Consider the following 72,089-nt stretch of genomic DNA (forward strand, 5'->3'; position numbering starts at 1 on the left):
ATTTACCTTCCTCTCTGAGAATACGTTTCTTCTCCACTGTATAAATCTTGAATATTATTAGTTATTTGTATGTTGCTTCTCCGATTAGAATATAAATTGCTTAAGAGTAAGGTTATTTTTTGTTTTGTTTTATATAATATTCCCTGTATTCTCATTACTTAGTGTGCTACCTGGAATATTGCTTGTGGACTAATAGAAGAGGAAATTGAGGCTGGAGTTTAGTTGACTGGTTCCAGGTGATACGTGTGGCAAGTTAAAGAGGTGAATTTGAACTCTGGTCATTTGACTCCTGTGTTAGTGTTTTTTCTACTCACTTACCATGTTGCCTTTCTAGATACTGGATCAATGTCTTCTCATGACCTCCAAAGCTTCCTGATATATCCTTTGATCACTTATCTGTTTATCTCATACCAACTTCAAGACAATGCATCACATATCTGTAATTTCCCAACATGAGAATTTCCTCAAATTATGAAGAAATCAACCTATTGGTAATATAGTAGGTAAGTCTGAAAGAATGGTGTAAAGTTCACAGGATTTAAGTGATTTGCCTAGGGTCACAGAGTTATTAGTGAATTTTAAAATTACTCCTGAATACACTTTACTGTCTCTCTAAACCTGTTATGCTTTTTTGAATGTTAACAAAGGCTAATTTGTGGCAAAAAACACTACTATATTTCTCTCTTGAGTGTCATCCGGCATCATGAACTGATGATTACACAGTTCACAATGATATCCCACAAGCATCTCAACATTATCAGGCCCAAATTGAATTCATTTATCTCTCCTGCTTTACTTTCTTAACTTCCCTGTTGTTGTCAAGGTTGCCACTTTCCTTCCAATCACCCATATATGCCATCTTGGATTTGTCCTCTACATTTTGCTCTATTTCACATTCCCCATCCAAGTTTGGTTGATTTGACCCGTATAGAATACCTCATGTCCATCTCCTTCTACATTATTATTAATTGTTCATCCTAGCTCTAAATGTTCTTCTCTCTAACCTATTCTCCATGAAATTGCCAACATGAGATAAAAGCAACAAAGGAATTTGTCTCTCCTACTGGTGAAGGGGAATCTTCATTGGCTTCCTATTTCTTCTAGGACAAATCATACATTGTAAAGTCCTAAATTTCACATTTAAAGTCATTCACCTTCTAACTCAGCCCTATATTTCCCTGTTGATTAAACGTCACTCCCATTGGACAATTCTACACCCCAGCCACATTAGACCAATTTATTCTGTTCCATGTTTGCATTACATCTTGTGCCTCTGTCCCTTGGCGGAAGAGGACCTTCTCTAAGGTCACACGGGTAGGAAATATCAATGAAATTCGAACTGAGTACCTTGACTCCAGAGAGTTTGCTTTTTCTCCTGTACCACATGGAATCATTTTTCTGTTACCATTCCCTGTCTCTCTCAGAAACACTCCAACCTTACCTTTGCCTTTGTAAAGGCAACCACACTGGCGTGCCCAAGATGGCTGCTTGCACAAGTTATTTGATCTGCTTTTCTTAAGCAAAGCAGCTTTAAAGGGGTCAACAATCTTTAATTAAACATACATACATACACACACACATATATCCATACACATATACATATGTTCACATATGTGTGTATAGATATAGATGATATATATATATGTATATATATATATACATATACACACACACATATATAGTTCACTTAGTTCAGGAGAAAAGTCAGCACCCTGAACTTCAGAGAAAATACAGAGATTACAAACAGAGAAAATAGCACAGGTCAACAGACAGATCCAACTGCCTGACCAAAGCAATACATACATACTTACCAGACAGTGAAGCGCCAACATCTGAGTTTTCAAAGCTGGAAGGCTCCTTAATGGCTACCCAGAATCTTGTCTAGCCAAATCACATGCATATTCTTCCAATGAGTGTACCCCCAAAGCAGCATGCTAAGCTCAGAGTATATATACACTTCTCAGAGCCAGAGGGCATCAGAATCCAGTGCCTAATTAGAAATTAACAAAAGGTGTGAGCCTTCCTACAAGTGAGCCTCCACCAATCAATCTTCCCTTAATGAGTTTCATGTGAGACCTATTAATGGGCAGGGAAGATCTTCCCATTCTACTAACCTTACATCATTTTAGAATTCCTAGCTTCTTTCCAAGCTCTGTTCTACTGCTACCCTCCCCATGAATCTAGTTCTTATCTCCCCCAGTTCCTAGCATCTTCCCCTTGGAAACTACTTTGTTTTAGCTTTTTATATCCATTTATCCATTTTGAACATACAGAGACATGTGTGTGTGTGTGTCTATGTATATATATATGTGAATGTGTGTGTGACTTTGTGTCTGTGTTCTGTGTGTGTGTACGTGTTTCTAGTTTGGATCTTAACCTTCGCCAAGGAGAAGAATATTGATAAGTAGGCTTGCAGGGCCAATATAAATCCCTCATTTGTATGATGAATGGAAGATGAGTGGACTTTTAAAGTGATGGATTGTTTGTCTTCTACCCTGAAAGTGAAAAATAATTCTGAGATTTTTTTTCTCTGATGACTGGCATTTCCTAGTTCCCAAGTGGAAGCAAAAAGAAGTTTGTTTGTTTGAGCCTTCAGTGTAGAGAAAAGATGGATTAAAAGATTCAAATGAAGAAAGCAGGGGATCTAGAAAGATGAGACAGACCCATCTTAAATGGGGATTTTTAATGGAGAAGTAGTTTCATGGAATCATGGCACATTCATCTAGTAGATAACTGAGTAAAAGGTGACAGAAGTGTTCTTTTCCCAGATATTGCACAGTACCTGGCACTTAGTAGTTGCTTAATAAAGGTTAATTGATTGACTGAAGAAACTGGTGAAATGCTTCACTGTCACTCAGCTTCTCTTTTGTTCTTTAATCTTCTGATTTAATCTATGTCTTTAAGAGCATTCTCCCTTGACATATACAATCACTGATATAGGATCAGTCATAACTGTTTTGTAATATGTCTATGTGCATGTATGTGTGTGTATATACATGTGTGTGTGCGTACACGTGTGCGGATATATGTGTGTGTATACATGTGTGTGTCTGTGTGTGTATACACATATATATATATATATATACATAATATGTGAGTAGGTATGTGTGTGTAGATACACATTTATGATAGAGAAAAGAGAGGGGGAGAAGAGACACAGAGACAGAGAGAGACATAGAGACAAGAAGATGATAGAAAAGGAAGAGGAGAAAGAGAAGAAGGAGGAGGGGGGGAGAAGATGGAAGAAGGAGGAAGGGAGTGAGGGAACAAATAAAGAAAAGTGACTGACTAGCTGTGATATAGAAGACTAAGAATAGTTCAGGGAATTAGTAACCTGTCTGAAAAGTAAGAATTTTATTCTGATCCAAGAGCTCCACAAGCAGAAGGTGAGAAGAAAACTGTGTTGTTATGGTTTTATCATCATTCTGGATAAATTTTCAAAAATTGAACTGGGTTCAAGGTTTTTCTTTACCCTGGGCTTTAAATATGAGCTACTGTTGCAGCCAGAGTCAAGTGATTCCAACCACTGTTCCTCAGACAAATAGCCAAGCTCCAGGGGGAAGAGGAACAGGTGAAGTAGGACATTTACCTAGGCAAGCTCATCCTCCTCCACTTCACCATCCACCCCTTTATCCTGGTGGGAATTATCTAGATGGAATAGGCCACTCCCATTCTATCCAGAGGGAGAAAGGAGTAAAATTTCCCTTACTTTTGGTTCCATTTTCTCCCCCTAAATCTCACAATTTTGAGATACAGCAACACTTTCTGGCTACATGTATGCATGTTTTACACCAAAGATAAGGTAAGTTTTCTAGGGCAAGGGATGATTCATTTTATTTACTACTTAGCAAGCACTTTAATTCCTTTCCCAACCCATGTCAAGCATCATTTCCTATAAAAGGCATTTCCTGACATCCCTGCTTATTGAAGGTCTCCTCCCTCATGTGAATTTGCTTCATACACTCTTTCTTGTATTCATGCTGATCCCCATGAGAAAACATAAACTTCTTGAAGGTAAGATTTCCTTTCATTTTCAGTTCAGTATTTATAACAATCTAGCTACTGCCTTGAACATTGTGATCATTGAATAAACAGCGGTGGAATTGTAATGGTAAGGGTGGGACTTTTTTAATGTTTTCTGTTTTGGAATATTAATGTAATCAAGTACCTTTGCGTCTTGCTTTTAAAATGTAATGGCAAGCAAAGTGGGACTTTTTGCTGTTTTTTTTTTGTTTGGATGCTTCTGAGCACTGAGGTAATCAAGTGCCTTTGATGAGTCTTGCCTTTATTTCTTTGTTTGACTCAAGAGTCTTTGATGATTGGCTTAAGAAACAAAAAAGCCTAGTTCACATGGGTTTGAGTTGCATAGTTGTGATGCCCTCTGACCCTAAGAAGGGTTTATGATCTCAGGCTGGTGTTTTGTTTTGGGGCTCTCACTTACTGGAAGAGGGTCAGGTGATTTGACCAGACAAGACTCTCAGTAACTGTTGTGGAGTCCCCAGGCTTTGAAAACCCAGATACTGGTGCTTGTCGCTCTCTCTCTCTCTCTCTCTCTCTCTCTCTCTCTCTCTGGTAACTATGTAGGTATTGCTATGGACAGATACAAGCCTATCTGCTGATTTGTATTATTTTGCTCTGTTTATATATCTGTTTATATAGTTTCTGTTTGTATTTCCTCTGAAGTTCAGGGTGCTGACTTTTTCCCTGAATTAAGTGAATGATTTATGTATGTTTAATTAAAGCGAGATTATTAACCCTTTAAAGTTGCTTTCCTTAGAAAAGCGATCAAAGAACCTGTACTAGCAGTCCTCCTGTGTCCTGGTGTTTTTGGCCTTATACCTCCATGGCAGCTGCAAGCAACATTGTTGTTACAGGAATTGAATCAAACAAGGGAGAATCCAGGGTAATGATTAATCCCCTAAAAGTACCCAACACTCTAATGTAACAATGTGCTTTTATAAAACTTATCTCAGTTGATTTTCTCACTGGGAGGGGGGATCAGTAATTCAACAATTAGTCCGTTTTACAGATCAGAAAATGAGGCTCATCTGGGTTAAGTGACTTGCCCTGAGGCCTGTAGCCTTTAAAGATCAAAGTTTCAACCAAGACTATCTCCATTCAAAACCACTTCTCCTTCCCTTACATAACCCTTTCTCTCCAGAGCAAATCCTATTTCCCACTGATTTTTATTGAATTGTACTATTAATTTTTGAAATATGTTTCTTGATGTAAAGGAAAAATCTTTGGCTCTCAAATAAAATTAGTCTCTACCTTAAGAAAGCACACAACCTTTCCTCATCACATATTTAAGGGAAAACCAATAATTTTCTAATGAAATATTAATGACAATACTCCAAATAAGCCCTAAAAACTTAATGCCAAGAAGCTTAGGTTATTTTTATTTTTGGCGTGGCAGCTTAAAAGGCTGAAGGAACAAAGATGGTGTCAATTCACTAAACAAAGCACCCCTGTCTAATGCTCTTTACTCTTCTTACCAACATTCCCCAGCAAAAAAACAGGCTATTATTTTTTTCTGATGCTCTGAGGAAACTGTTTTCCTTTGTGGGGGAAAAAACAGGATAATCTAAGGCGAAAAGAGGAAGGAATGTTGACTCCCAATGGATACAGAGATTCATGGAATCACTGAATTATTGAATCGCAGCTAATGAACTCATAATGGATAAACTTACGTATAGGGATAGAAGCTGTAAGTACTCATGGGAGGTGTTCAGTGGATGTTACGTGGTTTCTTTCTTTGAGTTTCTGGATGTAGCCCCCACTACCCATTGCACTAAAGACCCTGACATCAGCCAGTCATTTAGTAAAAACAAATTATAAAAACTAATATTTCTATAGCTCTTACTATGTGCCAGGCACTGTGTGAAGTGCTTTTACAATTATTATCTCATTTGCTGGGCGCAACAACCATGGTAGATGGTATTATTATTATAACCATTTTAGAGATGAAGAAACTGATCCAGAGAGAAGTGACTTGCTCAGGTTTACACAGCTAGAAAGTATCTGAATTCAAGTTAAGTACTTCCTGCCTCCAGGCCAAGACCTCAATCCATAGCACCATCAAGCTGCTTCTCAATAAATAAATGAGCATTTATTAAGTACTTCCTGCTTGCCAAGTACTGTACTAATTTCTGGGAATGCAAATACAAGTAAAAGGAAAGATTTTCTGTTCCTGAGGAGCTCACAATCTAATGGTGGAAGAGAATATTTTTTTAGAAAGAAGAAGAGGAAGAAGACCTATTTACAAGGATGTGGTGCAAAGACTGGAGAATCTGAAATGGAGCATAGAAAAGGATTACTCACTTGAGGTCTCCCTTATATTGGAGATTTCAGGAAGAATTCACCAAAAGGAAGAACTGTAGGAACTGAGAAATAGTCCAGGGTGAAAGATAGCTGGGAAACAGTAAAGTCTGACAGGTCAGAAGAAGGGATGAGAGAGGAGTTAAAGATGGCTGACCTAGGCCTTTGCTCAAAATGAAGTTTATAAGAGGAACTCACCAATTAGAGAAGTCCCCAGGACCAGAAAGAGATTCCAAGGTGAAAAGAATATGAGTGATGGCTCTTCAGGTGAGACTTAAAGGAAGCCAAGAAGAGCAGAGTTGGAAATGAGCGTGGAGACAATTCCAGGCATGGGAGACTTCCAGGAAAAATGCATGAAGTCCAGAGATGGAGCATCCTATGAGAGAAAGAGGAAAGAGTTCAGGGCAAGCATCTCAGCAGAGGAGGCCAGTGTCCAGTAAACATTTAATCATAGGGAACTTAAAAGTTAGTAAAGTATTTTTTTTCCAAGAAGAAGACTGGACAAGTAAGAAAGTATGACATAATGAATGGATTCAAAACCAAACAGAAGCGCCACACTTGATCCTGGATGCAAGAGGTCATTAATGGAGTTGATTAAGTGTGGGGAAGGGGGCAAGGAGGAGTGATATGGTCAGACCTGTAGTTTAGAAGGGTTAATTTGACACCTGCATGGTAATTGGTAAGAAAATATTTCATGCAAGGAGGCCAGCCACCAGGCTTTTGAATACAAACTGGTAATGGTGGTGGTGGGGACGTAAGGGAGTAAATACTTCTACAGCAATGGTTGTTGTCCTTTGCTCTCAAAGAGGACCAAAATGACATCTTCATGCTAGAGTCAAGTTTCAATGTGTCTGTCTGTGGCTGATCAGGCCAATATGAGCTCAGAATGCACTACCTCAGGTTGGGCACGAATAGTCCATGTGAACATTTGGGGTGGATACTTCAAGTTTACGCATGCTATATTTCCTTTGAGCTGTCTCAATTCTGCTGTGCTCATAGAGCACAGCACCTTCTCTGAAGTGGGCATTCCCTGCTGAGTGGTCCTATGCCAGTGTCTCCCATATCACGCAATCAATTCCAAAGTTCTTAAGAGAGACCTTGAGAGTGTCCTTGTATAACTTCTTCTGACCACCATGTGAACACTTGCCCTGTGTGAGTTCTGCATAAAATAGTCTTTTTTGGCAAGCATATGTATTGCATTCAAGCAATTTGTCCAGCCCATTGGAATTGTGCTCTCTGAAGCAGAGTTTGAATGCTTGGCAGTTTAGTTCAAGTGAGGACCTTAGTGTCTGGTACCTTATCCCGCCAGGTGGTCTTGGGAATCTTCCTAAGACAATTCAAATGGAAGCAATGCAGTTTCCTGGCATGGCCCTGGTAGACTGTTCAGGTTTCATAAGCACATTACATTAAGCTTAGCACCACAGCTCTGTAGACCTTCAGTTTGGTCATCAGTCTAATACCTCTTCTCTCACATACTTTCCTTCAGAGATTCCCAAACAATGAGCTAGCTCTTGCAATGCCTGGGTCAACCTCATTGTCAATGTGTACATTCCTGGAAAATACACTAACAAGGTAAGTGAACTTATTCGCAGCATTCAAAACTTCTTCAGTTGCTGTAACTGATGGTTCCATGTATGGAAGGTGTGGTGGTGGCTGATGGAGCACCTGAGTTTTCTTGGTGTTAATTATTAGGTCAAAATTAGCACAAGCAATAAAGAATTGAACCATATTTTGTTGCATCTCAGCTTCAGAGGCTGCGCGGAATGCACAATCATCTGCAAACAGAAAGTCATGCACCAGCACTCCTCCACTTTGGTCTTGGCTTATAGCCTTTTCAAGTTGAAGAATTTACCATCAGTGCATTAGCTGACCTTAATGCCGTGTTCATCTGCATTGAAAGCATGTGACAACATGGCTGAAAACAATATGCTAAAAAGCATGGGAGCGAGTACACAGCCTTGTTTCACTCCATTACAGTGTTCCAGGTACTGGAATCAGCACTCTTACAAACACGATCTCATTTGATTCTTACAACAGCCCTGCAAGACAAGGTCTATTATTACTCCAATTTTACAAATGAGAAAAGTGAAGCCAGCAGAGGTTAAGTGACTTACCCAGGGCCATTGCTATTAAGGGTCTGAGGTCAAATTTGAACTTGTGTCTTCCTGACTCCAGGCCCAGGGTCTACTGGCTATGCTGCCAGATGTCTTGGGGAGAATCAGAGGCATAGGAAATAGATATTACAAAGGTGGAAGCTGTAGGAGTTGAAAACTGAGTGGTCTGGGGGAGTCAAAGTTGACACCTAGGCTACGAGCCTGGGTCCCTGAAAGGATGGCCATATCCCCAAAAGCGTTATGGTAGTAAGGAAGAGGGAGAGGTTTGGAGGGAATGATAATGAACTCAATTTCCAAAATAAGAATTGCATGTATTTATGGGACATCCAGTTTGTGATTGTCCAAAAGGCTCTTGGAGATGTAAGACTGGAGGTCAGGAGAGAGGTTAAGTTTGGACAAATATGTCTGATAATCATCTGCATAGAAAATTATCATTGAATCTATTGGAGATGATGAAATAATCAAGTGAAATTGTAAAGAGGGAGAAGGACCTGGGTAAGAACCTTAAGTGAGGTACACCTTACTTGGTGTCATCTGGATGAAGTTTCAGTAAAGGAAATTTAAATGGTCAAGTGGGAAAAATACTAGATGAGATCTGGGTTAGGAAAATATGGAGAGAAGACAGTATCAAGGAGAAGAGGGTGATTGATAGTGTGAAATGCTGCTGACAAGTAAAGAAACACTGAGAAAAGCCCATTAGATCTGGCAGTTAAGATCATTGATTGCTTTGGAGAGGACAGTTTCAAATAATTGATGAGGGCAGAAGCCAGACTGCAGAGTGCTAAAAAGAAGGTGACAGGGGAAGGAGCAGAGTTACTGATTTTAGACATTCTTATTAAAGGAGTTTAGCCATGAAAGGAAAAGGGAAAATAAGATAAAAGAAAACAAGGATGGATAGAACAAGTGACGGTATTTTAAAGTTGGGGGTGACATGAGCATATTTTTGACAGTAGAACAGCAGCCAGTAGAGAGAGGGATATTGAAGATTAGTGAAAGAATGGTATGGTAGTTTCGGCCCCAAAGAAAGGAAGGTTTTCTCCACTATTTGATATCAAGTTTTGTTTGTTCGTTTGTTTGTTTTTATGATTACACAGTGTTCAGTTCCATTATTTTTGTTCTTCCTATTCAAATGGCAGGTGTTGTGTATTTTGTTTTGATCAATTCATATAGCCACTCAAATATTTCTAAGATTTCTTTGTATTTGTTGTTTCTTTCATCCCTTAATACTATGCTCCATTCATGTACTACAGTTTCTTTAAATATTTCCCAATTGGTGGTGATCTGTTCTAATACAAAAATTTTGTATATGATTCTCCTATATTGGGGATCTTTCTTTTTGCCTTCACTTCAAAGAAGCATATGCTTATCAGTAGAATCTCTGGACTTAACGGCAAGGAAATTCTATTCACTTTTTTGTTTGTAAGTGATTCAAAACGGCTTTCGAAAAGATTGGTCTAATTCTGTGGGTGACTAAAAGTTTATTTGTATTACTGTCTTTCCTAAAATCCCAAACATTGATGAGCTTTTTGGCCTCTACTTCAGTGTTCTACATCTGAGATAAAACATTATAATTTGTTTTAATTGTGTTTATTACTATTAAACAGGAAAAATCTTTCATAGACTTGTTAATAACCTGTTATTCTTTTGAAAACCACTTGTTCATATTCCCGGAAAAGAATTGTTGTTCTTTGGGGAATGACTTTTAATGAAATTTTGTCTTCTGTGCCCACATATTGCATATTATGGCCTTATCGCAGATATTTGATGCTAAAATTTGGTAGCATTTTTCCAATCAATTTCACCCCCTTCTTCTCTGAGCTCCATTGATTTTGTTCCTGCCAAACTTCTAAAATTTTATGTAATCAAAATTGTCTATATTCTCCTTTGAGAAGGTTTTGTTTTCTTGTATGAATTAAAATTCTTTTCTTAGTTGTGAAATGTACTTGATTACATTTCTACATCTATTCAAATATATGTAAGTATGTATATATTTATACTTATATACATATACAATTATATATATATACATATACCTATGTGCACATGTGTATGTACATATAATATGTATATGTATAGATACACATATGTATGTAGGTACATATGTGTATAAATTGTGTATGTATATTTATAAATATAGATATAAATCTGTATTAGATATTTATATAGATTAGATATTGACTATCCATAAAAGATATCTGTATATATACACACATAGAGGTATGTAAAACTTGCATTTACATATACAGAATGAAATATTTTTATATTCAGTTCACGTATCCATTTTAAGTTATTAGGGGCTTTATTATATTAGAAGAGGGACCCAGTGGTAGAAAGTATAATTGGCATGATCTACATACTAATGAGTCAATAACCCCTCCCCCCAAAAAGGAGACATGGTCAGCTGACTCCTTACCAAGGTGGCTATCACTTACTGATATCCCAACACTGATTCTGAATAGCAAATCAGCCATCGAACCATAAATATAAAGCCCAACACCTCAGAGTTCATCTAGTCCCAATTTCTCATTTTACAGATGAACAAACCGAAGGGAATAAAATGACCTAGGCAAGGCTATATAGACAAAAATTGCCAGAGGTAGCATGTGAACCCAGGTCCTCTGACAACAAAGGCAGGGATCCTTCCATGGTACCACACTCTCTCTTATATGAGTTCAACTTATTGCCATGACTCACCTACACATGAGGGGAAATTATTATGATTGCTCCAAAAGCTAGTCATTACCTTAGTATTATTTTTTTTTAGCATAGTAAAACAGAACCCTGGATATGTTCAAATAAAACTGCTTTACAGTCACAGTACTTGGAAGCCTGGAATTGATTTTGATACTAAAAGACTATAAAGAAGCAAAGCGCTAGTCATACGTTATTCAGAATAAATGAGAAAAAGGCATATTTATTTTAATAAGTAAACCAGAAACGTCATTCAAAAATCATTATTGTTTTGAAATAACCATGCTATTGGAAGAATTTTCTGAGAAAGGAAGGTGCTACCTTATAAGGGAACCAAACATTCAAAGGATTAAGTGCTTACTAGTACCTGGTCCTGTGCTTCACAGTAGGTATGAAAAGACAAAATGAAAAAATAAAAATGCCCCACATAAAATGAGCTTCCATTCAATCAGAAAAGACACATATACACATGTCTGTTGGTATATCCAAGATAGCTACAAAGCATATTCAAGGTAAGTTAAGAGGCCCTAGCAGATGGTACATACATTTCTGCCCATTAGAGGCTTTCAAAATGACTAACTACTCGTCAAGGATATTGAAGAGGGACTCCATAGCCACTGCATATTTAATGAAATTGTCTCTTAGGCCCCTTCAAACATAATATGCTAAGATGCTTAGTAGGGAAGGTCTCCATAGCATCTTGTTAGCCCCATACACAAGATGCTTGCAACACTTTTTAAGAAAACTTTCTCTTTCTATTTCCTTGTGTATCCCACTCCACATGGCTGATCCAGCCTTAAATCAGGAGTACATAAGCATTTCAGCTTCATGTGCCTTAAGTGTCTGCTAGTTTAATTTCTTGTTTCCAATGTAGCATGACAGAAGAAGAGAAGATATCCTTAATGCAGGGACAGCCATCTGAGGCGGTATCTTAGTAACCATTTCAACCCAACAGGAATTGGTGAAAATGAGCATGGAACATGGAAACAAGGAACTTGCTGCCACCTCCACCACGGCAACATGCTTTCTTTGTTCCCTTCACACTTTTTCAGCTGCCAGCCTGATTTAAAGTCAATATTGTGTTGAGCAATTTGCCAGCGAGGGGACTGGGGATGCCAACTTGCAGCTCAGAGTGGATTTTTATGAGTCCGTTATAAACCTCTTGAAAATATAGGAAATGCTGACAAACCCTTGAATGCAGCAGCAATAAAAGCACTATTCTTGGAATTTATGCACCTCCAAATGTTTTACAGCCTATACTAACAGCAAAAGGAAGCTTGGCAAAGAGGCTCAGGGATAGGGACACTCCTTGGGAAAAGTGAGGAAAAGTTAGCAGAAAATAAGCTTTGGGGTTGATTTTTAGAACAACAGTAGAACATAGACTTCCCATTGGAAAAGACAGTTGGCCAAAGGTTTCTTTGTTTTATGTCCTCCATTTCATAGTTGTTTGTTGTTCTTGTTGGTGGTGTAATGGGTGGTCATTGGTAAAGAACTCTGTAGTACTACAAGGGAATTCCTTTAAGGATGCTGGAGTCTTGGTCAATCCAAATGGAATTTGAAGACATTGGAGAACGCAAGGTCTAACTTGTAAAACGCTAGAAGCTGCTTAGTTTTCTTTGGTATGAGGATTGGCTGGAACTTCAGGTTAAAGAAGAAAGTTCTGTAAATCAACAAATTCAACTCACCAAGCATTTATTCAGAACTTGTTTTACTTGGCTCTGTCCCAGGTCTCTGGGAGACCTAGAGACAAAAGATAATGACTACATTTAAGGGTAACAGAATGGTTTGATTCTATACTATACTCTTCAATCTCTTACTCCCATCATGCCTTGCTATACTCCAACCCTGGAATACTCCCATCACATGGTTCCTCTGTTCCTATGCTCATGTATCTAAATCGAGCTGACAAAAAGCATGAATCTGAAATGGTTTTGTTCCTTGCAAATTGGTGCTATCTAACCTCAACTGGACTTACATTCTAAGTCATCAATTAAGCATTTCTTAAGCTTTGACAAAGTGCCAGAAACTGAGCTAAGTTCTGGGTGCATAAAGAGTGCAGAATACCTCCTGCCCTCAAGGAACTTATGATCTAATGACAGCCACAACATGTACCATAGCACATCCATGTAGAATATTTACAATGTAAATGGAAGGTAAAGTCATAAGAAAGTGTTAACACATGGGAGAGCCAGGCAAGATTACCCTTTTATTTCTTGTCAATTACGACTCATTACAGCAGTAGTTCCAAATCTTCTCACCTCAAACCTCCCAGAATATCCTCACTTGTTATCCTCTCAGCTGAAACTCTCAATTCATAATTTAATGAGTAAATCTGAATAATTCACCATGAATTCACTCTTTTCTCATCTTCATCCCCTTGACTTCATGTCTAATTATTTCCTCTTTATTATAGTCTCCAGGCAGCTAAGTGGTGCAGTGGATCGAATGTCAGGCCTGGAGTTAGGAAGACTCATCTTCCTGAGTTTGAATCTGGTATCAGACACTTACTAGCTGTGTCACCCTGGGCAAGTAACTTGCCCCTGTTTGCTGCCTCAGTTTCCCCATCTGTAAAATAAGCTGGAGGAGGAAGTGGCAAACCACTCCAGTATCTTTGCCAAGAAAACCCCAAAAAGCAGCATGAAGCATTGGACACAACTGAAAATGACTGAAGGAAATCAACATAGTCTCTCACAAAGTGGTAGTCCTCTCAACCAAGTCTAAACCTTCTCAAAAAACCCCTCTACTCATCTCTTTCCATCTATTCTGTCAAGAGAAGGTGATGACTTTGCCCTTTACCTCATTTAAATCCAATCCACTTGCAAGTCAGGATATCACCCTCCTGATGTTATTGGACCTTTCTGAGAATAAAGGACAAACAAAAATCTCTACCAGAATGCCCCCAGCATCATCTCCTCTGTCTCTCTCTGTCTCTATCTCTTTCTCTCTCTGTCTCCGTCTGTACATGTGTGTATATATTATATGAAACGTATGTGCATATGTATGTATTTCTCATATTCTATTTATCCTTGTCTTCCTGTTCCTTCTCTGTTACCTAAAACACACCTAAGTCTCCAATCCTTAAAGCACCCTCACAAGGTCTCTGGTAATACTTGATCTATTTATCTCCCTGTCCCCAACCGAGTATATTGAGAAAGAAAGATGTCTGCACTCATGCTTCTATTTCTGCTTTTGTCACAAGCTTCTCCATTCTCTGTGATTTGCTTCAAATTCAATTCTAAAGAAAGTGTTCTGACCAGTGTTATCAGTCTTTGAATGAGCAAATCTAATGGTCTTTTTCACTTCTCAGGTATCTTAACCTCTGCAGTAGCTGACATTGGTGACCACTCTACCCTCCAGGCCACTTTTTCTTCTCTGAATTTCCATGATGTGTTTTTTTCTAGGTCTTAATGTATGTTATACCCACAATTGATGGGCTCCCTTCTCATTTCTCTCTCCACTCTTTCATTTTGTCATCTCATAACATGTACTGGCCTTCAATTGTCACCTCTATGAAGATTATAAGTCCAATCCTAGCTGAGCTTCATTGCTCTTTTCCAATTGTCTATTGGCATTTAAAACTGGATGTCCTATATTCCTCTCAAAGATGGTATATCTAAAATAAAACTTATTATCTTTCCCCTTGAAGTTAATCCTCTTTTACTTCCCAATCACAATTGAGGTTATCATCATCCGATTCACCTAGGTTCACAAACTCAATATTATCCTCAAACCCCAACTCTCATTCATCCCATCTACCAAAGAGTTGCTCCTTGATATCTCTGGTTTCCTCCAAGACTCAGTTAAAATCATATTCTGTATGAGTTCTTTGTACTCCTCTCCCTTCCTCACAATATTATTTCACATTTACTTTGTATCTGTCTTGCATAAAGTCATGTTTTCTCTGTCATTACAATACAAATGCCTTGATGGTAGATATTACTACTCTTTGTTTTTTGTATCCCCAGTGCTCAGAATAGTGTCTGGAACATGTTAAAAACTTAATAAATGCTCATTAATTCTCAGCACATTCAATCATCATGACAACTCTCCAAACTTTTGAATTCAATCCTACTCAATATACATGAAAATTCATCTGTACAGATCACTGTATTGGGTGTTTCAGAAAATAGAAAATGTGGACAAAGTCTTTGCCCTGGAAGGCCTTAAAGTCTAGGATGACACAAACATTTCACATATAACTATAATGCAAAATAGCACATTTAATTTTATTAGTTATAGAACAGAGTTATTTGCAAGGTCTATGGTTAGAACAGTAAAGCCATGTGATACTGGGAGAATCAGGGAAATTTTCACAAAGGAGGAGGTATAATAATCAGGCTTCAGAGGATATTAGTAATGCAACAAATAAAATGATAGAGGGCAGTGATTTTAATCCTATTTTCTAGATGATAATGTACAGGCATAGAGAAGTTTTATAATATGTTATTTTTCCCCATCTAGTAAATGGTAGTCAGATTAAGCTAGAGCTTTTCTGATTCAGAAACACAGATTCAAAGAGTTGAAAGATAATTCAGAAGCCATTAAATCCAATCCACCCATTAAAAATACTTGAACCACACCTGACATTTCTGGTCTATTCCAAATTTAATGTCCCTTTTAGTATACATAGAGAGATAAGAGTGATTTTATATTACACTTACAAATGTAAAACAAAGTTGGCAAGCTAAAGTATGTCTTCTTTCATCTTGCCAAAGAAAGCAACATCAACTTAATGCTGATTTCCAGGAGTGTGATGGGAAATAAAAGGAATCTACTCACCACTAGCCAAAGAGCAAATAGGCCTGGATGAAGGATAAGCAGAGCTTTTCTAAAGAAAGATGAGTTAAAGAACTCACTTTACAGTAGATGAACATGCCTGTTAATCTGACTCACAAAAGAACTAAAACAATACTGACTCTATGTGCTATCTCACAAAGGACCTGCATGTACATCCTTTTTGAAAAAAAAAAGGGCAAATGGCATCTGTAATTAAGAAAAGGTCAACAGATAGCACAGACAGTTCCTCTGATAGTACAACAGAGAACATGTGACAGCTGATGATACAAGCTGACCAAAGCTGATATCCCCCAATATGTGGGGCAGTAGCAGAGAGGTAGATAGATCTCTGTATCTCTTTCTCACATGTCTTCACTCTTCTACCAATACTTGCTGTGTTTAAGAAATGGATTTTCTTTGCTGTTTAACTTAAAATTCTTTTTAGATAGCTAGAAGATCAAGAGGTAGGTAGATAGATGATATACATTTAGATTTATATGTGCATAAATAAATACATACCTACAAAGAGAGACAGAGAAAGAAATAGAGATAGAGAGACAGAGAGGGAGACAGAGACAGAGAGTCAGAGAAAAAGTTTTATTACTCATCAATTATTTACCAGATACTACACTAATCTGGGGGTAGAAGTATAAGGAATCAACATAGCTCCTGCTTTCAAAGAAATTATTTTCTTATATTATGATAAAAAAAGAGAATATATAAACACAAACAATAAAAGTGTGGATGGGAGTAAAAGGTGAGGACAGGATATTAGATTGCCTGGAGAGTAACATAATGACCTGGCTCTAGAAAAAGCTAAGATTTAACTGAAACTCTCAGAGCTTGACAGAAAATATTCTGGTGAAGGATAGATATAGATGAGATATTTGAAGTGGAGGGAGACTGTGATGATTTACACTGTGAAGTGAATGAATTTTTGGTATATTTTTTGGATTGTTCTGGTGAGAAGAAGAGTGGAGGCAGATGTGTCTTGAGCTATAATTTTCAAGTGATTGAGACCCAAAGTGAACCTAGAACCTGGAAGTAGTGTATGGAATTCTATGTTTGAAGGAATGGCTAGGCTATTCACATTACCTAGGATGCATGCACCTAATGTTTGTGTTTATTTTTAATTTGTGTTAGGGATGATATCCTTTTACTCTCATTAATTTTACAGATAAGAAAACTGAGTAACATAAGTGGAGGCTGACTTGTTCAAGGTCACACAACAAGTTGATGATTGAGTTGGCATTGGAATATAGATCTTCAGACTCATAGTTACATAAATACCTTTTTGTTTGGTTTGGGTAGCATGTGATTTACAGAATCTATAACTTTAGAGACATTTTAAAAAACCAAGGACAAAACCAAAATTCAAACATGATCCAGAGAAATGTTGCCTGTCTTACTTTTCCTTTGCTTTTTGTAACATGACTTGCCTAATGCTCACTGTGCTTCCTTTTACTGTCTCCTTGTTATCTCCTCTACTGTGCAGGTAACTCCTAGTTTCTGTGAACATTGCTCTATGATTCCCAGACGTAAGACACAGCAAAGGTCAAAGATGAGACGAGCATTTGGGAGTTATGGCTCTTCCCCCACTACCCACTCCCTTACCATCCCCAAATCTTAGGCCTCAGTAGTTGGCCTATCTATGAGAAACTTAGATGGTACCTGTGTTTTGAGTGTGTGCCTAAATATATATTTACATTTGTGCGTGCTAAGGTCCTTGATTTTTCTAACTTTGATGAATGAAGTTAGGATTCCCTTGATGTTTTTCTAGAATGAGAAAAAAAAGTTCAGAATGAAAATAAACACTAGGAGGGACAGCACAAATGCTCTGGATATTTCCTGTTAATGATAAAGCTTGGCCATGTAATATCAGCACAAAGTCTCAAAATAATATTCAGAGTCAGTAGGGATTCATGCAGAAAGCCAAGAGCAATGAATACACCTAGACCTAGCAAAACTCAAAAATCATGTAACTGAATTTGTTACAAGGGATAAAACTGTAAAGAAATACAGTGTCCTGAAACAGATAATTAATATGCATCATATTGAAATAAGGATTCAAAATGATTGGAAATTAAAACTGAAAGGTTTTCTTGTCTTTACTAAGATCTAAAAATACATTATATTTCTTCTGGTTACAATGAAAATTAAGTCTCTAAGCCACTAATCTGCAGAGAAAACACTGAATTGTATTGGTAGTGGAGTTTCCTTATCTGGATTCTGTATATAGGTATAAATGTTTGGATATATATAGACTTGGGACTTTGGGATGTAGACTTTGGATATATACTTGGACAAGTTTGGTATGTTTCCATATGTATCCATACACGTATGTGTGTATACACACACATACACATATGTATATGTGTGTGCATATATGTATGTGTATATAATGTGGTTTTCTGTATGTATATACATATATGCACACACATGTATATATACACATATACAAACATGTCTGTATGTGTGTGAATATATTTATATCTATCTATATATACACATGCATATGTACATGGGTGTATGGAAAGTAGACATTTGTCATATAGACATATATGTATAAACTGTTGTATGTGTGTAAGTATGCACAGAAATACTTCAGTGGTTTCTCCAGCTCATCTATCCCCACTACTGTAGCCATAATGGCTTTTGTTTTCTTTGAATGGCTCAGCTTGCCTCATTGAGCCTCTGGACACTGTGGCTTGCTCTTCCGGGGCAGGAGGCCCGGGGAGCATGCCGGGAAGCAGACAACTTCCTGTGTGATGAGTCATGGGGCTGGCTGAGGGGAGGTGTTAATGTCTATGCTAGGGGGAGGGGCCAACTCAGGAACCAATCGGCCCTGGTCATTTGGGCGGAGCTTGATGATGTCAAAAACCCTATAAGAGGGGAGAGGACAGCTTGAAGATTCTCTTTTCCTTTTCCGGTTGGAGCCAGCGACAGTTACATCGTCAGTTACAGCGACCGTTACAACGACAGTTACAGAGGCAGTTACGACAGTTACGTCAGTTACAGCCACAGCTGAAGCAGGAGCTGCCAGTAGCAGAGCTGACCTACGGGAGGAAGCTGAACAAAGACTTCAGGCCAGTGGGTAATCTTATTACCATCGAGGGGGAAGCATGATTTTGCTTTACGCAATCATGCTTCTCTGTAGCCTCCTGGTTACTCTTGCAAGGCGTACTTATTGGGCCTGGAAGATTTTGATCAACATATCAAAATGGGGCTTCTGGTTCATGGGTTGGTTACTGTGGAGCCTAAATAAATGTTTTGATTCTTCTGCCTTCTACTTTGAGAGTTTCTTATATCCGGCGGTTCCGAACCTTTCAGACATGTTTATGATCCTCTTTGAGATTATAAACTCTGCCCTCCTCATACATTTGGCGTCACGAACAGGATCGCTAGGTATAAGATCTCTATTTAGAAGCAGAACAATTTCAGAGGAAGAGATAAATATCCCAGGATGGGAGGATCCATTTTATTCCTCCCTAGCAAAAGAATTGGCTAAAAAAGCTGGACCCTGTGAAAACTGGGAACCAAGGCTACGGAAAGGAGATCCTAGGGATTTGGAAAAGTGTTTACGAGAAGTTGGGATTCAGTCAGGGGCATCACTATCTAGGCAAAGCTGGATAGTGTTATCAGCCTACCGGCTAGTATACGAAAGATTGAGATTAAGTGAAAGACATGGGGGCACTCCTACCCCACAGGAAGAAGAGGAATCTCAGATAGCAGGAGACCAAACTGACTCAAATGAGAACTTTTCTATTAATGTGGCTAAGAGCAACAGGAGACCAAAAAAGCCCAGAGTGCATTTCAACCCAGCCCAGAAGAGCCGGCTGAGGCACAAAACACTACTGGGGTTCAGGATGTGCCTCACACAGAGAATAGGAGATGGTTAAATGATCAGACAAGGGCTCGACCCATACAAAGGAGGAAGACAGAAACCCGAGGTGAAGATTCAGTTACAAGGGAAATTCAGGAAGATTTCTCACCGCAAGAGGTCACAGATATTTTGAGTAGATTCAGCCAAAGAATAGGAGAACCATTGATATCTTGGATGGTAAGACTCAGTGATCAAGGGGCCGGTGGAATATCAGTAGATGGGACAGACTGCATGAGATTCATAGGTATCAGCCATGATCCTCTAGTTCAACAAGCTTTTAGGGAACATCATCAGCAAGGAGATGGTGATAGCAGGACTACTCTGTTGGCATTAGCCGCTGTGGGATGCAATAAGAGATATGATACTGATTCTATGTGGCCCACTGAGCACAGACCCTGGTATTCACTTAGAGATTGTATCATGAGACTAAAGGAGGAGGTAATGAAGACTGCCATTATGATAGGAACTGCAGACAAATATTACAATGATCCAATGGGACTGTCTCATAGGAATTTAATAATTAGGACAGCTCCCCCTGCTTATAAACAACTAATTTTGAATTTATTACTTGGAGAAGTAGGGAGCCGTCTTACAACAGTGATAAATAAGATTTACAGTTATATGACTTAGGTGACTGGGGAAGGGATAGATCTCCTCGAGAGAGAAGAGTGTATAACCAGCAAACTTGGCGCCAAAGGAGAGTAACAAGGAAAGAAATGTTTACTGCTTTATTGAGAGCAGGAGTAGGTTTTGAAATGATAGATGGAATTCCAACCAATGAATTATACAGAATGTATAGAGGACTTGATAACACGAGAAATAGGGAAATAAGAACTGCTCCTGCAAGCCTACAAGCCACTCAGACTGAAGGTGACCTTGTGTGATTAACGGATGAAAACTTGTACATTTGGGGAAAGGCTGGGAGGACAATCTTAGTCTATATCTAGGGTGGGATCCTCTTGGCTTCCTCATTATGTTCCTTTTGAAAAGAAACATTTCCCACCTGAGTTTGGCTCTGATGTTGGATCTTTGCATAACTGAAATCTCAACCAAACTTGAGATGATTTATTTGAAGAATTATAGTCCATACTTGTCTATTCTTTTGTCCTTTGTTTTGGCTAACCTTGTTGCTAGTTTTGTTTCCTTCAGGCTTAAGCACCCTGCACTTTCCGGTGACTGCCTAAGCATGTAGCATTCTTGGAATTCCTGCCAGCTCGTTAAAGAAATGACCTCTGGAATGGGACTTTTTGGGGGCAGGGCCATCTCTACATCCAATTTCAGCATGAAGAAGCTATGGAAAATGAGACCTTCACCCCTCACCCCAAGATTTTGAGCCCCAATCGTTCAAGGGGGGTGGAAATGATGATAGTGTTCTGTTTACTTATTTTGTGTTATCCTTGCTGTGTTGTTTTATTGTTATGATATTATTGATCCTATGTAATGGATACAAGGATTTAGGGGTGGATCACATTTGAATCGTAAACCAATATTTAGGAATGTCACCAAATGATATGTTTTGCTTTATAATGAATGATATGTTTTAGTTTCCTTTGTAATTGGATCACAATGTATGTTCTAGGATACATGGCTGATTAGATTATGTATCCTATAACAAGGGGTGGAGTGTAGCCATAATGGCTTTTGTTTTCTTTGAATGGCTCAGCTTGCCTCATTGAGCCTCTGGACACTGTGGCTTGCTCTTCCGGGGCAGGAGGCCCGGGGAGCATGCCGGGAAGCAGACAACTTCCTGTGTGATGAGTCATGGGGCTGGCTGAGGGGAGGTGTTAATGTCTATGCTAGGGGGAGGGGCCAACTCAGGAACCAATCGGCCCTGGTCATTTGGGCGGAGCTTGATGATGTCAAAAACCCTATAAGAGGGGAGAGGACAGCTTGAAGATTCTCTTTTCCTTTTCCGGTTGGAGCCAGCGACAGTTACATCGTCAGTTACAGCGACCGTTACAACGACAGTTACAGAGGCAGTTACGACAGTTACGTCAGTTACAGCCACAGCTGAAGCAGGAGCTGCCAGTAGCAGAGCTGACCTACGGGAGGAAGCTGAACAAAGACTTCAGGCCATTACAGCGACAGTTACAGCGACAGTTGGAGCCAGAGGCAGTTACAGAGGCAGTTACGACAGTTACGTCAGTTACAGCCACAGCTGAAGCAGGAGCTGCCAGTAGCAGAGCTGACCTACGGGAGGAAGCTGAACAAAGACTTCAGGCCAGTGGGTAATCTTATTACCATCGAGGGGGAAGCATGATTTTGCTTTACGCAATCATGCTTCTCTGTAGCCTCCTGGTTACTCTTGCAAGGCGTACTTATTGGGCCTGGAAGATTTTGATCAACATATCAAAATGGGGCTTCTGGTTCATGGGTTGGTTACTGTGGAGCCTAAATAAATGTTTTGATTCTTCTGCCTTCTACTTTGAGAGTTTCTTATATCCGGCGGTTCCGAACCTTTCAGACATGTTTATGATCCTCTTTGAGATTATAAACTCGGTCCTCCTCATACAACTACTCCTATGTGATTTCTGTCCACATGCTCCCAGAATTCTTCCAAACAAAATCCACCCAATGGATACATTCCTCTATTTAAAAACAAAAAACATTCTCTGAGCACCTGTGGAATACCAAAGCTATCCATCTGTTCTTCCTCACTCTTGCTAAATGAATACTCCTACCATTTTTCTAATCATAACTTTCCTGAATTAGGTATATTATGCCATTATTTTCGTGAAATTCATCATGACCAATATTCTGTAACTTATTTACATTACCCAAGTATGTCTTTATTTCCCATGCATCTCCCCATTAGTCCATTGCCAGAGAAGTGTGCACCACCTGCAATATTGCCTCTTGAAAACTTTGCCATCATAGAACATCCTCAGGAAAACATTTTTATTAAAATGCATTTTTCCTCTTTGGGGATATCTTGGAGTAATTTAAAATACCGCATGATTTCCCAAATGCAATTAAGCCCACACCTCCTCCTCTTCAACTCTGGGGCCAGCCAATGGTAAGGCTGCAGTGTTTCCCCTTCACTGGGTGGAACATAGTGCCTGGAACACTGTAGGACATTAACCAATGCTAGTTGATTGACTGACTTTTGGATCTTCTCCAGGTTGTTCTCTTTTTAACAAAATACCGTACAAAGAGGTCAGTATGAATTATAAACCAGAAACAAGTAGTACAATGTCTAAAGAGAGGTGATACTGAAAAAAAAAACAGAATTTGGAGACAGAAAACCTGAGTTCATATTGTCAGAGAATTTAGAGGTGAAAGTGACCTCTGAATCCAGACTGTCGCATTTACTTTACAAGGAAACCAAAGCCAAGCCACTTGACCGATTTGCCCAAGCTCATACAGGTAGCAGGTGGAAGAGGGTAATTTTCAACGTAGGCACTGGGGCTCCAAATCTCCTGCTTTTTCTCCTCTACCACCTTGCCGGCCCACCTTCAGAGCTTCAGTTTCCTCATATTTAGAATAAGAATAACCAATTTCAGGCATCTGTTTCACTGTGGTGTTGTGAGGAAAGCACTTTGTAAATGCAAAATGCTAATTTAAAATGCATCATCTTGAGTATGTAATTCCTGAAGCAAAGTAGAATAAAGAAGGAATGTGAGTAACTTGGAGTTAACTTATAAAAAGTGCCCATTTTGAGTCAATCTTGAGGGAATTAAGTGTGCTGAATTTTAGATGCATCTGAATCCAGACTTCCCCAGAGCACTTAGAAGACCCCAGAGCCAGTACTTCAAAGGAGCTGAAAAACTGAAACAAATCTCTGGATCACAGCATGGAGACGTGCTGGGAATAGGGCCAGCGTGGAATGAGAATGGAAGAAGCTAAGAAAATCCAACTGGCCTTGAAGTTATGCTGTGTTGGATGGTGAGGAGGCCTAACATTGTTAGCATTTTCCAGTAGAGAAAAATGACATTCTTATAAACTGGAAAATCAGTATCAGTGCACAGAGTGACACCTTAACATTAGGCCTGGTCCCATAAGAATAAGGACTCCGGCTACAGACAGTTTTGAAGAAAACATCCAGGCTGCGCAGTGGCTAAGTATGCTGGAATCCTCCTTCATTCGCTGACTAGTTTGGCACATTATTTAACCATTCTTGCCTCAGTTGCCTTGGATGTAAAATAAGAACAATTATAACCACCTGATATGGTTGTGAATATCAAACGAGACATTTGTAAACTGTTTGGCAAAACTTAAAGATCTCCGTAAATACTGGTGGTTGTGTTCAGGTGTTTCAGTCAAGTCAGATTCTTTACACCCCCTTGAGGTTTTCTCGGTAAAGTAATTGGCCATTTCCTTCCACAGCTCATTTTACAGATGAGGAAACCAAGGGAAACAGGGTTAGTGACTTGCTTAGAGCCAAAAAAACTAGTCAGTGTCTCAGACCAGATTTCAACTCAGGAAGATGAGTCTTCCTGACTCAAGGCCTGATGCTCTATCCACTGTACCACGTAGCTGCCCCTTCTAGCAATCCTAGCTGTTGTTCAGTAGACAATCTAACTTCTAGGATCCTGTGTCCTTCACGTACCAAGTCTACTGCCTGATTTGTAAGACTTGTAATTTCTAAGACTGTAAAGACTTGTAAAGACTAATTTGTAAGATATGTAAGATGATTAATTATAACTGCCATTCTGATGGAACGTGACTTATACTGTATTTGCTACTAAGAGCAGTAAAGAAGATTCTTCATGTATTTGGGATACCCTTTGGTATTGTTGTTGTTCATCCTGCATTACCAAATAGGACCGATGACATCATGGTGGATGTCTTGACTTGCGCATGAATTGGATTTAAGTCAGGCAGAGTTGCACAGTTGTCAGCCTCACTCTTTTCTGCCAAAATTAGCAAAGTCCAGTGGCAGGACAAAAGTCAAGGTGACTGGCAATAGCCTGGGATGCAGTGGGTGACCTTCTTATCTTTGACACCTGACCTAGCCCTAAGTATTCTGAAGCATCTGCCTCAGCCATCTTCACAACCTCTGAAAAAAATTGTTGGGGAAACCAAGTCCAAGGATCACACAGCTAGATTCTATAAAAGAAAATCTTAAATATATTTGTCATTAGATATCAAAGGCAGTCCTCTTTCCCCTATGGCACACTGGCTATCCCAATCACGATTTTGCATGTGTACCATATTAGAAAATCAAGCCTTAAATTGTCTAATCTCTTGAGATTACTTTTGTGAGGTTATAGAAATTAGCACCTTCTGTGCTACTGTGCTACATTCAGTAGATTTGGATGTGGAAGAACTAATCCTCAAAGACTCAGTGGATCAGCAGTAACTGGAGAGATGGATGAGGTTTCTAGAATAAGGGGCAGAGAAATATAATTTAAATGGGTCATTGATAATTCAAATACTGGATATTCCAACATTTATATCTGAGAAGTAATTCAACAGAAAATGGCGATTTTTCAAAGATAGAAAAGAAAGTTTTATGTATGTCTTCTGTCTTCCTTGAAAAGAGCAATTGGTGGCTCTCCTATATTGCGGCCTTGCCCAAATGAATGGTCCTCTTTTAAAAGTCAAATAGTTGGTGGATTGCTGGGTATATCATTTAACAGTGAATATTTAATAATTTTTGGCATCTTTGTTGGTATTAACTGACTACTCACTGGGAGCAAAAAATGTGAAACAAAGCAAAAATTAAAATTGAAAATACCTGGAGAATATATGGGAGGCTGAATAGTGTCTATGCATAACAGGAAGAAAAAAAAACCTAATCTAATCTGGTGAAGCCTCAGTTTCCTCATCTGTAAAATGGGAAATCATATAAGTGCCTCTTTCATAGGATTGCTCTGTGAATCCACTGGAGTAATGTATGGGGAAGCATTTTACAAATCATAAAGTGCTACATTAATGTTGTTAGCATGATAGTAGTCATGGTGATGATGATGGTGATGCTGCTGCTGCTGCTACTACTGCTGCTGCTGATGATGATGATGACGATGGAGCTGGGATAACACATCGATCAGTAAAGACTAAACTGGCCCCAGTAATAATATAATTCTAGGAGGAAAGGGAGAATACATAACACTAATAGTTAAAGTGTCTTTTGAGAGAGATTGGTAGCCTAGTTCTGTATCATGGGCAGAGATTCCCAATGAGGGATAAGACAGAAGGGGTAAGTGAGGCTTCTAGGACATTCTGGGCTTAAGATGGTTGGAGTTCCCAGCTTGGAGTTCTGTGCATCACATGCCCTGCTAATTGTGGACCAGAAATTTGTGCTTGATGTGGTTCCCTGAAACACTGAATATATCTATTGATGTGTTGTTTGCTGACGTAGAGATGAACGTGTTTTCACATACTTCTTGCATTATTATGAAAAGATGGGCACAAAGTCTACAGAAGCCATGTCCATAAAAAAAACAACCTCCAGGGTGTAGGGACCCTGGCAGTCAGAAGATAAGATTGCTGATAGGGGATCTAGTGGTTAATGACAACTTATGGTGACAACCCTTGCCCCTTAGCCCCACTTTGGGTATATTTGTCATCAAAAGGGTATTCCATGAGATAAGTCATGTAACTAAAATTAAAATAAAAAGGTGGATTTCATCCATAAACAGTTTTGTGGCCATGCTGCTAAATGTCATCTTAGGTACCATCTTTAACATATGTCTCTAAGTTGCTAAAGACGGAGATAGAAATATCAAATGTTGTATTTTTTTTCATTACGTTGGGTTCAGATACATCCTTTGTCCCTATCAAATTTAAGTTTGTATTATACTTATCTGTGTAAATGTCTTAGGAGTTTGGTCTAATGTATTCTCCCTCAGGTCAGGGAGGGCATGGTTTTACATCTTTGTGTGTGAAGAATCTAGCCCAACGTAGGGATAGGGAAAAGCACTCAACTTGTGATTCCATTGATACAGGGAACAAAAGGATGAACGAGCATCATTTCCCAAAGCAGGTTTATACCTTCTCTGAAACTTATAATGTTCAAGAGCTGCCTGGATCACAGAGAGTAAAAGCGATTTATCTAAGGTCACATACCCAGTATGTGTCATTCAGGACTTGAACCCTGGTCTTCCTAACTCATAGACCAATTCTCTTTCAACTGTGTTGCCCTGCCTCTGTAGTCAGTCCATAGAAAATGTTACTTTAAAATGTTGCACCCAATATTTGTTCTTAGTTTAAAGGAATGAATAACTTAATGAAACCCTACCTATATCCCTCTAATTTCTACTTCTTTTGCATTACTTCAAGGCATCTGAATGTTGTCTTGTTATCTCAGATGAGAAAAAATGGTTTCCATGACTGTTCACTTCTCCCTTCAAGGTAACATCTAGCCCCTTAGTGCAAGGAAAGCCTCTGGGTACTTGGTTGGGGTTTGATTATTATTGCCCTAAAAGTGTCAGTAATGCATCAAGATGAAAGCAGATTTAGAGTTGGAAGGTAATTTAGAGATTGATTTTAATCACTTTATTTTCTAGAAGAAACTCAGTCCTAGAGAGGTGAAATGATTTATTTAAGGTCACACCGGCATTAAGTAGGAGATTCGGGATTCCCTCTCAGGTCCTCTGCCTTTGAATCCATGTTTCTTCCCATTACCTTCCACTGTGCTTTTCATAGCAGCTCTATGGCACTTACTTCCGTAGAAACAGACTAATGAGGATGTTATTGATGGGAAGTGCCAGGGAGTCATAAAAGACCATGACGGCAAATTCTGAAGCAAAATTGAAAGCAAGCTAAATGACCATAGTCATTGGATCAGAATTTTTGGTTGGTCTGTTGTCCGCCTCACCTTTTGTCCTTAAGCACTGCTCTGTTCATAAAAGTCTGTTGCTATGAAGTTGTTGCCAAGGTATTTGAATAAATTTCAGGAAATCAGAGCAATGAGTGAATTGCAGATAAAAAAGCTCTAATTATCTGAAAGGTCAACTCTTCAGATCAAAAGGATTTCTGATTTGGGTTGGGAAATCCATAAGTTTATTGTCATCTGGATAAAAGTTTCTATCTCCTAAGGTGCAACAACAAATCTTCTCCTTGCTGGAATCTTCCATGTCCAGACCCTTCCTCAGCCAATGTCCTTACAGTAGCCAGTCCCTGACCTCTCCATGATTCCAACATCTGAGATACAGAATCAATCATCTGATTTAGGGAAATCTATCCCTCTCCTCAAACCTATAGTGTCTGTCACCATCATGTGAGCTCTGGCATGGATGTGAGAAGTAAAAACAGTGTAAGCCAACCTGAGAGATCAAAGCCAAAGTCTCCCTTATATTCATTTTGGGTCCATTTCCCTATCTTCCTTTTATGGCCTAAAAACTTCCAACGATGCCTTGGTGATACCATTCTAGAGACAGGGCACTGAAGATATTTCCACCATCACCCCAAGCTTCTATTTTTTTTTTATTTTGTTTTGTTTCATTTTCGGTTTTTACCCCTCCCCCTTTCGGTCCATGAGGTCTTTCAGGGTATGCCCTTTGCCTTCCCTTCCATTAACTAAAATAAAGACTAATATTTTTAAGGAAAGTGTAGTGTGTGACTCTGTTCTAAGACTGCCATAATGACCTGGGTCGTAATGTGTAGATGACTCGATCATGAGACATCCATTCCCTTACTACTACTACTACTACTACTACTGTGTTTCAACAATCCGGCTAGCAGCTGTTGTGGGGTGAAAGACCAACACAAGCCCAATGACAAGAATGCTACCAGCATGCTGCAAAAGCCCAGGGTCTTTTGATCTGCTTTAGTAAGGAAAGCAATGTCAAGGGGTTGACAAGCTTACTTTAATTCAGCATACAAATATCATTCACTTAGTTCAGGGGAAAAAGCCAGCACACTGAACTTCAGACCAAATACAAACAAAGTACAAGCATTGACAGACAGACCTTGTCTGATTCAAATCCCAGTTCATAGTTACCAGAGTTTAACAAAGTCCCAACATCTGGGTTATGAGCTGGAGGGCTCTTAGCTACAGCTGCCTGGGGTCTCTGCATTAGCACACCACCAAGAGTGAAATCCCTGAGCAAATAGCTCTGTCTTCTCTTCCTATACCATTTCAAATGTCATCAAACATCATCTAAATGACCAGAACTTAGGCTCCTATGATTGGCTCTTGAGTTAGCACCTCCCCTTAGTACCCTGGGAGCTTCACACCCACATAGTCTTAGCACCTAATAGGGGTTTGGGCCTGAAATACACTGAATTACTCAAAGGAAACAAAAGCCAAACTCTTCAAGGGCACTTGGTTGAAGTGATTGCCAAGAGCCCATTTTGCTTACCAACACATACTAGCAGTAACCATAATAATTAGCATTTACATAGAACTTTGGAAAGCACTTTAAATTCATTATCCTCACAACTCTGAAGCACATGTTATGTTTTTCAAAATTTTATACATGAGGAAACTAAAGCTAACAATCATTGAGTGACTTGCCCACGGTCACACAGCCAGTACAAACTGTCTATGCTAGGACCTGATGCCTGATTTTCCTGACTTTAAGTTCAACACTAGGGCCATTAGAGCACCTAGCTGCCTTTACGGTTGCCTACATATTTTTTCTAGATAAAAAGATATATTTTGTTTTTATATCATTTGAATTCCCTAATGTGTTACCTTGTCTTTCCCAGAGCTATACCTTGTAACAGGTAACAAAACAAAACTGAAAACAAAACAAGCAAAAATCAAGTCAGTAAAACTAATCAACACAAAAATTCTGCCACTATGTACTGTGCTCCACACCCATAGTCTCCTACCTCTGAAGAAAGGTAGGATGCTGCCTCCCCATATTTCTTTTTTTTTTTTTAAATTTATTTTTTATTTTTTTTTTATTTTTTTGCTTTTTTTTTTTTTAAGCAGGGCAATTGGGGTTAAGTGACTTGCCCAAGGTCACACAGCTAGTAAATGTGTCAAGTGTCTGAGGCCAGATTTGAACTCAAGTCCCCCTGACTCCAGGGCCGGTGCTCTACTCACTGCGCCACCTAGCTGCCCCAACCCCGTATTTCTTTTTAATGACCAAGCTTGATCATAATTATTTTTGCAACATTTGCTTTGGGGATTTTATTGATTTTTTTTGTATTTTACTAAAGATTTTTAAAAAATATTGTGACAAAGAATCCATGTCAGCTGATTGACCACAAGTAAAACACAAGGGCATGTGGTGCTTCAATGAGTCAATTATCAGGGAAGCAAGAATAATTAATGCAATATAAATTTAATGTCTTGGAAGATAGTGTGTCCAAATTTTATGCAAATAGAAAGCAACTGTGTGATTTATAGTCATAATGCAAAGAACCCTGCCTTCAAATCCTGCCTGAAACATCTAATTGTGTTACCTTGAGAAGGTAGCTCCACTTCTCTGTACCTCAGGTTCTACATCAAAAATAACTGGGTTGGGATTGATGACTCCTGAGTTCTCCTCCAGTCCTATGGCTGGAATCCTGTGAAACTCTGATGAAGTGAGGAAAAAGTCAGCATTGTAGAGAAGACTGCGAACTTGAGAAAGCAGTGGCAGATGAATAAATGTACCAAAATTACAGTGGGCCATAGCTTAGAGTCCTTTTCATTGAACTCTTTTGTTTTGTTAAGATTTAGAAACCAAGGTCCCAAGAGATTATGTGATTTCGGAATATAGTATTTATAAATGGAAAAGCTTTTACCAACTTCTAGTCCAACTTCTTTGTTTTATAAATGAAGAGAATAAGAATCAGTTTCATTAAGTGTCGTACTCCCAGTTGCACAGGTAGGAAGTGGGAAAGCCAGAATTTGAAGCCAATGTCTTCTGACTCCAAATGCAAGGATTTTCAGGATATTATATGTTTCTTTCCACATAGAAATGTGTTCCCCAAAATTGCATTAGCATTAGATCAACCTTAAAACCTGTTTATAGATTAATTAGGCTACAAGGAAATTACAGTAGTCATCAACTCAGATAATGTTTAACATTTGGTTTAACTATTGTACTCTGTTGCTTAGGAAGGGAAAAGGAAAAGAAAAACCAACAGCAATATAGCTACAGCCTAAGAAGTGATGGAACATGCTAAGAGGTTAAAGAAAGATTAATTCCAGAAAGGATGCTGCATCAGCAATTCAGGGTTTGATAATGTGGGGGTTCCACCCACATCCAGTGAGTTCAGGTGATCTTATTAAAGTAAGTATCATGGGAGGGTCAGCCAGGTTCTCTGCTTCTCAAGCACAGCCAAGTTTCAAGTTTCCCATTCTCATTTTAAAATGGGGGGACTAATGTGACAAAGAATGAGCTTTGGCAAAGAGCAGGCTGGTGAGGGCATCCCATTTCATTGCTGAGACAGTGGGGGCATTTTGCTCATTTACTTACTGGCACGCTTAATTGACACCCTGGCCATTCAGTCCCATAGCAGATTATTAATGGCTCTGGAAAAGGAATGGAGTTAGGGAATGGCTTTCCCTGAAGTCATTAAAATGCCAGGGTAGGCAATATACAAGTCCCCTCTCTGTAATTAAGTTGGTGATCTTATTGGGTTTAGTAATGTATATCTCATTTAGACCACTCTCCTCCTAATGAACCAATGAAAAGGTCTCAGTTCCAGATTAAGAAATCTAAAGCTTGAAGTTGAAATCTGAGTTCTTGAGACTTATGAGTCTTATGAGACTTCTATCTTCTCAGAAGACCCTTCCATGACTGTGATGTCAAAAATAGGGAACCAGTGGAAAATGCCTCAGGAAGATCCTTATTCCAAAACAACCCTAGTCCTGATCAGCATCCTTGAGCTGCCTTGGTACAGAGTGAAATAATAGTGCTGTTGGAAAAAGCTTGAGCTCTCCAAGTCTCTCAGAATCCTCTCAAGGACTCCCTCCCCTCTTGTGGTGTGCTATAACACCTAGGGCCATATGCAGATTTTGTTTACATAGCACCTCACTGGTAACTGTAACTGAGTCCTTTGCCCACTTATTCATCCAGATTCTGTTGGACCTTTTGTCTCCCTTCTTTGTGTCCCTGGATGTCTGCAGTTAAGCCATATAATCTTGTCTGATATAAAATTCAAAGATGCACAAAAATGACCTATTTGTTATACTGATACTGAATGTTGATCCTCTGATGAAATATACTTACAATAATGATGATGATGAATATAGTCACATTGAATCATATTACTGGCCCTTCTCATTCTTCAGGGAAGTACCTTTCAGACCCAGCAACATAATATTTCATATTCATTATCAAGTTCTCCTCAGGATTCACCTTGGCCACTTAGAGGGTATTAAAAGAATAGAATCTTGGAAGCATCTTCAAATGCTAGGATGTCAAGCTGGCTGGTTTTCTAATGGCCAGAATATTCTTGACAATTGTGATGTATAGACATAGCCTATCCCTAACTTGTACCTTCACAAGAAATGGATCTATAGCAGTCCTGCACAACCTGTGGCCCGTGGGTAACAGGTTGTACAGGCCTGGTCTAGATGATGTTTCTTCACCACTCTAGGACCTCCTCGAGGGTATTGAAATCCTTAAAAAGATTCATATCAATACCTCTGCTTTGGATGAAGCTATTGCCCATGCCTAGAATGTGCTAGTGTATGCATCTGTGTGTGTGTGTGTGTCCGTGTCCATGTTTGTGTGTGTGTGTGTGTGTGTGTGAGAGAGAGAGAGAGACAGAGACAGAGACAGAGAGACAGAGACCAACAGAGATACAGAGAGCTAGAGAGATGCAGAAAGTCATAGAAAGAGGGACATATGTTATTTGATCAATAGATAATATATGTATGTGTATATGTACGTATGTGCATGTGCGTTTACATATATACACAATGTACATACACACATATATATGTATATTTTAAAAGTTTTGTGTTCCATCTGGATAGTCTTGTTCTTCTAAATATGATTTTTGAGAGTTTGGCAATAACTGTTTAAGTCATTGCCAATTCCTTCCGCCAGTTTCACTATATAGACATGTATACATGGGTATATACACATGTAAATATATATGTATGTATAGATATATGAAGATATGATATACGTATTTGTGTGTATATGTATATTATGCATTTATATATGTGTGTATGTGTGCATGTATAATGAACCTCTGATTTCAATGATCCTACCATAACCCAGTGAGAAAGGTCCTTCTACTGACGAACATTGGCACCTACTCTTCAGCTTCTAGTCATAAAGAGGTACCTGGGATAACAACAAAATGAATGCCTTTCCCATGGTCTTTATGTATCAAAGGCAAATCGATTACATAATTCATGTCCTCAGCTTTTCCTGACTGGAAAGTCTAGGCTGGCTATCTACCCAGGAATCCAAGCTTCTTTGTGAGTTTATTTGTGTGCTTTTAATAGACATCATATACTAACGAAGATCCTTTTTTTACATTTTATAATTCTTTAACATAAAGGAGGATAGCATGTATGTAGATTTATATATTCTATATAAAGTTTGTCAGCATAGAGTACATACATATTTTAAGAATAATTCATGATTTTTAATAAAACTTAGTCATGTTAAAGAGACAAGAAATTATTTTAGAAAAGTTATGAAGAATTAAGAAACTTCTTGATGAGAGTAAAAGATAAGAATGTAAAAGCTATATTAAAGCTTCACACACACACACACACACACACACACACACACACACACGCCACACACATACTCAGACAGAAATTGGCAACTGGTCCCATCACTTCCTGGTAAACAAGGGGAGAAGAAATGGAAGCAGTGTCCCACTTCATGTTCTTAGGCTTAAAGATCACTGTAGCTGATGACTATAGCCCTGAATTTAAAAGATGCTTGCTCCTTGGAGGGAAAACTAAAGCAAATCTGGACAACACACTAAATACCAGAGACACCACCATGCTGACCAAGGTGCATATAGTCCAAACTACGCTGCTGTTGTTGTTTCTAGAGTAGTAATGTGTAGCTATGAGAGTCAGACTATAATGAAAGCTAAGTGCCACAGAACTGATGCTTTTGAATTGTGCTGCTGCAGAAGACATTTGAAAGTCCTTTGGACAGCAAGGAGATCAAGTCAGTCAATACTTTTATTTCAGATTATTCACTGGAAGGTCAAATACTGAAGCTAAACTTAATTGCATTGGCCACATAATGAGAAGACAGATTTCGTTGGAAAAGAACTTGATGTTGGGAAATATTGAAAGAAAAAGGAAAAAAAGACAGCAGAATGTGAGACAGATATTGTCAAGGAAACAATGAACATAAGCTGGGCCAGACTTCAGGAGATAGTGGAGTAGAGAAGAACCTGGTGTACCATAGTCTACTAGGTCACAAAGACTGAGACAGGAATGAACAACTGAATAGCAATTAACAATCATCAGCTTTGTGACTTTGTAAAGTATTCACTCATTTAATTGAACAAACACATAATAAGTTCCTACTAAGTGTAATTCATTTCATAACAGGGCTGGTCCTGGGGGAAAGGTGGAAGGGATAGGATTCCAAAATAATTCCCAATCCTGAAGAGCCATGGATTTTTATTACTACTTACGAAACAAAGCTTTAACTTTTCCTCCACATAGTGAGATATTTCTTTAGTCTATGAAGCAATATAACATCTTTCTTTTCTATATCAATCCAATGTTTTCCTTCTTGTCTTTTCCTTGTATTATAGTCATGCTTCTCTTCCCACCTTCCTTCTCCATACCAATTAAATTAAAAGGTAATGGGGGGCAGAGCCAAAATGGCAGCTAGAAAGCAGGGACTCAATTAAGCTCTCCCCCAAATCCCTCCAAATACCTGTAAAATATGGCTCTGAACAAATTCTAGAGCTGTGGAACCCACAAAATAGCAGAGGGAAGCAGGTCTCCAGCCCAGGACAGCCTGGATGGCCACTGGGAAGGGTCTGTTAAATGGTGCTAGCAGTGCAGCACAGATGCATCATAACCAACCAGACCAGGAGTCTGGGGGACAGAGAAGGCCTTAGGGTCATGAATCACTGAATTGTAGCAGTTATCAGACTTCTCAATCCACAAATAACAAAGACAAGAGAGCAGGTTAGTGGGAAAATTGTTGGATCTGGTGAGAGTGGTCTGGACCCAGCCTCAGGGGCAGCAGAGGGGGGCACAGTGGCAGCAGAAGGAAGCTTCTGCAGCTGCTTCAAGAGCTCCAGCTGCAGTTGCTTCCAGCCCATGCAGTGGGAGGAATCTAGTGACCTAACAGAGCAGGAGTGCAGGGAGTGCTTTAGTGGTGCAGAAGCAGGGTTCTCTTGCTTTTCCCTGCTTGAATCTGGTTCACAGTCCTGATTGATGGTTCTTGGGGGCAGAGGAGCACTGGTTTGGCAGAGCCAGCAGTGATGGTGGAGTAGAAGTAGCTCTGAAAATAGCAGCACAGCCCCTAAAGCTTGGGACAAAGTACTCTCTACTCTACAAGCAGTCATACCCTGACAAAAAGCTCAAGGGTCAAGTAGTTAGCTGCAAACATGAATAGGCAGAGAAAATGGACTCAGACTATAGAATCTTTTTTTGGTGACAGAGATCAAAGCATAGAGCCAGAAGAAGTCAACAAAATGAAAGAGCCTACATCAAAAGCCTCCAAGAAAAATATGAATTTGTCTCAGGCCGTGGAAGAGCTCAAAAAGGATTTGGAAAAGCAAGTAAGAGAAGTAGAGGAAAAATTTGTAAGATAAATGAGAGTGAAGCCAGAAAATCATGAAAAACAAGTCTGTGACTTGCTATAGGAGACCCAAAAAAAATTACTGAAGAAAATAACACCTTAAAAATAGATTAACCCAAAAGGCAAAAGAGCTCCAAAAAGCCAATGAGAAGAATGCCTTGAAAGGCAAAATTAGCCAAGTGGAAAAGGAGGTCCAAAAAAACACTGAAAAAATACCACCTTAAAAACTAGATTGGAGCAGAAACTAGTGACCTTATGAGAAATCAAGATATTATAAAACAGAACCAAAGGAATGAAAAAATGGAAGACAGTGTAAAATATCTCATTGAAAAAACCACTGACCTGGAGAATAGATCCAGGAGAGATAATTCAAAAATTATTGGATTACCCGAAAGCCATGATCGAAAAAAAGAGTGTAGACATGAACTTTCAAGAAATTATCAAGGAAAACTGCCCTGATATTCTAGAACCAAAGGGTAAAATAGAAATTGAAAGAATCCACCAATTGCCTCTTGAAAAAGATCCCAAAAAGAAAACTCCTAGGAATATTGTCACCAAATTTGAGAGTTCCCATGTCAAGGAGAAAATACTGCCAGCAGCCAGAAAGAAACAATTTGAGTATTATGGAAACATAATCAGGATAATACAAGATATAACAGATTCTACATTAAGGGATCGAAGGGCTTGGAATATGACATGCTGGAGGTCAAAGGAGCTAGGGTTAAAACCAAGAATCACCTACCCAGCAAAACTGAATATAATGCTCCAAGGCAAAATATGGATTTTCAATAAAAATAGAGGACTTTCAAGCTTTCTCGATGAAAAGACTAGAGCTGAACAGAAAATGTGACTTTCAAACACAAGAATCAAGAGAAGCATGAAAAGGTAAACAAGAAAAAGAAATCATAAGGGACTTACTAAAGTTCAACTGTTTTGTTTACTTTCCCACATGGAAAGATCATGTGTATAACTCATGAGATCTCAGTATTAGGGTAGCTGAAGGGAATATACACATATGTATGGACAGAGGGTACAGGGTAAGTCGAATATTAAGGCATGGTATCTAAAAAATAAAATAAAATTAAGGGAAGGGAGAGGAATATATTGAAAGAGAGAAAAAGGGTAGAGATATAATGGGGTAAATTATCTCACATAAAAGTGACAAGAAAAAGCAGTTCTGTTGGAAAGGAAGAGGGGGCAGATGAGGGGGAATGAGTGAATCTTGCTCTCACAGGATTTGACTTGAGGAGGGAATAACATACACACTTAATTGGGTATCTTACCCCACAGGTAAGTACGAGGAAGGGGATAAGAAAAGGGGCATGATAGAAGGGAGGGCAAATTGGGGGAGGAGGTAATCAAAAGCAAACACTTTTGAAAAGGGACAGGTTCAAGGGAGAAAATTGAATAAAGGGGGACAGGATAGGATGGAGGGAAATATAGTCTTTCACAACATGATTATTGTGGAACTGTTTTCCATAATGATACATGTGTGACCTATGTTGAATTGCTTGCCTTCTTAGGGAGGGTGGGTGGGGAGGTGAGAGGGGAGAGAATTTGGAACTCAATATTCTACAAGCTGATGCTCAAAAAAAAGTTGTTTTTGCATGCAACTGGGAAATAAGATATATAGGCAATGGCATATAGAAATCTATCTTGCCTTACAGGAGAGTAAGGGGAAAGGGGATGGGGTGGGGTGCACTGACAGAAGGGAGGGCTGACTGATGATCAATCAGAATATATGCTATCTTGGAGTGGGGGGAGGGTAGAAATGGGGAGAAAATTTGTAACTCAAAATCGTGTGGAAATCAATGTTGAAAACTAAAATATTAAAGAATAAAATATGAATTATAAGTTCAAAGAATAAAAAAATAAAATGTAGTAAACCGAAAAAGGTACCCTTCCTAAAGTAAATGCGAAGTGGTACAGCTTCCTGGCTACTCCCCTTCTTCCTCTAAAGGATTTCATTGAAGAACATGTTGGAAAAAAAAATTGTTACTATTCACAGACATTCTGATTTCAAGCTGATAGAATTCTAATGAGTCAGGCAGTATTTGGAGCACAAAGCAGTCAGAAAAATAAGGAGCTGACTATCACAAGTCACCATGGGATTTCCCAAGAACGCACCTAGTTTCTCAGATGAATCATGTAATCAGCATTTAAGGTTTTGTTTGTTCGGTATGGTTTGATTTTGTCTTCAGATGCCAGTTTGTTAGAACTGTTGCAGAAGAAACCCAACCATTTGGGGAATTTGTATTCTGGGATCAAACTTGGGAATCAGGATATATTGATTCCCCATATAAAAAACATAGAGAAAGTCTGGGCAATGCATTGTTCTTTATTTAATTTTCTTGGTTTCATGGACATTACTGATTCTCTCTAAGCTGGGTGGATGGCATTTGCATCGCCCACTAAAACCTATTTTTGTTTTACATCATAATTCTGGTTTCTCATACACTCAACATTTAATAACAGCATAGATATTTAAAGATTGGGGGCATGGATTGGTGGGTAGAGGCTTATTTTTGGTATAAGGATCTCCAGGGTTTGATTTCTGCCTCTGACATGAGCTAAGAGTGTGACCAGGAGCAATTCATTTGAGGTCCCCATAGAAACTGTCGAAGGCTGCAAATTGCAGAGAAATTATTGATTGGCCTTGCTACAGAGATGTATTAGGAGAAAGGCCCACTAGAAATGTAAGCTGAGCTGGAGGGACAATTGTCTTCCCAGCTGCTTAAGGTATAAAAGGTTTAGCAGAGGAGTGGGGTGATGGTGGAGTTATAGTGATAATCATACTGTGTTAGGGAGTTTCCAGCCATTACCTTTTTTCTTACCTTTTCATGTTGCCATCTATACTGATTCTGCAGAAAGAGCTGCGTCCTGTTTTTAATTTATATGTTTCATTAATTATTTTAATTCTTCAATTGACAGAGTGATTTAAAAAAAATATAGTTTTATCTTCTGCAAGGCTTTCTTGAATTTTGAAACCTTGACTGTATTTGAGGCTTGGTCTATAATAAAATGTTTGCAATACTGAGAGGTCCATGTGGTGGTTTGGTTCAACTGAGCAAATACTATATAAATTGTTATGCTAGTTACTGGGGATAATAAGCTGGGACAAGGGAAGTGGGAATATTCCCTGGCCTAAGAGGATTTCCAATCTACTTGGTGGAGCTGTATACACAAGTAAAAAAAAAAGCAAAAATATATACAAAATAAATAAAATAAATGCAAAGCCATTGGTTGGGGAAACACTATAATATCTCATTTAAAGAAGTTGCTTCGCAAAATTCAAATCTTACATCAGAAATACTTCTTTCCCCCATGAAGCTTGCAGATTTTCAGGGGCTATAGCCTAAACTTAGATAAGTGATGTAATAAATGAACTAGAGAAGCCATGCAAAATCATTATGTGAAATTCAAAGGGAGGGTCCTTACCAAATTCACACGTATCATGGAGTAGGCAGACAGTCTTTAGAAGCATAGGTAATGTAGGTAGAGGTTAGAGCTTAGAACAGTGACTGATACAGTGGTGAAAATCCATAAATGCTTCATGATTACCTGGCTATTGAATCATTGGTGCAGAAGCAGAGCATGCTGCTCAGTAGAGGAAGGAGGGGAGCCAAGAAGGGTACCTCTGGAATGTGGAAAAGAGTGAAAATAAAGTAAGAGATTGAGGAAGTGTGAAATATATACACAGAAATAAATGGCACTCAAATTTGCCTGGAGCATAGGATAAAGTAAAAATAGAAAGAAAGTATGTCAGGTTGTGGGAGACCTTGAAGGTGGGACAGGCTGTGGAATATAATAGATAATGAAGAGCAAATGAGGGCCTTTAAGCAGTTGAGTGGTTGAACAAGATTAATGCACATAGAAAAAGATAACCTTCCAAAGAGGTGGCTAGCATCGTAAATGATAAAAATGGGCTCCTAGCTAAAAGCTCTACTTGAGCTGATCTTTCAAATAAGCTAGGTAATCTACAAACTAGAGATGAAGAGGGAAAGAATTCCAGATGTGGAGTATAGCCTGTGCAAAAACTTGGAGACAGTGGATGAAATAAATAGGTCAGTTTGGTTGTAATATAGATTGCATGATGGAGAGTAAGTTGAAACAAACCTGGAAAAGGAGGCAGGAACCAGGCTGGTGAAGGGCTTGCAAAGCCAAACATTTAGTAAGTGCTAAATGTGCTAGGAAGTAGCTAGGTGGCACAATGAATATAATGTCAGGCCTGGGGTCAAGAAGACTCTACTTCATTAGTTCAAATCTGGCCTCAGACACTTGGACCCTGGGCAAGTGTATCTGGAAGGCAAGGGTCAGAATATTGCTAGTGATCATGAATATTCCTGTATAGTTCTGTACACAGAACATAAGAGACTCTCCATATAGAAGGCAGAAGTAGAACATTTATTGAGACACTAGAGGATCAAATCCCCAAACCCAGAAGTCCAATCCAACATCGCAGCAATTGTATCCCAAAACCAGTAATTCCACTTCATTTTAACAGCAAGGAAATTAAAAATCAAAGCAGGGCATCAAGTCATCTCACAAACTTCCCCTCTACTGCAGCCTTCCAGTAAACACTCATTCACAAATCCTAGTTGTCTGCTTGCCTGCATAGTCTCTTCCTGCAGTTCTGAGAGCTTAAGCCTACCCTCAGAGTATACATATCCTTTTTAGAGCCCGAAGGCTTCACACCTCTCCTGACCTAATTAGCAAAAGGTTGTGGGCCTTCCTACAAAGAAGCCTCCCCTAATCAAGCTTCCCTTAACTAGTTCCACCTGAGACCTATTAATGGGATTAATGGGAAGGGAAGATCTTTAATCACATTAGTACCTTAGCAAGTCACCTAATCCTGTTTGTGTCAGTTTCCTCATCTGTAAAATCCACTGTAGCATATAATGGCAAACTAATCCAGCATCTTTGCCAAGAAAATCCCAAATGAGGTCAAGAAAAGTTGCTCATAACCCAACAACAGCAACAACAAATGTGCTTAGGAACTGGGCAAGACTGTAAACACACAAAGAAAGTCCAAAGAGAGTCCTGGCCCTTATTGGCTTTCACTTTCATGGGAGACAACATGCAAAGAAAATGAAGTATTAACTGAAAGCAAGCAACAGGAGGAAATTTCTGCTATAAACAATGATTAGGAAAGACATCTTCTAGAAGGTAAAATTTTAGTAAGGATTTGAAAGAAATCAGGAAAATCAGGAGCTGGAATTGAGGAGGGAGGACATTCCAGGCATGGAGGCCAGCCAAGTTTGGTTGCGTAATAGGAAAAAGGCCAGCATCACTGGTCAAACTGGAGATTTTATATTTGATCCCGGAGGTGATAAGTAGGGGAATGGGATGGACCTGACCACACCTTCACTTTAGGAAGATCAACAAATGTTTAGGAAAGTTTAGACTGACTATGTGACTGGGCAAATCATTCAACCTTTCAGTGCCCCAGGGAAGTTTCTAAGCCTTGGTGATGAAGAGAAGATGGTGACCGGAATTGGTAATGATAACTTCCTCTTTCATGGATTCTCTTTACCAATGGAGGCACACATCTATTCCATTTTCTTACACTTGATATGTCACTCTTTAGGTGCCATGGTGTTTCTCCTCATAGAATTTCTAAGTTCCTTGAGAATAGGAACTGTTTCTCCCTTGGTTTTGCATTCCCAATGGCTAACACGATATCTGACACAGAGTGTGCACTTAGTAAATGTTTTTTGAGTGATGGATTAAAGAATACACCCCCTTCCCCAGGCTAGATGTCTTTTTTCTAGGATGAGACATGACTCCCTGATTCCTGCTCATTTGTACTTCTATTACCCAATATAATACAAAGCATTAATCTTCCAAGGAGTAGCTGCCCCCACTACAGGTGCAGCTCTATTGTTTAATACCTGAGAGTTTTCTTTTTTGTTATACTATCTTCATCTCTCCACTTCCAATTTTCCATATTGAGGATACTTCCAATTCTGAAGATTTGTGTTGACTGGCACAATGATTTGCATGTGACAATTATCCCTGCTCTCCCTTCCCATCTTTTTCTTCATCTCTTTTCTGGAATCTTTTTTTGTTCAATTTCTATTCACCATTTTGCTTCTGGGTACCTCAAGTCAATAAAATTAGCTCTGAATGTGAAACAATGGCTCCAAACTCCATCAGGTTAGGAGAAATTCTGACCACACAACAGTCTAGTCTGGCTGTTTTTCCTTTCACATTTTATTCCCAAGGTGTTTTTATTTTTGATTATTGAAGCCTCCAGGCTCTTTGGTAACAAGGCAAGTGTGGGCAACAGTTCCCTCTAAACCTAGCAGACTGAGAAGAGTATTAGCAGCCTTAGAAAAGTAATTCCAGACCCAGATTGAACTTGGATTTCCCTCAATTCATGATTTAAGATGGTTTATCATTTTAAAACCCCCATATGTGTCTCCCATTGATTTCTTTCTTATCTGAGCTATCTAATCAAATCTATCCATCTTAGTCTCTTAGACCCATTGGCTCATACCCATTGTGCTCAGCCCTTTCTCATTACTCTGTCTCTTTGAATGTCTCCCTGCCATTACTTCTCTTCACCTTACAGCACTGTTCCATAGCTTTACCTATTTTCTTATGCTATAAAATAAAATAAAAGCCACTCCTAGAAATGAAGTATTTACCATCTACACAGATGACTGTCATCAAACACATGTGAAAAGGAAAATTCTTGAACCAAGGGGACCTTGGGGACAAGTCCAAACAAACTTTGTATTTTATTTTATTTTCAAATTAGAAAAATGGAGCTCAGAGAACTTAAGAAACTTGCCCAGAATTGCACAAAAACTGGCCAGTGGAAGTGAGTACTGGGTCTCAGCTCTGTGCTTGTAGGTTCGTTCCATTCCAGCACAGAATTTTCTGATGCTTTCTCTTCAAATCCCTGTTTGAAAATCAGCACTGATTTCTCTTTCTTATTTTCTTTTTTCCTTCCTTCAGTCCTTTCTTTCTTCCTTTCTTCCTTCCCTCCTTTCCTTTCTTTCTTTTCCTTTTTCTTCCTCCCTTTCTTCCTCCCTCTCCCCACCCTCTCCTTCTCCCTCTCCCCAGCCTCTCCTTCTCCCTCTCCCACCTTTCCTCACTTTCTGTCTCGGTCTGTCTCCGTCTCTCTGTCTTTTTGTTTCTGTCTCTCTCTGTGTGTCTGTCTGTCTGTCTGTCTGACTGTCTCTCTCTCTCTCTCTCTCTCTCTCTCTCTCTCTCTCTCTCTCTACCTCCCTCCCTCCCTCCCTCCTTCTCTCCATTCCTCTTTCTCGGTAAGGATTCGTGGATAAAAAGCCAGCCTTAGCACCAGGAAGACCTGGATTTCAGCCTGGCCTCTGAAACACAGTGGGTGTGTGACCCTGAACAAATCACTTAATGTCTCATTTTTCTACACAACACTTTTAATACCATAAATTACAGAGAAGGTGCAGATGTGAATTAATGGAGGGACTTTCCTCACCAGGAAGAAAAGGAGAAGAAAAGGAAATAAGCATTTATTTATATAGCTCCTTCTATGTGCCTGGCACTGTGCTAAGTACTTTACAAATATTATCCCATTTAAACCTCACAGCCATAAGAGGTAGAAGCTATTATTATGCTTATTTTAGAGCTGAGAAAATTGAGGGAAACAGAGGTTAAGTGATTTGTCCAGGTCAAGCAGGTAGTTATTGTCTGAGTCCAGATTTGAATTCAGATCTTCATGACTCCAGGTCCAGTGCTCTATCCACTGAGCCACCTAACTTCCCCTAAATATAAATATAAACATATTTTATGTGTATATATGTATACACACAAGTGACATTCCATGATTGGGTTCCATCTTCTCTGTAATGGATTCAGATCATTGTTCTTTGTGGAACACCTCCTGTTCTTGAGTTTCATACATGTTGACCCTCTTTTCTTTCTTCCTTAGCTCTGCTTGCACTGGAAGATTTTTCCTATAATCTGGTAGGAAACTTCAGTGCTCAACATTTACCCATTTGGGTCTTTCTAAATGCCCTATATTCACTACTAATTAAATTGTTCAGCAGGGACCCAAGGGAAGGCCATAAGTTGGCCTCTTACATTTAATTCATAGAATTTATCATTGAAATTAATTTCTTGGTGTTTGTGAAAAAAAAATACCTGGAAGCCACTGGCAGCCATTTTCACTAAATAAAATAAGGAAACCTCCCTGGACAACGCTCAACTTCATTTCTGATTCTCCATATTCTCATTACATGAACCCTATGTTGTTGTACACATCATTTCACTCTGTCTTTGTTTAAATAATGGGTGAAATTTTCATTATCCCCAATTCCACCTATAGAAGAAGAGACAGCCATGCCCACCCTTGAAAAAGAATGCTGCCCCTTGAAGTACGTTCACTCCGGTCAAATTGCCAAGGCCTGGTTTAGCATGCAAACCTTTCCAAAGGATAGAGGAAGGCATTCTGGTTTATTAACACATTACCTTCAGTCCAAAGTGTTCATCACAGAAGTTGGACAGTTGACAAACTACGTGTGAAAATTCATCTGCAACAAATGTGGGTTTATTTTTAACATTTGAGTTATGTTTTCCTGCAGACCTGAGCTCTTCTGCTAGATTATGAATTGATGAACTAAATACATGGCAAATACTCCTTGATCTGAGAGCTAGCAAGACCTAGGGGAAAGATGAAAGAAGAGGAGTCATGAAGAACTAGGTCCCAATTCCTACCCCAAACACTTATTACCTGTATGACCCTGGACAAGTCACTTATACCCTGGAAGCCTCAGTTTCCTTGATCATAAAATCAGCATTATAATATCATTTGCTTCACAGTGCTGCTGCAGGGATCAAATAATACCGGCTTGCAAATCTTAAAATGCTGTTATGAATAGAAGGCTGGTCTGAAATTCAGAAAGACTGAATTTAAATCCTACTTCACACACTTTTGAACTGCATGAACCCTGCTAGGTCACTTTACCTCCTCAGACCCAATTTCCTTATTTATGAAATAGTGATAGAGAGATGGGATGAATTTATGATTCGTTGATATAGGGAAACCCAATGAAGGAAACTCCAACCACTAATGTAGGTCAGCACCTTAGCTAGCACTTACCACCACTTGTGAGGCTATAGTTAAATAGTAGGGGTAGAGTGTTTAAAAAAGAAAAAAAAACTTGCCAGTGTGAAAACTGCAGGGTTGTTTAAGATGTTTAAGTAATAGCAGCTGGCATTTGCGTAGGGCTTTAAGGGATGCAAAATACTTCACCTATTTTGCCTCAGTTGATCCTGAAAACAACCCTGGAAGGTAGCTGCTGTTATTTTCTCCATATTAGCGATGATAAAAATGAAGCTGAGAGAGGTATGGTGACTTTTCCAGCATCATATAGCTATTAACTGTGAGAGAAAAGATATCAGGACTTCCTGCCACATACCTTTATCTGCTATGCCACTTGGCTGCTAGTAAGATGAAGTAATGTATATGAAATGCTCCATTAATTATGATTACAATTGTATAAATATTTGCTGCCATTATGCCTAAAGTGCTTCATAATTCATTAATCACCTAGAAATGGATGGCATTAGCTTTCCTTTCCACCTTCTCTTTCCCCCAGTTCACCTGTGAAGATGATACAGGTTATAGGAGCAGAGGGTCAAAGGATTTGGAAATGGAAGTTGTCTTAGAGATATTCTATTAAGATTCCCTTGTCTCATGATGAAGAAGAAACTGAGAGCTAGAAACCATGAGCTACATTTTTAGCAACAGAAAAATATTTGCAATGATTTCCCTATATTCTCTTATTCAACCTCCCTTATGAACAAGAATATGAACTTAACACCTCACAGAATCTAAGAGTTAGAAGGGACTTCAGAAATCACTGAGCCCAACATGTACTTGAATAAAGAAACCCCTCTTAAATACAGTTCCCTGGGGTTAGGTCTGTAGTCTTGTAAAGAAATAGAAAAGAGCTAATTGGACCATTTGGGGATCAAGCATATGACCTTAGCCTCATTAGCACCATGCTTAAACCAACCAATATTTTATGGCACTATTGTAAAAATTTAAAGACAAGATGTGTTCAGAGTTGAGGAGAAAGTTTTCCGTTTGATACCTTATGCATGATTTCTGTGTAGAATTCAATCATCATGTTTTAGAGGCTGTCACTCTCTTTCATCTGCCATTTAGCTCCTGGAAACAATTAAAAACAGGGAATGTAAATATCTAATCTCCTATGTGCAGGCTTAGCTATCAGATGCTGAATCACCGAATCAGGGAACTTCAGAATCAGATGGGAAATTAGCAGCAACACAGTAAACCTATATCCAAAAGAAAAAAAAAAAAAAGGAAATCTCCATTGGTACATACCAAACAGATGCCAATCATTCACTATTTGAAACCCTCCAATGTAAGAAAATACACTAGCTATCAATGCATCCTATTCAACTTACTGGAATCTCTAGTTGTTAGGATTTTTTTCATTGATGACAAGTCAAAATTGTCATCTTTACTACTTCTATCCACACCTCTGGTACTGCCCTCTGGGACCAAGCAGAACAAGTGCAGTCCTTTTACCACATGTAAGTCATTCAAATTCTTAAAGAATCTCAGAAAAAAAATATTCTAATTTAACTTCCCCTTTCCTCCAACCTGAGCTTTCTTTAGGTAAAATGTTCCCAATCCTTTCAAATTATGTTAATTTGCCATAGATATAAGTTTCTTCATTATTCTGATGATTGTAGTTTCAGGGGCCCTAACTAAATCCTTAACCCCTAAACAGCTGTCCCACTGGCCTGTCATCACTATCCTGCCGGCCTTGAAATTTCTACCATTAGGAGGAAAATGTATATATCAAAACATAGAACTGGGAGATAATTTATAAGTATTATAGCCTAACCCCCTCATTTTAGAGAAGGGCAAACTGAGTCCCAAAGAATTGAATTGCCAAATGTTAGATCATTACTTACCCAAGATATTAGCCTTAGAAGCACACTATAAAATAAACATGCAATCCTTTTATGAAAGGAAAAAATAAGAAATTTACTGTTCTTATAAACACATTAGTGTCACATAACCTTTTATTAGGTGGGGTTACATATCACTTAATAGGACAATGGCCCCAAAGATATGTGAAACAGAAAAATGAGTATTGTTGTGATGCAGTGGTAACATAAAAAAAAATTCTGGGAATCTCCATTGTATTGAATGCCATATCCACAGAGCAGATTCTGGTAGCTCAGGGAGACATGAAGTCCTGGATAGCACAATGTTACTGATTTTAGGACATGCATTGGAATCCGGAAAGAAGAAGTAGAAGTTTTAAGGCCATCAAAGACAAACTTTACCCAGTTAGTTGATCATTGGTCTAAGAGTGATCCTGACCACATAGATTCAGCATCTTACAGAAAATTATTTTTTTTCTTCTTATGGTATTGGAGAACTCTATGGGTGAATAACAAGAACATTCAAGGAGGAAGAGGTCATTGACCACTCGATTTCACTAAAATGTCATGCTGTCCTAATACTTAGCCTGTCTACTTGCTAAGTAGAAAGAACTCTGGTTTTGGAGTCCGAAGCTAGGGTGCTCATTACTTCCGGCCTCCCAAGGGACTCTGGGTCCCTCTGATGCTCAAGTTCCTCTTCTGTTCAAATGAGACTAATAATATTTTCTTAAAAGAGGCAAAGAGTGATTTGGGGAAAAAAGGTTTTAAAAACCTGATAGGGCTGGATATATGTTTTATTTTTATTAACATTTCTCATACCATTTTACATGAGACCACTTAATGTTTACCTGGGGGTTCCATCTTTACTCAACCTTTGGGACCAATTTATGGAATCTGAAGATAATAGGTCTGAATTGAGTCACTTTGCTTCCAGTTTCACTCTGACATACTGCTTCCAGTAACTAACTGATCTTTTGCCTAATTCTGATATGATCAAGACCCCATCTTAGATCTCATTTCATATCAATTCAGCAATAAGTTCTTATTAAATATCTGCTGTGTTCAATGCCAAATATCAAACATGCTTCCAACATGTTAGGCATTAAATGAAGAATTCAATTGAACATGCATTGTTGTAAAGTCACTGCACAGCTATAGAGGCTAGGGATATAAGGATACAGAAAGATGGCACTCTCCACTCCTTTGTTGCTTCCATCGAACTTACATTCTACTTGGTACTGGTAAAACTTATGCACAGATAAGTAATTGAAAAGTAATGACAGAAGGGTAAAATTAATAGCATCAGGAAAATTTGATTAATATTTCACAGAAGAAATGCCATTTGAGTTGAACTCTTAGGAGAACTTGGATTCTTAAAGCTGCAGTTAAGGTATTTGCAAAGGTACAATAGCTTATCAATCAATTAGCGTTTACTAAATGCCTAAAATGTGCCAGACACTGTGCAAAGCACTGGGGATACAAAAAAGAGGCAGAAGGCAGTCCCTGTTCTCTAGGCAATCACATTCTAATAGAAATTGACATGAAATGTGACAGGGACAAAATATGGAGTAAGTACAAAATAAATAAGTCAGTCTAGAGAAGCAGATAAAAGCTACATCAGGGAGGGCTTTAAAGGCCCCTCTGAGGAGTTCATATTTTATTCCAGATATAATAGATAACCATTGTGGATCTTTGTGTCTACAAAATATTCATTTGACAGCTTTGGGTAAGATGGGCTAGGGAAAGGAGAGAATGAAAAGAAGCCAAGCAATGAGTTGACTATTGCTATGGTCCAGAAGACACATGGAAAGCCTGAATTTGGGGCCTGACTCCATGAGGGCACAGAAAAGGATTAATCAAAGAGATATTGTGGATGACACTTTGCAGATGATTAGTTATTGTTGTGTGACGAAGAGAAAAGAGTCAAGGGTGAGTCAAGGGTTGTAAATGTGAATGACCATGATGAGGATGGCACCCTCAAAAGAAACAACTAAATCTGAAGAACAGATGTGGTTGAGGAGAAATGCATTGGATCCAAAGATGCTTTCTAAGGGCCCTTCCTACTCTAAAATTCAATTATTTTGTTATTTTTGAAAGATGTGGTTTGTGATGCTGATGGGACATTAACATGGAGGCATACAGCTAAGAAACAATCCCTGCATTAATTTCCCTAATGCTCCATCTCTAGGAACAAGGTCCTACCTTTTCCTGACTTACTTTCATGAACCATATACTTTCAATTTATTCCCAGAACTCCTATCTGAATCTGCTCATCCCTGCCTCAACACATTCTTGATGAAGTAGCAGGTTGGGCTTCTGTTTTTCCTGCCTGGAAAGACTTCCTCTGATACACGTTCCACTTACCTCCTTGGAAAGTAATTCTGACATCCATGCCAGCTGTTGTGTAGTCTCTGGATGACTCATTCTACCTCTACATTTCTCTGGCCTCTAGGTCAGTCACTTGCATTTTTTGGTCTTTTTGATGTTCACTGTGTTCTAGTTACTACAAAGTGACTTTGGGGGTAGGATTCCACAAGGGACCCTTTGAAAATTTTCCCAGTAATCCATGGGGGCAACTTGAACTTTTAGCAGTAAGGACAATAATCTAACCCCCAATAATTGTGATTAATATGGTGCAGATTTGTCTGGTTTGCTCCCCAGAGCTCATGTCTGATTCCATTAAAAGCTCAAAGAACCCATAGTCCTCCAAAGGTCCTTCCATCTCTTTGCTCATTCAACCTCAACCCAACTCTCTCTCTCTCTCTCTCTCTCTCTCTCTCTCACACACACACACACACACACACACACACACACATACACACACACCACACACCACACACCCTCAGGACATTTACCTTAATGTCAGATATCACTATTCTGAAGTGGATATCATCCATTCCCCTCTGACCATACATAGTATTGGTTTTGTAACACCACTGAAATTTCTTGAATTGATTTCTTTGGGTATTCCTAATAATGAAGCAGATCTGCCCTACTTGTCCAACTCTGAACTATGACAATGTCCTCCCAGAAGTTGCCCCTGAGAGTGCAAGTAAGGTGTTGGGTACTTGCTCAATTATAATGGAATATTAAGAATCAGCTTACTAGAGTTGGACTTAGAAAGTCCTGGATTCAATTCCTACTCCTGACACATCTGTGCTGGGTGAGTCATTTAATTTTTCCCCAGTTTTCTAACCTAGAGCAAAACACTTCATAGGGTTTTGTATGGCTTGATTGATATACTAAATATAAACCTCTTTGGTAACATTAAAATATCATTTACCCGTCAGTTATTACTGTGTATTCTTTTTTCCTTATCTAGGTTGGTGTCTTATTTCCCGAGTAGAATGTAAATTCAGGGAAGATAGTTTTTTTTTTGTTTTATCTAAATTTTGTATCTGCCTAGAGCCCATTATATGAAAGGCTAAATGGGTAAACTAGATTCCCTGTCAGATGATTCTGTTCTGTTGTTCCAGAAACAAAATCATAGAACGTCAGAAATGAGCCTTAGAAATCATTCAGTGTCATCTCCTTATTTGGCTTATTTGTTTTTCCAGTGTAGGATGTTTCTTATTTCTTTATCTATTTTTGCCTTTCTTTATTCCTTCCTCCTTTCCTTCCTTCCATCTTTCTATTCACTGAATGAGCATCACCTCACTCAAAATGGGAACTTGAAAAGACCTTAGCTTAAGAAGAGTAAGGTCTCCCACAGCATCCTGGAGCATGTCCAGTCATCCTGATTGATATCTGGCCACTGGACCCAGATGGCTCTAGAGGAGAAAGTAAGACTGGATCACCCTCACTCCAAACAAGTTCAATTGGAGGGCAGGTCATCATCTCCCTAATGTCATGGTCATCTTTGAGAATGAAGGACAAACCACAACAACTATATTCAGTGCTTAACATAATTCATTATACACAGTAGCTACTTAAGAAATATTTGTTAAATAGAATTAAACAATTTGTATTTTGTAAATGACATTCAAACTCTAGAAAAGTGCCAACATTAATTTCACTGGTATCCTTATATTATTGAAAGAAGATTCTCTCCACAGTAGAGCCAGTAAGGTAAAATGGAACACCAGGCTAAATAACGAGTTAGGAATTGAGTTAAAAATCTCTGAACCTGACATTTGATATAGGTTTATACCTGGCAAAATCACTTCCTCCCTCTTGGCCTCAGTTGTCTTCTCAGAAACCGAAGGAATAGCAATATGGTTTAATGTGAAGAAAGGGACTGAATGGTTTATATCTTTTGATCTAGTAATACTAATCCTGGCCGTATGCTCCCAAGAAGATAGAAGATAGAAAGATTCCATATATAGATAAAAATCATGGCAAACCTTTTGGGAAAAAAGAAAATGTAAATAAAACCAATACCCACCAAATGGAGAAAAGTTGAACAAATTTTAGTAAATAAATATAATAATAAAATTTTATATAATGAAAAAATATGGATATGAGAACTCAGGAAAGCATAGGAAAACTTGTTTGAATTGGCACAGAGTTAAATTGGAAGGAAAAAAGAAAAATAGAAATAAAATAGAACAATATAAACAAAACAAACATTAAGGAAGAGCTGAACTCAGACTTTTGGCAATCACTAATTATGTCCTCAAAGAATAAATGGTAGATGTCTACTATTCTGCATTATGTAAAGAGATGAAGAGAGGCTCACAAGAGTAGCATACTACTTATCCAGGAAGAAATGATTATTTTTTTAGCTGATTTTGCTGAGCGACAGAGACAGACAGAGAAACTGAGATAGATGGAGACAAAGAGAGATGAAGATAAAGAAACAGAGAGAGACAGATAGGAATGGACAAACAGAGAAATATAGACACAAATAAATACGCACAGAGAGAGAAAGAGCCAAGGAAGCAAGGAAGGAAGGGGGAAGGAGAAAGGAAGAAAGAGAGGGGGGGAAAAAGCAAAAGGAGGGAGGAGATAAGAAGAGAGAAAGGAAGGGAGGGAGAGAGAAAAGAAGAAAGGAAGCAAAGAAGAGAGATAAGGAAGGAAGGGGATAAGGGAAAGAAGGGAGGAATTAAATGTGGGAGCAATGAAGGAAAGGAGGGAGGAATAAGGAAGGAAGGGGGAATAAAGGAAGGAAAAAAGGAAGGAAGGAGGGAGAAAGGGAAGGAGGAAGGAAGGATGGAAGAAGGGAAGGAAGGAAGGAAGAAAAGATAAATGGAGAGAAAGGAAGGAGGCAAGGAGGAATTAAGAAAGGGAGAAAAGGAGAAAGAGAAGGAGGGAAGCAAGAGAAAGGAGAGAATATCCTCCTGAATTCTACTGATATAAGAAATTATTTCATTTTTTTCTTTATATTACATTGCTTAACAAAATATCTGGCACAAAAGAATTTAGCTTTAGACAGCTGGTGCTGGCAGAGATCATAGATGCCATCTATCCCAAGACTGTCATTTTGCTGATGAGAATTTCACATGCAGTAAGGTTACACAACTTGCCCAATGTGACAAAACATCGTGAGTGATCAATCCAAATTTCATTTCCAGGATTTTTGCTTTTCCCACCTTCTCTCTGATATTATGTTGCCTTCACAGATGGAAGAGGAATCATACATAGGTTTAAAAATGTTTGTGCTTGTAAACTTAACTGAAGTAATTATAAGGCCAAGTAAATAAAGAGCAAGTCAATACCGAATTGTTTCAAGAGGGGGAAATTGCTAATGATAAAAGGTATCCCAGAAGTCCTTGTATAAGTTGTAAAAAGAAGCTAAGGACTGTACAAAGTTAATGTGAAGAAGGAGAGCATCATGCCAAAGGGGGAAGGCACAGAGGTAAGAGATAGAATGGCACACTCAGAACTGATGGCAGGCCAATTTGTGTTAAGTTCCTAGTACATAGTAGATGCTTAACAAATGTTTATCAGTGAATTAATAGAACATAGGAATGGAAGTAAGAGGGGAAAGAAGAAGGTTTTAAATGTCAGAGTGAGGATTTCACATTTTGGTATGTTTCACTGCGGTGATAGAAAAGCAGCATGGAGTATAGGTAAGCACATTTCTGAAGCCCACTTAAAAACAAAAGCCGCAGAACTGGCGCATAAATAAATGCAGTGAATGGTCTAGGCATAATTATATGTGTGTTTGTCTTTGTAAAAGTGGGATGCCATGTCAATTATATACCTTAGAAGCCAGACATGAAGTACCAGCCTAAGTAATTATCAACACTATTAAAGAGCTGACATATCAATTCTCCATAAAGGCTTTGCCTTGTTAAATTACCTGCTATTTAATTGTTCATTTGTAATTGAAGGATCCACTTGGCTTTAATTCTCAACCTTATTTTCCCAGCAATATACTACTTTGTGCTTGTTGCTTGGGTGAATGCAGATGTCTTGTTAGCTTCAATCCAGCCTAATATGAGAACCACTTCTAATTCTACTATGTACAAGACTCAGGGTGTTTCACAATACAGATGGAATTGAGTGTGCTTAGTTTGAACATAAGGTAAAAGTAGAGAAACAGCCTGGATGTGTAAAAGGAACAATAGGTTCAGAATCAGAAAATGTAGGTTCAAATCTGAGCTCTGCCTCTTAGCGTGACCTCAGGCCAATCACCTATATTTTTAGGTTCAGTTTCTGCATGGACAGTAAGGCAAATTATTTTATTATTGCTGTGGAAAATGTGGAGTGCTATGGTCTAGAAAAGTCAACAGTTACATGGGTTCAGAATTGATTGAATAGCCAGAAATCAATGGCTAATTGAGCAGAGAGAAAAACTTTCCAGAAATCACTGATGAAAGGATCATAGACTTAGTCTTTGAACGGACCTTTGAGATCACCTCTACTAAACTGTTAATTTTATTTATTTTTATTTTTTATATATTTTTATTTTATTATATAATTTATAATGAGGAAAAGAGGTCAAATGACTTGTCTAAGGTACTAAATATTAAAGTAAGGATTTGAATCTCTCTCTCCAAATCTGATTTGAGTTCCATTCCATGATGTTTGCTCATTTATTTGTTTTTCCTTAATTGGTGATGTCAACTTGGGGGAGGTCTCCAATTGTGTCCATCAATGGGTTTCTCTTTTCATATAAGTTCTTTAACACTTTTTGCCAGTGATTTGTGTAAAGGCAGAGTTAAAATGCTCATCAAATCATCCATTAAAGTGAAGTGAGCAGAACCAGAGGAACATTCCATCAGTAAATGTAACATTGTATGAGGATCTGCTATGAAAGATGTATTCTGATCCATAAAATGATCCAAGACAATTCTGAAGGATGTATGATGAAAAATGATATCCACCAAGATACGGAATGAGAGGAGAAAGAGAGAAAGAGAGGGAGAGAGAGAGAGGGAAAGAGAGAGAGAGAGAGAGAGAGAGAGAGAGAGAGAGGAGAGAGAGAGAGGAGAGATAGGGAGAGAGAGAGAGGGGGGGGGAGAGAGAGAGGAGAGAGAGAGGGGGGAGAGAGAGAGAGAGAGAGAGAGAGAGAGAGAGAGAGAGAGAGAGAGAGAGAGAGAGAGGGAGAGAACTGATGGATTCTGAAGGATATTTTTTTCACTTTCCTTATTTTCCTTGCTTTGCTTTCACACCATGGCTAATAAATAAATGTTTTGCATGATTTCACATGTATAATTGATATTTTATGTCACATTCCTTGCCTTCTCAATGGCTGGAGAAAGTGTGGGAGGGAGAGAATTCAGAACTCAATTTTTAAATGATTATTTAGTTTACAAATACATGCTGGAAGAGAGAGCTTTCCTAATTTATATCAGACTCAGAATTCAAAGATCCTGAAAATCTAGAATATTGGGCCAGAAATAACATGTTGATATTTAATGGGTATAAACATATTTTACATTGCTTTGAGAAAAATCAATTTGCTTAGTAAATCATGAGAAAGTCTGTCTAGACTTGTTGGTTTTAGTGAACTCCAAGCTCCATATCTGTCAACAGTGTTATATGGTAATAAAATGAGGATGAGGATGATGATGATGAAGACAGTAACTGGCACTTTCACAGTGCATTAAATTATTAAGTGGGGCTATCTCAGTGGTGCAGTGTTTGGAGCACTGGCCCTTAAATCCTTCCTCAGACATTTACTAGCCATGTGACCCTGGGCAAGTCACTTAACCCTGATTTCCTCCAAAAAACAAATATAAAAAAAAATTGTAAAATGATTTGTACTTCATGGAAGGCACAACATTCAGGAAAAGAAAGTTTATAGTCTTGTTCTCTGCCCTGGTCAAGTGGACAAGACAACAGCAATACCCACCATCAAGTACCTTATAATTTGATTGGGAAAACAACATGCACATAATTATATAAAATCAAGATAGCATCATGATTAACTGGTGATAATCTAAGAGGGGAGGCACTTAAGTATTTTGTGCAGTTCCATGCTTCATTCTGCAGGAAATGCATTCATAAACTTGATGGTGACCAAGGGAGTTTGACCAAGATAAATGACTGAATCAATCTACAAGCATTTTTTAGATACTTGCTATGTTACAGGCACTTTGCCATTATAAATACAATAAATCAAACAATCTTTTTGGCAAAGGGCTTCCATTCTAACGGGAGAGACAACAAAGACATCTATGAGTTATGTAAAGAACAAATATAAGTAGAATCAATACAAATAAAGACAAAGTAGTTAAAAACAAGGACTATAGAGATATGGAGTACTGAAGCAAATCATCTCATTTGTGGATGAGCTAAAGGAAGTGAAGGAGTTAAGCTTGGACTAAAGACAGAACAGTGTGAGTAGCTGTCTTCAAGTATTTGAAGATTTTTTTGTATTTTTTCGTATGGATGAGGGATGAGGACTGAAATGATTTTTTTGTGTTTAAAGGGGAAAACTAGAAGCAATGGTTGGGTAATTGCAGAAGGACAGATTGCGGGTCCTTGTAAAGAGAGACTTCCAAATTTACCAGATTTTTCCTTAAGTGAACCCAATAAAAGAATGGCTAGGTAAATGTTGGAGAAATCATTTTGAACTCAAATAAGTCCAAATATGTTGCTTCTGATGTCTCTTCCAACTCTTAAAGTCTATGATTTAGGATACTTGGGCAAGATTATGGATAAGAAATGATTGAATAAATTATAAATTCTCAAAGGTTCATAAATATAAGCCATCTTTTTGTATCCTTCACTCTCCTTTCTTAGTAGATCTTTAACAAGGAGTATGTTTTAACAAGAAAAACATCACCGAGCTGATTCCAAACTAACCTTTGAATAACTTTTGTTTCAGTCAAACTTGTTATTCCCTGTATTTGGCATTTCATTTACAAACTCTGTATATTTGTCCATGCTGTCCCCTATCCCATTGGCCTTGGATGAACTCCTTCCTTAGCCACTTAAACCTTGCTTCTCTCATTTCCACCTCTAAACAATAAAGGGACTGTAGTAGATCAGAAGTTTTTAATCCAGAGTCCGCAAACACTTTTAAATATATTTGACAACTATTTTAATATACAAAATCATTTTCCTATTTAAACATATGTAGTTTATTTTGTGTACTTAAGAACATGAATCTGAGGAGTCCATAAGTTTCAGCAGACACACACAGAGTTAAGAATGCGTGGACTAAACAAATACTTCCTGCTCTAAATTTCTGATCAATTCTCATTGTCCTAGTCCTGGGGATCCCAGGGCTCTATGTTGGAGAGTATGGATGTTGTCCAATCACCCTGATATTTTATCTACCCAGCTTATACTCATTCAATCACCTGACTCCACTGAATCTAGTTCATTGACTTTCTACAGAGTTGTTCATCATCATCAAAAGTAATTTATTTATTCTTGATTATTCTATAAATCACTGGACCTGTCCTACGAGACTTCACAATCAATAGCAATTTCACAAGACCAAAAACAGTATTTAACTGATTGTTCTCATTGCACTGACATTTTTCTTCATGTCTCAACTGCTGATTTTGACCCCAGATTGTAGGCACAACCATTTATCTTCTAGAAGCAGCCTTTTTGGGGGGGAGGGGGGTGGGGCGGGCATACATGGACACAAACTTTGAAAAAAAGAGCAGTCTTTGCCTCATCACCCCAAGACAACTGATAAATTTAATCCATTTGGTATAGAATAAAACTTTGCAAAAAAAATTTCAGGGCTCACTTGTCACCTCAACAAAGCACCTAGACAACCAGCTAAGTTTTTTTTCTTTATTTGTGTGCTTTACCAATGATTTATCATGAAAAGTTAGCTCTAAAGAAGATCTTGGAGATCTCCTAGTCATATGCTCACAAGATGATACCAATGGAGATGAAAAGGGCATTGGAGATAATCTGGTGAACTCCTTAATATTATAGATGAGGAAACTGAGGCTCAGAGTGATTCAATGATTTGCCCAGGATCGCTCATCTAGTAAGGTCACTTCTTTGTTTTAGCTATTCAGCTTCATTGGTTAGAAGGATAAATTGACTTGCTCCATTTCACAACCAGTTATTGGTGATGCTGTTTCTGCTGCTGGCTGACATTTATGTGGTAATTTAAAGTTTGAAAAGCACTTTCCATGCTTTTCCTTATTTCATGTTCATGTCAGTCCTGTGATAAGGGCACTATAGTTATTGCTTTATTTATATATTTATTCTTTCATTTGCTTTTGCATTTTGTATTTATTCTTTGGTTCTCTCATTTGTTCTTTTGTTCATTGGTTTGTTCCTTCATTTTGCTCATTTTTCTTTGTGTGTTTATTTATATTTATTTCTTTATATATATGTTTATTGTCTTATTTAATTTTTGTTATTAATTTATTCATTTCCTTACTCATTTCTTCAATCATATATCTATTCAATCATTTGTTTATTCACTTATTTATATATGCATTCATTTACCTCTTCACTTATTTATTTATCTATTTATTAGTTTGTTTGTTTATTTAGTTTTTTTTTTTAATTTAGTTATAAGTCATTTATTTAGGCCAAGCCTATAATTTCGTTATGGTAGAAATCTTTGGGTAAGGAAATTCCCTCTGCCAGTGCAGATCAGCAACCACTTTACATGCAGTCTTTGGCAGTTTTATGGTGATACAGAGCAATTGATCTGCCCAAGGTCCCTCTTCCAGTATTGACAGAGGAAGAATGAGGAAACACTTCTTTTTGACTCTAAGACCAGCTTCTGATGCATTGCACTGATCAGCTGAGATCAAACAACTTGTATATAAAACAGTCCTTGGACTACGTTTAAAGAAAGTTCAGGATTGGACTTGGGCAAGTCACCTCACTCTTAAAGCCTCTGTTGCCTTAATTTTGGAATGAGGAGGTTAGAGTCAATGATTCTAACATCTATTCTGGCTCTAAATCTGTGATGATAAAAAATGTAAAATGGTGAGGGCAATATACACAGGCAACAATGGGAACAGTGGGAGATGGAATGTGGTGCATGAGGAACACCAAGGAATACTAAGAGTGATAACAAAGACAAGAATAATAACTTATATGGGGTAGATGCCGGGAAGATTGTGAAGTGCTCTGTCCACACTACATCATTTATTCCATACAGTAACCCTGGGAGGTATGTGCTACTAATACCCTCATTTTACAGAAGACAAAACAGAGGCTGAGAGATTAAGACACTTGCCCAAAATAACTCAGCAAGTAAGTGATTCCAAATCAACATACATTTAAAGAAGGAGTAATATCAAATTAGTCTAAAAAATGTTTTAGAACCTTAAACAGCAAGAAAATATTAGGCCCAGTATCTAATATAGGGAAATATATATATATATATACATGTGTGTGTGTGTGTGTGTGTGTGTATACACATATATACATACATACATATATATAGCCAAATAACATCTAAGTATTCTCATCATTTCCTGTTTCTTCCTCCCTACTGTCTTCCTCTATCATTAATTAAATTGTATTAGTCTAGAAAAACAATCAGCAAATGCTTATATCAATTTTATTATTTGTCCCCCAGACTAATGACTTAGAAAAATTTGTTGGAGACCATTCAGGGATAGCTGGGAGCAGGGAGCTACACACCCCAATCGTAAAATCAGGTTTTTCTTCCCCAGGCAATATGACAGCTTGCCAGCCTGATGTTCTCTAAGAGAAAGAAATGAATTACCAGAATTTTGGATGGAAAAAATTGAAAGATAGAGAAAAAAGAGAAGATGATTAATTCCGAAGGCAGGTAATTGTCCAACTTGTCACTCTGATTTGTAATGGATAGAAAAAAATCAAGGTAAGGACTGATTTTTGTGCTTTTTGTCTTTGAGACACCCACCATCTCCTCTCCTAGAATACTGAACATAGGAGTCACTCTGCTAATGTTAGCTTAATAAAGGAATAAATGAGATCTCCTGGATATTTTTTAAATTTTTTTTCAGTAACATTTATTTTTATTCTTCTCTGTTTAGCAAGGTTTTTGCATTTAATTTTTTTTTTAGTTTTCAACACTGATTTCCGCAAGATTTCGAGTTACAAATTTTTCCCCCTATCCCCCTGCCAACTCCAAGATGGTATATATTCTTATTGCCCCTTTCCCCACTCTGCACTCCCTTCGATCACCCCACTCCCCCCCCCGCCCATCGCTTTTCCCCTTACTTTCTTGTAGGGCAAAATAGGTTTCTATACTCCATTGCTTGTACATCTTATTTCCCAGTTGTATGTAAAAACAAAATTTTTTGATATTTGTATTTAGAAATTTGAATTCCAAATTCTCGCTCTTCCTCCCTACCCACCCACACTCCTTGAGATGGCAAACAATTCAATATAGTTTATACATGTATCATTATGCAAAACACTTCCATAATGGTCATATTGTGAAAGACTAACTATATTTCCCTCCAAACTCTCCTGTCCCCCTTAATTCAATTTTCTCCTTTGACACTGTCACTTTTCAAAAGTGTTTGCTTTTGACTACATCGTCCCCCAATCTGCCCTCCCTCCTATCATACTCCCCTTTTATTCCAATTCTCCCTGTTTTTCCATAGGGGGAAATACCTAATTGAGTGTGTGTGTGTGTTATTCCCCCCTTAAGCTAAATCTGATGAGAGCAAGATTCACTCATTCTCCCTCACCTGCCCCCTCTTCCCTTCCATTGTAACAGCTTTTTCTTGCCACTTTTATGTGAGGCAATTTACCCCATTCTATCTCTCCCTTTCTCCTTGTTCCAATGTATTCCTCTCTCACCTCTTAATTTTATTTTTTAGATAGCATCCTTTCATATTCAACTTACCTTGTACCCTCTGTCTTTATATATGCATATTCCCTTTCACTACTCCCATAATGAGAAATGTTGCATGAGTTACAAACATTTTTCCAAGTAGGAATGTAAACAAAACAGTTCAACTTTAGTAAGTCCCTTATGATTTGTTTTTCTTGTTTGGCTTTTCATGCTTCTCTTGATTCTTGTATTTGAAAATCAAGTTTTCTACTCAGCTCTGGTCTTTTCATTGAGAATGCTTGAAAGTCCTCTATTTTATTGAAAATCCACATTTTGCCCTGAATTATTATACTCAATTTTCCTGGGTAGGTGATTCTTGGATTTAATCCTAGCTCCTTTGTCCTCTGGAATTCATATTCTAAGCCCTTCAATCCCTAAATGTAGAAGGTGCTAGATTTTGTATTATCTTGACTGTGTTTCCACAATACTAGAACTGTTTTTTTTTTTTTTTCTGGCTGTTTACAATATTTTCTCCTTGACCTTGGAACTCTCAAATTTGGCTGCAATAATCCTAGGAGTTTTCATTTTAGGATATTTTTCAAGAGGTGATCTGGGGATTCTTTCAACATCTATTTTACCCTCTGTTTCTAGAATATCAGGGCAGTTTTCCCTGATAATTTCTTGAAAGATGAAGTCTAGGCTCTTTTTTGGATCACAACTTTCATGTAGTCCAATAATTTTCAAATTATCTCTCCTGGATCTATTCTCCAGGTCAGTGGTTTTCCCAATGAGATATTTCATTTTGTCTTTGAGTGTTTATTCTTTTGATACTGTTTTATAGTCTCTTGATTTCTCACAAATTCACTAGCTTCAACTTGCTCCATTATAATTTTTAAGGTCATATTTTCTTCAGTGGTCTTTTGGACCTCCTTTTCCATTTGGCTAATTCTGCCTTTCAAGGCATTCTTCTGCTCATTGGCTTTTTGCAGCTCTTTTGCCATTTGGGTTTGTCTATTTTTAAGGTATTATTTTCTTCAGTATTTTTGGGGGTCTCATTTATTAAGTTGTGATTTGTTTTTCATGATTTTCTTGCATCACTCTCATTTCTCTTCCCAATTTTTCCTTCTACTTCTCTTACTTGATTTTCCAAATCATTTTTGAGCTCTTCCATGGCCTGAGACCAATTGGTATTTTTCTTGGAAGGCTTTTTATATAGGATCTTTGACTTTGTTGACTTCTTCTGGCTGTATGTTTTGATCTTCTTTGTCATCAATGAAAGATTCTACAGTCTGAGTCCTTTTGCACTGCTTGCTCATTTCCTAATTATTTGACTTTTGAGTTTTGGTCAGGGTATGACTGCTTTCAGAGTAGGGAGTCCTTTGTTCCAAGCTTCAGGAATTTTGTGCTGCTGTTTTTAGAGCTATTTATATTCTGAGCTGTTATGATACTCCTTTCCTGGCCTATGGCCTGGTCTATGAGTTCAAGCACACTTTGAGTGCAAGCTGTGGAACTACCAGGAAGCTCCCCTCTCCACAGCCACTACAAGCTCTGCCACACCAGCACTCCTTCTCCCCCAAGGACACCCAAACAACACTGCGAACCAGATTCAAGCAAGGAAACTTTGCCTTAGGTCAGCAAAGCAATCCCTGCACTCCTGGTCTGATCAGCTGCTTGATTCCACCCACCCTATAGGCCTGGGGCTCTGGAAGCAGCCTCTGCTGCTGCTGCTGCTGCTGCCACCACTGATACTGCAGCCTCCTCTGCTGCCCCAGGGCTTTGGCTGAACCTTGAACTTCTCTCACCCAGATCCAACAGTCTTCCCACTGACCTGCTCTGTTGTCTTTGGTGTTGGTGGGTTGAGAAGTCTAGAAACTGCCACAGCTCAGTGATTCATGGCCCTGAGGCCTGCTCTGCCCAGTCTCCTCTGGCCTGGTCTGTCCTGGCACAGCTCACACTGGGCTGTGCTCCACTCTCAGCATGGTGTGATAGACACTTCCCAGTGACCACCCAGGCCATCTTGGGCTGGAGACTTGTTTCACTCTGTTATTTCATGGGTTCTATAGCTCTGGAATCTGTTCAGAGTCAGTTTTATAGGTGTTTGGAGGGATTTGGGGGAAAACTCAAGTGAGTCCCTGTTTTTAAGCCACCATATTGGCTCTGCCCCCCTCTCCTGGATATTTTTAAAAAGTCAAGTCTGTGAGAAACAAATATTTCTTCTTTTTTCTATTTAATTACTAGTTATTGTATTAGGACCAAGGTTTTTTTTCCTTTTTCTTCTTCCTCATCCAGATACCAGCCAGTGTGGGAAATTCCTCTTAAAGAATTACCCAGGCCATGATCAAGAAAGATTGTAAAAGAAATTTTAAGTTTCAGTTAATGGGTGCATTCCTGCTCATTATGTTTGCTCAGAGCAGTCTGGGAAAATATGGGTCCTCTCTTTTATCTTAACAAATGATATAAAATTGATTTCTCTTTCATCAAGATTTGGGTCTAACAGGCCACATGCGCTGAGACCCTTGTTTTAATACATCTCACCTCCTATTGGATTATCCAATCAGAGTTGATTGTCACCCCTCAGGAACACCTACTTTTTCAAGGGTAAATAAACTGTGAACCCATTCCTGTGATTGTCTTTGGGAGAGAGAGACAGCCATATGATTATCTTTTTATTAGTGATGTGCTGGTTTATTAGTAAAATGATTAAACTACCCAGAAACCATGTCTCTCAGAATTATTTTTTAATCACCACAAGTCTTCTCCCCAGTAGTGGCAATCAATTAAAATGTGGCTAGGAGTTCAGACCTTGAAAGTGTTAAGCACCAGATTTCCTGAAAATGGAACTGAAAAGTGATCATTATTGTGGTTGAAAGGAATGGTAGGTAGCATGAGAAAATCATTTGAGAGTACTGCTATTATATGTAACATAGAAGATACTGAACCTAGATGGAAACACAAGTGTGTACTAACAACAAAGAAACAAATAAGTTATAACTATGGAATTGAAACAAACTAGTGCTGTATGTCCTCAGGAGTTAAGTTGCAGATATAAAACTGTTTTGTGGGTACACTGGTATGCTGATACATAGGTGTTTTGTGGGAATGTTTACATATGGATCTTTAAAATATTAGGTCTGATCCCAAGGTGATCCTTGATTGAGGGAGCAAAGGAAAGATGAGAATTAAGGAAGGGGTGAGTGGAAGAAGGATAATCATTTGCAGCACTTAGTTTTGGAGAGTTGTCTAGGGCGCTAAGCCAAGTGATTTATCAAGGATTACATAGCTAAAATACATTGGGGGAATGATTTTAATCTGCTTCGTACTGATTCCAGGGCACTTACAGATTCTATTTTGCCATGAAGTCCTTCTATCAAAGAGATTTGAAGAATAGAATGATGACTAAACAGAAATTCCAAAGCATAAATTTCACCAAAATCATTGACAAGTACAGAATTTGAACTTCATAAAATAAAGTATGGGGAATGGGCAGGAGAAACAAAACACAAAGCAACTTTGACAGAAAGTTTTCTGTAAGCAATCAGGAAGGATGTTTTAACCACTCAGTGACCAAGCCAGCTTCTTGAGGTTGGAACTGTAAATTATGATGTGCCTGAGTCTTTCTTTTGAAGATTCCAGGCTTCTTCAGATCTAATGGCTTGTTGTGAGTGACACCTGATGCCTCATATTCTTGAAGTGCATATTAATAAAACATCCTGTGTACTTACTTCCTGCCTTGATCATGTCTGCTACTCTTGTTCAATGTGACTGAAATGCAGAATCATCTGCATTTTTAAGAATAATGGTAGTTTGGAAGTCTTCCTCTCAAGGAAATTTGTATTTACATGTCGCTTTATAGAAGTAGAGACTCATTTAAAATGCCATGTGGAGGGGTTTCAATGCACATTTTAGATTAGATTATGAGTTATTTAAACTTTCAAATTATTAAAAATCCCCAAGTCTTTACCTTATATCAATCTCATCTTTTTTAAAAATACATTTTATTGTTATATTTTGTTTTTACATCATCAACTTAACCTGATATAATCCTGCCTCCCCCTTCATTTAAAATGTCATCAGATTACCAGAGAGTTGCAAATAGAAAGTACTATCCCTCATCCTTCAGCCTCTGTTAATTAAACTACAGGATATTCTGTAACATGACACCTTCATCATGAGATAATGTGTTTTGAGTTACACACTAAATAAGTCAATTGATCAAAGGTATAAATAAGTGCTAGAGTCTCTATGGAATCAAATTTAATCAACTGGGTAGTGTAGTGCTTCAAGCCAATAGGGTGAACATGTGTTGCTACTTAGGAAATTTACTGGAATTGGTTGATTTAGTTATACCTGAGGCTTCATACATTGAAGGAAGAAAGAATTCAAGATTTTGGAGTGTTTTGAGGAGTTGTACTCTATTACCTGAAGTGAGAGGAAAGTAAGAGGAAATTATTTCTCTCTATCCTCCCTACTCTCTTAAATAGGGTATGCTCCAGACTCTACAAGGACACTCACCCTCAGAAGGATTCAGGCACACCAAAGGAGAACTTTATTAGGAATCTACAAAGGAGAAAAAAGAAACAGGAGACTTAAGTTAGCATTTTCAAACTTGTGCTATGTAAGCCTTAGCCAATTTTCCCCTGGATTCTATTAGTACTTTCGGGAGAGTATGCCCCAAGCTCCTGTGGAGGATGCTTGTATACTAATAGGCATACATATACATACGCATATGCATATACATATATAGTACATTAATAAATATTCCCTTTCTTGTAGGCTAATTAAGTCCAGTTGACTAAAAAAAATGGAGAACAGATAAGTTGGGGCCCCTGTTTGATAGGGCAACCCCTAAGACAATGAGGATTATTCTTGGAACCCTGAGTACAGAATTAATTTTGTACCCTTGGGTACCAAACTTACAATGAAAATTGGGACATGAATTTTGAGTCGTGAGAAGGAAGTAAGGAAATTAACATTTATTGAGCACCTACTAGGTTCCAACCACTCTGCTAAGAGCTTTACAAATATGATTTCATTTGATACTTAAATAACACTAGCTGGTAGGTATTATCATTATTTCAATTTTATAGTTTAGGGAACTGAGGCAGCCAGATGTTGAGTGATTTTCCCCGGGTAAGATAGCTAGTAAGTATCTGATGCCAAACCTGAACTCAGATCTTTCTGAATCCTAGCCAAGTGCTCTAGCCAAGCCACTGCACCACCAGCTGACCCATAAAGGGTGTTACAGGTAAATCAGCATATTCTTTTTTTAAAATAATATTTTCCCAGTTACATGTAAAAATTTAAATGTTATTTTTAAGTGAGTTTCAAAATCTTTCCCTTCCTCTTCCCTTCTCCCTCCCTGAGATGGTAAGCAATTTGATATAGATTATACATGTGCAATCACACAAAACATATTTCCTTATTAATCATGTTGCAAAAGAAGATACAAACAAAAAGAGAAAAAAAATAATGTGAAAAATAGTATGCTTCAATCTGCATTCAGACTTGATCAGCTCTTTCATCATGGATAATTTGAATTGTCTTAGACTATTGTGTTGCTTGGAATGGCTAAGTCATTCAAAGTTGATCAACATATAATATTGCTGTTACTGTGTGCAATGTTCTATTGGTTCTGTTCACTTCACTTTTCATGAGGATATGTAATTCCAGATTTTTTTCTGAAATCATCCTACTTATCATTTCTTCTAGCGCAATAGTATTCCATTACAAGGCACGTGTGGGTTGAGAATTCTGGACACCACCACATCTGTCAGTGATTCAGTTCCCTGAGGCCTACTCTGGGTTCTCTGGGTCCCCCTCTGTGCTGGTGTGGCTTGGGCTGGCCTGTGCTTCTCTCCCAGCCTGGCACAACAGACCTTTCCTGTTGACCTTCCAGGTTGTCTTGGATTGGAATTTTTTTTCAATCTGTCTTTTGGTGGATTCTGCTGCTCTAAAATTTGTTTAGAGCCATTTTAACAGGTATTTGGAGGGGTTTGTGGGAGAGCTCAAGCAAGTCCCTCCCTTTATTCCACCACTTTGGCTCTACTGTTAGGGCTTGTTTTCTAAACCCATTATCATGGCAGTTTTTTGGGAAACTTATGAGGAGTCATATAAGCTTTGGTGAAGACCTCCAATAAGGGAGTACTTAATCAGAAGGAATGTCTGCCTATAAGAATGATTATCTGTATTTACACAGGATAGTGCTAATCATTTTATAAATGATAACCCTTATAATACTTGATGATTGTTGAGGTTCTATCCCTCTGTTCTCCAGGGTCAACATTCTTTAGCCATTCTTTTAGTTGTGAGACCTTTTACCATTCTTTTTAGAATCATCTCCACCTTCAATACCCTCCTCCCTTACCAGGAGAAAGAAATTTCCTTTCAACTTTTTGACCAAATAAGAAAATATTTTTTGTTCTCTGGCAAAAAGGAAAACAAAACATTGATTTATTAAAGTAAATTCATCAATGTGCTCATTTAAACTCAGAATTAAAGGCATCAGTCCATTGGTTACACAGAGAGATTGAGAAAAGCCAAGCATCTCTGGGGTTCTAGGCATTGAGTATTTAGATATCCAAACATAAAGACAACAGAATGATTTCAAGCAATTTTTCAGAATTCTAAGGTTCACCTGCCTTGCCTTATCATTTCCAAGCTTCTTCACTGACCTTTGTATTGTTAAACCCAAAGGACCACAGGTGAATAGGAAACCTTGGAAATTCCCTAGTCTCATGGAGGTAGTTTTTCAACATTTCTCCTAGAAAGACAGATGTCAAGACTGGCACAAATGGTCCAAAATTTTAAGTGCTGAAGACACAAAATAATTTGGATTCTGATTTAATTTGGCAGGGCCTACCTTTAATTTTTTTCAGATTAATAAAATGGTACTGGAAATCTCAGGAAGCACCATTTTGAAAAACTTGTCAAAAGTTTTAAAAATACATTTTGGTTCAAACAAAAAGAATAGCTTTGTTCACTGAAAAAAAGAATGAAAAATTTATCAATTTATGGTAATATATTGATAAATTTGTTCATTTAAACTAGAGAATTAAAGGCATCAGTTCACTGGTTCCATAGAAAGATTGTCAAAAGCCAAGAATCCCATGTCTCAGGCATTGAGCATAAGGATCTCTAGACATAGAGGCATGAGAATGATTACAAGTATTTTTCTAATTTTCTAAGGAATAAAATGCTTAAGTAAAGTGATCTTTGACATAGTTAAACTAAATGGACTAAAGGTTGAAGGGAAACCTTAGAAAATTCCTGTTCTCAAGAGATGGATTTCAACACTTCTTTAAGAACATAGAAATCAAGGCCAGTTCAAATAGTCTAAGTTATGAAATTACCAAAGATATAAAATAATTTTGATTTAATTTTGGGATAACTACTTTTTGGAATTTTTATAGATAAATATCATGATACTTGGTTTCTTAGGAAACACTTTTCAAATAATTGTCCAAAATATAGAGAAATTCATTTCTTTTTCCAAGTAAGGGAACCATTTTGTTAGCTAAAACTTAATAAAATTGTTGATTTATTAAAATAAATTGATAAATTTGTTCACTTAAAGTCATAATTAAAATCATTGCCCCATTGATCACAGAAAGACTGAGAAAAGTATCTATATCTACAGACACAGAGACAATAGAATGACTCCAAGCAGTTTATTTTCTTTTCTAAGGTTTACCTTGCTTTGATTTAGCATTTCCAAGCTTCTACAGTGACTTTTGGCATAGTTAAACTGAAAGGACTATAGATGGATGGAAAATCTTTCAAATTTATTTTCTCAGGCAGGTAGTTTTTTTTTTTTTTTTTTTTTTTTTTTATATTTCTTCCAGGAACACAGAAGATGAGGCATGTACCAATGGCTCAAATATTTTTATTGCTTTAGATACAAAATAATTTGAATTCTGATTTAATTTTGAGGTGCCTAACATGGAGTTTGTGGTCCTGTAAAGCACCATTTAGAAAAGAAAAAGGTTTCTATAAAATTAAAGAAATACATTTTGTTTTCCAAATAAATAAATAATTTTGTTCACTGAAAAAAGGAAAAAAAATCAGTGTATTAAAAATTAATTGATAAATTTGTTCATTTATATGCAGAATTGAAGCAGGCAATAAGTATTTTAAAGTACTTCTTAAACACCAAACAGTATGCTAAGTAATGGTGGTACAGATCAAAAAGAAAAACAATTCTTGTTCTCAAGCAGTTTATATTCTAAAAGGAAAAGAGGTGCATAAGGGTGTGGAAAAGGGGAAGAGGGAAAAGAGAATTAGAGAAGGGTATGTAACAAGTTGTCAAGTCAGATGTTTAGACAAGAAAAGAATGAAGCATGGCTACCCTAGGTGGCTCACTAAAATGGAGATTCAGGAAGTAATTCACCAACAAGAAATGGGGCCCAGCATGGTAGAGGGATGTGATAAGCTGAAAAGTCCCAGTCACTTTGGGAAGTTCCAGAGTAAAAGGTCAGCTGAATCTTGTGGTGAGATCTAATGAATCAGAAGCGAAGCTGGGAGTGAAATGTGAACATGGTTGGCCTGGGTCTGTCCTTAAATGGTTTGGAAGGCCTTCTGCCATAATGTTTTCTCACCCTTGATTATGATTGTATGTAATGGTGGGGAGTCAAGGCAAGGGTCTCTGACAACAAACCCTCATCTCCATCCATGCTACCATTCTGCCTTCAAAGTTTCAGTTCCACTTCATATGCAAGATGAATGGCTGATTTTCTGTTTGAAGTCTAACTTTGTGGTGCTTGCATGGTATGCATGAAAGGCAAGGAAAGGAATGGTGAAACAGTGAGGCAAATGAAGCTTGCTCTATTTGCTTTGAACTTACTACCAGAATGTTGCTTGACTTGTAATGGAGGTTCTCTCTGTCCTCATTGATTCAATGAGTTGATTTCGTTAGTAGGCTCATTCCCTTCACCAAGTCAAATCCAATTCAGTCTATTTCTTCTTAGTAAATAGTAAATACTGGAAGGAACAACACTAATATTAGAATGATGTCAACTTTCATATAAAGTGTTAATGTTTATAATATGCTACATGTATATGTGCGTGCATAAACACGGTTTTATGTGTGTATGTATTTAAATATATGCATGTATATTCACAGATATACGCACATATGTTATATGCCATATGGTATGTGTATATGCATTGCATTGATATATGCTTATCACACAGATGCATATATATAATATAAATTGTATATATGCATGTGTATATGTGTGTATATGCACACGTGTATGTCACATGATTTGGGGAGTTAGAGTTAAGTATTAAATATCTGGGGAGGATCTCAAAATGCCTTGTTTAGAGGTTACCCAATTGAACTGATCCTTAATTGGAGCTAGATAAAACAAGAGGACAGTTGTAGAAATTTTAACTTTTCAGTCATTTTCTCATAATTCTGTACGCATTTTGCTGGCTATTCTATGTGCTCAAGGAGTTCCCATTCTAATGGGAAAAATAACATGTAACTATGTTCATACACAATCTATGCAGCACAAATGAGAGTAATCTCAGGGGAAGACAGTGTGTGTGTGTGTGTGTGTGTGTGTGTGTGTGTGTGTGTGTGTATTTGAGAGGGGGAGTAGGGAAGGAGAGGGGGAGAGAGGAAGAGAAAGAGAGGGAGAGAGAGAGATGGCCTCTTTAAAAATTTAGGATTTAAACTGAATATTAAAGAAAGTCATGGAAATCAAGTGGAGGTAAGGATGGCACAACAGTCTCAGACATTTCTACCATCCACGAAAAAGCCACGAAGTCAGGAAAGGAGTATCATATATGAGGGCCAACAAGGAGGCTCATGTTATTCAGTCAAAGAGTACATGGCAGCTTCTAAAGTGTAAGAAGCTGTAAAGTAGACAGCTGGAAAGGAGCCAGTTTATGAAGGGCTTTATTGATGGAATGATGAATCACTTTCAGAAAGTGAAGGAGGATTGTAGACGATGATGGCCCTCACAGTGCCACCAAAGAACAATTGAAAGGTTAAAATATCTACAAATGTCCAGTTGTTTTCTCTACTACTTAGTAAGCACCTTAGGGATATGTTCAAGTGGGTACCACCTAAACAAGGCATTTCCACATCCTTCAAGTTATTAATGTTCTGCCCTTATCTCTATGTCTCTCTTTCTCTCTATATATAGATAGATAAATAGATATACACACAAATATATATACATATATACACAGACACGTATTCACACATATGTACATATATGAATAAGTTTATATATTTATGGCATTAATTTTTGTGTGAACATTTTGTAACCTTCCTCCTCCCTCCACACCCACACTACATTAAAATGTAACTTCCTTAAGTGGAAAGACAATTTATTTTTATTATATTTTTGGATTTGAACCCCGTAACAGTACCTGGCACATAGGTTTTGTTTAAAAATATTTATTCTCTTGAAAGGTGGAAATGACCAGCTTGGACTAGGGACTGAAAGAAATTGAGAGAAAATGGAGTATATATGCATCATCTCAATTACCTTTCAACTGTGACTCCCCAAATAGTGGGGTTATACTATGCATCCTCTTGGTAATTTAATTCTGCCTTTTTTAGAACAAAACAAACCATCCTTAAGCAGAGCTCTCTGCCTGGGGGCCCTAACAGCATTGTTCACTGACATCATACAGGCACATAGAACAGTCTTAAAACCACCATACACTTTAACAGCTTTCTGTGTAATATGATAATAAAAGCTACCTTCCATACACTACAATTTTGTATATGGCACTGTAGTCAACCTTTACATGCTTCTTCACTACAGAAGTACAAGTCTGATAATATCACAAAAATTCCAATGGCTCCTTATCCCCTCTAAGATCAAATAGAAAATCCTTTATCTGGTGTTCAAAACTACTTAGGTGGCACGGTGGATAGAATTTTGGGATTAATCATTAAGATATTGTAATGTTAATTAAGGTGGGACTTTTGAAAACTGGTTTAGAATGCTAAATTAATTGTCTTTATTGAGCCTTACTAGGTGCAAATCCCCAGGCCCAAACCCCTAATTACTAGGTGCTAAGTGCATGTGGGCCTGAAGCCCCCAGGGCCCTAAGGGGAGTTGCTAAGAGCAGAGACAATAGTATGGACCTAAGTTCTGGTCACTCAGATGAGGTTTGATGATGTCTAAGGACTGTATAAAAAGAGAGAACAGAATTGTTTGGTTGGGGCTCTGAGCCACAGGAGGAGTAGTGTGTGAATCTGGGCCAACCGTTGTGAAGAGCTCTCCAGCTTGTCAACCCAGATGTTGATGGTTTCTTGGTAATTATGAATTATGAACTGCTCTGTTTATATTGTGTGTGTTTGCAACTTGTTCATATTTGCTCTGAAGTTCAGGTTGCTGCCCTTTCCTCCTGAACTAAGCGAGTTTATATGTATATTTTGGATTAAAATAAGATTGTTAACCCTTTAACATTACTTTCCTTAGTAAAGCAGATCCAAAGGACCTGTGCCGGCAGCATTCTTCTTGTTGGGTTTGTGTTGGTCTTTCACCTCAACAACAGCTGCTAGCCAAATTGTTACAACAGGTATGAATTCAAGTTCATCCTAAGGAACTTATGAGCTGTGTTACTGTGGTTTTCACTTAACCTCCATTTACCTCGGTTTCCTCAATCATAAAATGGAACAATAACAATACCCACCTTGAAGAGTTGTTTTGAGGAAAATTATTTGTAAAATGCTTAGCACAGTGCCTGGAAATCACATGACACTGGCCTCCTTATTCTCTAAACAAGGAACTCCATCTTCCCACTCTGGGAATTTTAATTAGCTATGTCCCATGCTTGGAATTCTTTCATCCTTATCTCTGTCTCTCTGTCTCTCTCTCCTCTCTCTCTCCTCTCTCTCTCTGTCTCTCCGTTTTTCTGTCTCTCTGCCTCTCTGTCTCTCTGTCTCTCTCTCTCTCTCTGTCTCTCTCTCTGTCTCTCTCTGTCTCTCTCTCTCTCTCTCTCTCTGTCTCTCTCTCTCTCTCTCTCTCTCTCTCTCTCTCTCTCTCTGTCTCTCTCTCTCCTGGCTTCCATCAGTTCCCAGATAAATGCCCATCTTCTACAAAATCTCTTTGCTGACCTCCCTCAATGCCAGCCAGCCTTCCTTCTGTTGATTGTCTCCAATTGATCACATTTTTATCTTGTTTGTACATAGTTGTTTGCACATTGTCCCCCATTAGAGTTCCCTCCTTTAGGGCAAGGGATATCCTTTGTCTGTCTTTGTATCCCCAGTACTTAGTACAGTACCTGACACATTTTTGTGATCGTTTAGTCTCTTCCAGTCATGTCTGATTCTTTTTAACCACAATCAGAGTTTGCTTGGCAGAGATACCAGAGTGATTTGCCATTTCCTTCTCCAGCTCATTTTATATGTGAGGAAATTTAGGAAAACAGGATTTACTGATTTGCTTAGGGTCACACAACTTGTAAGTGTCTCAGGCCAGATTTCCAGCACTCTATCCTCTGTGCCACCTAGCCAACCTAATGCTCAACACATAGTAGATGCTTAATAAATGTTCATTGACTAACTGTAGAATCCTGTTCTGAGGTTATATAACTTGTGGGCTTCAATGATTCTTAGATCCTTAATCATCACTCACCTTCACATTCTCTATGGTCTACCAAACTCTCTTATTTGTTGTTCCTCACAAAACAATCCATCTCCTATCTTTGAAATTTCCCTCCTTCCCTCTTGCTCTTAGAGTTCTTACTTTCCT

This window comes from Trichosurus vulpecula, chromosome 3, assembly GCF_011100635.1.
Source record: "Trichosurus vulpecula isolate mTriVul1 chromosome 3, mTriVul1.pri, whole genome shotgun sequence".
Taxonomy (NCBI): Eukaryota; Metazoa; Chordata; class Mammalia; order Diprotodontia; family Phalangeridae; genus Trichosurus; species Trichosurus vulpecula.